We start from the raw sequence: 72,089 nt of genomic DNA on the forward strand, positions 1-72,089 counted from the left end.
ACCTTGTAGAGAGTTCAGCTACAAAGAAACCACCACATAAAGAGTTCAGCTGCAAATAAATCACTTGTAGAGAGTTCAGCTACAAGTAAATCCCCCTGTAGAGGGATCAGCTAGAAGAAGTCACCTTGAAGAGAGTTCAGCTACAAAGAAACCATCATGCAGAGAGTTCAGTTACAAACAAATCACCCTGTAGAGAGATCAGCTAGAAGAAGTTACCTTATAGATAGTTCAGCTACAACAATTCACCCTGTAGAAAGATCAGCTAGAAGAAGTCACCTTGTAGAGTGTTCAGTTACAAAGAAACCATTATGTAGAGAGTTCAGCTGCAAACAAATCACTCTGTAGAGAGTTCAGCTACAAAGAAACCGCCATGTAGAGAGTTCAGCCTCAAACAAACCACCTTGTAGAGAATTCAACTACAACAAATCACCCTGTAGAGAAGAAGTTACCTTGTAGAGAGTTCAGCTACAAAGAAACCATCATGTAGGGAGTTCAGCTACAAAGAAACCACCATGTAGAGAATTTAGCTGCAAACAAATCACCTGCAGAGAGTTCAGCTAGAAACAAATCACCCCGTAGAGAGATCAGCTGGACAAAGTCACCTTGTAGAGAGTTCAGCTACAAAGGAACCATCATGTAGAGAGTTCAGCTGCAAACAAATCACCTGCAGAGAGTTCAGCTAGAAACAAATCACCCCGTAGAGAGATCAGCTGGACAAAGTCACCTTGTAGAGAGTTCAGCTACAAAGGAACCATCATGTAGAGAGTTCAGCTGCAAACAAATCACCCTGTAGAGAGTTCAGCTAGACGAAGTCACCTTATGGAGAGTTCAGCTACAAAGAAACCATCATGTAGAGAGTTCTGCTACAAACAAACCACCATGTAGAGAGTTTAGCTGCAAACAAATCACCTGTAGAGAGTTCAGCTAGAAACAAATCACCCTGTAGAGAGACCAGCTAGAAGAGGTCACCTTGTAGAGAGTTCAGCTACAAAGAAACCATCCTGTATATAGTTCAGCTACATTTCAAGTCACCCAGTAGAGAGATCAACTGCAAAAAAATATCCTGTGGGGAATAATGGGCATGTAATAAACATATGTATATAATTTGTATAATTACTAATAAAATCAAAAACAATTGAAGCATTAAAAATCTTCTTTAAGTTCTTTTCTTCTTCCTGTGGTAAAGAAAAAAACACATGGGTTAAAAAAGCCCCAAAGCCAGCCATAGGCCGGCTTTGCAGTATACAAATACAAAAAGAAGTGATATCTAATCAAAAACAGCCAAGCTGTAAAAAAAGGTGCGGCCCCCAAAAAGGCCATGGTGAAAAAAGATGTGAAATCCAAGGTGGCGGCCAAGAAATGGCTGTGATGGTAGGTTAATGGTTACATTTTAATAACGACAATTCAGGTGAATTTTGTGCCGCTTGGTCTTGGCACCAAATTCACCTGAATTGTCGTTATTAAAATGTAACCATTAACCTACCATCACAGCCATTTCTTGGCCGCCACCTTGGATTTCACATCTTTTTTCACCATGGCCTTTTTGGGGGCCGCACCTTTTTTTACAGCTTGGCTGTTTTTGATTAGATTTAATTATCATGCACCACAACAAGTTCAGATCGTCCTGCTCTTAAAAATTTGAGACATGTTAGAAAGTTGATTTGTTTGAAGTGGTATGATGTTGGTTTAGAACTGTTGGATAATGAAGATGCAGACTGTTTGCGTTGCATTAAGGCAAATTGTTCTGCAAATGTCACTAAAGCCTGTCAGGAGATGTTGGAGTTTTGGCTTGATAGACAACCTAAGGCAACTTGGAGCCAATTAATAACTGCTCTAAGAGCTCCAAATATTAAATTGAATAGTGCAGCATTTGACATTGAGAAAATGTTAGTATCCTCAACTGAAGGTATGGTGCATGCATGGGTGTGTGTGTGTGTGTATGTGTATGTGTGTGTGTGTGTTGCACAGAAGTAGTATATACACTGTTCACATTGGATACATGCTGACTGTTTAATTTAGTTGTAGGACATTAATTGTAGATAACTGAGCACAGATTAATTAAATGTACAAGACTATAGCTACTCTACAGCAAAAACATTGATAGAATTGGTATGGAAAACATTATTACAATAGGGATCATTACATACAGTAAGTGGTTGCAATAATAAGGTGTTACTGAATTAAATGATATGCATCATACAGTACGATAGTACTGTATAGTAGGGAACACGAAGGAGTAGGCATGGCCCACAAAGTAACATCACCCAAAAACCACCCTCAATTTTCCCAGACGACGATGAGGCAGTATTGGTTAGGTAAAACTAAGCCCAAACAAGCTTTCAGATCGACCTGAAATGCTTTCAACAAGTTGCTACGGAATTTGTAAAATTTTTTATTCAACGGAATTTTCTACTGACTGAGTGACTGACTGAGTCAGTAACTGACTAATGCCTTCAGACAAGTGTAACTCGATAACGGTTAAGGCTACGGGCTTGATTTTTTCACCGTTTGACGTTGCTTTGGCCCTAGAGGTGCCTTTTGGCATACCGCAGTACATACAATGCATTCTTCATGGACTTACCAGTGTCCTCCTTTGTGTCTCATTCATCTTTGCTGACAGCAAGAGGTGTCGATTTGCTAGTAAAAAATAAAAATTAAAAAAACTTCCCTTCGTAACGGAAATTGCTCATATTTTTCATAGTGACTATTTTGATTGCAAAGGTGCTTTTTGAACAGTTCTTGATTCGAAATGCTGTGCAATAGATTGAACATAGCTGACAACAAAGCAATTATGGATAGTTCACTTTTCAGACAATAATTGATATAGCTGGGGCACACGGCGCCATTCCAGATGCAGTATGCATGGGTCATAATAAAATTATTTACAAAAAAAGTTAACAAACAAGTACATGAAAAAATTTGGAATTTTCAACAACTAAGAGTAGGGACCATAGCACATCGATAAAAGTACTGAAACAAGTTGGAGTTGTCCATGATAATAAATCACAGTAAAACAATAAGAAGTGTTATATATATATCCCTACTGTGTGCTATGGTCCCTACTCTTAGTAGTTGAAAATTCCAAAATTTTTTCGTGTGCTTGTAAGATATAGTATTGTAAATTTTAAATATTGTCTGTTTAAAAAAATGAAGTAGGGATCTATGCAATAAAAAGTAATAAAACAAGAGATGAATGATAGTATTACAGCATAACTCAGTGGGAAAGTCCCTACTTTGGCACATTAGCTGTAGCAATTATTTTATGCCAAAGTAGGGACTTTCCCACCAAGTTATGCTGTAATACCATCATTCATCTCTTGTTTCATTACTTTTTATTCCATAGATCCCTACTTAAACTGATAATTTTTTAAAATACTAGTTTGTTTAGTTTTTTGTTGTATAATGTAATGTACGTATCATAAATGCATGACTGCTGTATTAGAGTGAGTGTTGTATTAGAGTATCTCGAGTCAGACAGCTAGCTACACCAATAGAGTTTTGTTTTGTTTTCTGTTTAGCAAATAGCTAGATTGTGAGGAGGTGTGGTCTCCATGCTCTATTGCGATTAGTCAACCTAGATGGGTGTAGTCACAAACCTACCTCGAATTAGTATGGCGGTGCCTACTCTCTTGTATGTTGCATATCCCAATAGTGAAGTTGCAGATATCTAGCTAGTGTACCTCTTATAGTAGCGCCAGGACTGAAGCTCAAAAATCCAGCTCTGAAATAGTTCTGTGGCATCTAATGTGCTACTGAAAGAAGGTGTTGATACGGAAAATTAACACCTCAATATGGTTTCATTGGATGAAGAAGAAGACAAACAGCTAGTATAGCAGCATAGCCCCCAAAATTGGCAATATTGTGCACTTTTTCATAAAACCATGAAACTTTGCACATAAATAATACTTCTCAATACATGTATTTTTAGATATAGTGCCATCGCTGAGTTGACCTTTGGTTACCTTTACAGCCATTTTTGTACAGAAAATTGATCATTTTTGTCTTTAACTCCCTGAGGCAGTAATTAACTTGTTAAAACATGGTACCAAACAAAAGATCTTGCTGATAGAAACAACTTGGTTTTTATTTGAAGTCAATAGGTGATTTCATTACAAAGTTATGAGCATTTTTATTAGCTGCAAAATTTGATAAATTTATGCATAATTATCTGCCCACAGGTAATTCACACCTCAAGGGCAGGTAAATAATTTTATATCAAATTTTGTAGCTAATAAAAATGATCATAACTTTGTAATGAAATCACCTATTGACTTCTAATAAAAACCAAGCTGTTTCTATCAGCAAGATCTTTTGTTTGGTACCATGTTTTAACAAGTTAATTACTGCCTCAGGGAGTTAAAGACAAAAATGATCAATTTTCTGTACAAAAATGGCTGTAAAGGTAACCAAAGGTCAACTCAGCGATGGCACTATATCTAAAAATACATGTATTGAGAAGTATTATTTATGTGGAAAGTTTCATGGCTTTATGAAAAAGTGCACGATTTTTGGTTGTGCCACTATACTAAGCCTGATGAAGATACAAGAAAAGGCAAGGCGCAGAGGGACTACATTCCTTGGAACCCCAAAAAGCACATCCCACTAGTGAGTTTGCTATTGTGGCGTAAAATTGTGACCGTGCGCTGCTTCGTTTGGCCTCTAGCCTTGTGACTGTGATCAGGCAGTGTGGCAGTGAGTCTAAAATTCAAGTTTTGGCAGTTTTTTTAAAATTCTATATCTGGCCACCTGTTAGTGTATTGTTATAATTTTTAATGCTGTATTATATATCATATGAACTAGGTACTATTCCGTAAAGGTGATTTTCGTCACGTAAGATGTTTCTAGGGTACTTTTCAAAGGCAGAATTTTGGGCGGTGCACGAAATTTTTGTCCTGATCCCTATATAAATGGTACTACCGTACTATTTGGTAACAAATGCAAAGCCTGTAACTTGGTAGATAAAATATAACCCCAGAAAATTGCTTTGACACAATGTGTACACATGTAATTACAGTGATTGTATTCAGCTTAGCACTAACTGAAAATCCACATTTTAAAATAGAACAAGCCATGAGAGTAAACAATTAATAATCATTGGATATAATTATTGTTTCGTATCTTCTCTAGATTACCTCAATCTGTTTTAGTGGTGGTCACCTCACAATTTCCAGTTTGCAGGATATTTTAAAATTCAATCATGGAGAGCTATGCCAAAGCAAACACTGTTACATTGTAGACCAGCTCTTCCTCTATCAACATGCTGATTTGTATGACCATTAGACGTTGAACAGTGATGCTATAGAGCTGATTGTGAGAGCATGCAAATATGCTTTTAGCATCAGTTTACGCAAAGCTTGTTGCACATTATGATAAAGTAAAATGTGGAATCTATTCTTTAGTAGCACAACCAGGGCGTAATCAACACAATTTTGGCCTATGCCAGGCTGAAACACAGCTATAGGATTTTGAAGTCCTTTTGGCCACCACAAAGGGACCTAAACTGCTGTAACATCGACAGGCAGTACAAAATCTTTTTTCTCGACATGCGGTCCTGCTACAAATACCAATGGCTTATATTACACTAATACAGAGATCTCCCTCACTAGTTTACAAGAAAAAACTTATGCAAAAAGTTGTACTAAGAAACCACAAATGACGTATGTTGCCAAAGTTTCCTGTGAAGCACCCAAATCCCCATGAACAAAGGTTCTAAACTACTCTACTTACTTTAGTGAATGTCTTCTTTAATAATAATCACACAACAGTAACAAATTTCTCTTCTTGTTACAAGGCAATGGGCCTTAGTAAGTGGAACTTCCATTTTAATTATTACTTAGACACCAATCACATAATGCAATAAATGAATTTTTGTGGTGGGATGTATGGCTTTGTTTGCAATGGCTTCCAGGTAACTCCACACCTCAACTTAAATAGCCCTTAAAATTTTCTTAGCAGAGTAAGTCATTTAGCATTTCTCATAATGCAAGCATGAAATACCATAATATTAAACAGTACAGTAGTAAGGAATTCCCCCAAAAGTGACATGCGCCACCTAAAATTCAACCTTTAAAAATCACCCTAGAGACATCTTACTTGATGAAAATTAGTCTATCTCACATCAAATACAGCATTAAAAACAAGAAAACACAGGCGGCTGGATATAGAATTAAAAAAAAAAATCACTGAAACTTGAATGTTTGTCTGCCTGCCTGCCTGCCCAGCCCTGCCTGCCTGCCTGTGTTCATGCGTGCCTGCCTACCTACCTACCTGCCTGTGTTCCTGCCTGCCTGCCTGCCTGCCTGCCTGCCTGCCTGCCTGCCTGCCTGCCTGCCTGCCTGCCTGCCTGCCTGCCTGCCTGCCTGCCTGCCTGCCTGCCTGCCTGCCTGCCTGCCTGCCTGCCTGCCTGCCTGCCTGCCTGCCTGCCTGCCTGCCTGCCTGCCTGCCTGCCTGCCTGCCTGACCACAATCACAAGGCTGGAGGCCAAACAAAGCAACACATGGCCATCATTTTTCATCACAATAATACACTCACCAGTGGTATGTGCCTTTTGGGTTCCGACGAGTGTGTCCCCTGCGCCTTGTCTTTTCTTTTATCTTCAATCAGGCTGTTCATCCTCTTCTTCATGTTATGAACACATATCAAGGCATTAATTTACCATAATATCTAAACTGTCCTTGAGCAACATATCTAGATGCCACGGAATTATTTGAAGCGCTTATGCTTGGTAGATACCTGTAATTTCACAACTGGATCAAGGCTATACCCATTAATGGATGAATAGTGGAAACTACTTTGAACAATCTATTTATGTGATCACAATGACCACACCCCTTATAATTAGCCTAGCTGTATTTATAATTCTCAGTGAAAAAATGATATAGTGACATGCCCCAGTAGGTGAAAGGCTGACTCGAGATACTCTAATGCAGCAGTCACCTTAATAGAACTGTCATACGTGTATAGTTGTGTATTAAATTTTTAAACATGAAGTAGGGATCCAAGCAATGAAAAGTAGTGAAGCACGAGATTAACGATAGTATTACAGCATAGCTCGGTGGAAAAATCTCACTTTAGCATTGAACAAAAATTGTTATAACGTACCAACGTACAGATTATCTCACAGAGCTATGCTGCTGTATTACCATTATTCATCTCTTGTTTCACTACTTTTCATCACTTAGATCCCTACTTCATTTTTAATTTTAATATACTAGTGCTTTTTATCGATGTGCTGATTGCTACTCTAGTTGAAAATTCCAAAAAAAATTTGTATACTTGTTTGCAAACTTTTTTTTTTTTTTGCAAATAATTATTATGACTGGTGAACCCACGAATACCACACCAGCTATATCAATTATTGTCTGAAACTGTTGTTCAATCCGTTACACAGCATTTCAAATCAAGAACTGTTTGAAAAGCACCTCTGCAATCCACACATACCGCATCTGAAATGGTGCCATGTACCCCATCTATATCAACAAGTACACAGAAAAATTTTGAATTTTCAACAAGAGTAGGGACCATAGCTCATCGATAAAAAGTACTGAAACAAGTTGGAGTAGTGCACAATATTAAATCACAGTAAAACAATAAGAAGTGTAATATCCCTACTGTGCAATTCCATTATTTTGAGCACAGTAGGGATATAACACTTCTTATTGTTTTACTGTGATTTAATATTGTGCACTACTCCAGCTTGTTTCAGTACTTTTTATCAATGTGTTATGATCCCTACTCTAGTTGAAAATTCCAAAACTTTTTCTGTACTTGCTTGTTAACTTTTTTTGTAAATAATTATTATAACTGGTGAACCCATGCATACCGAATCTGGAAATGAAGCCGCGCACCCCGTATATCAATTATCATCTGAAAAGTGAAGGATCCATTATGCTTCATTGTCAGCTATGTTCAACCCGTTACACAGCATTTCGGATCAAGAACTGTTCGAAAAGCACCTCTGCAATCAAAGTAGTCACTATGCAAAATACAGACAATTTCTGTTACGAAGGGAATCCATCACGTGTTACTTCCTAATCGACACTTTTGCTGTCAAAGATGAATGGGACACAAAGGAGGATACTGGTAAGTCCATGAAGAATGCATTGTATGTACTACGGTATGCCAAAAGGCACCTCTCGGACCGAAGTGATGTCGAACAGTGAAAAAATCAAGCCTGTAGCCTCAGCCAAAACACGCCTGTAGCCTTAGATTGTGATTATAGTTAGTTTCTTGTGTCTGTATGTTTTTGTTTTTGTACTCTGTTGTATGTATGTTTGCTCCAGTAGGGAAGAACGGCTCTGCCGATTACTGTGAGGATAAACAATAAATCAATCAATCAATCAGCCATTGTCAAATTATGCTTGTCTGAAGACTTCAGGCAGTCAGTCAGTAGAAAATTCCATTAAATAATTTAAAAAAAAAATTCCATAGCAACTTGTTGAAAGCATTTTGGGTCAATCTGAAGGCTTGGTTGGGCTTAGTTTTGTCCAACCAATACTGCCTCATCATTGCCAGGGAAAATTGAGGCTGGTTTTGGTAGAGCTGAACGATAGTACAAAATTCACTGTCACGATAGATATTGAAGTATTATTACACGATACGATAATATCACGATAATTACACTTTGAATGATCTCCAGTCAAGTTCCAAGTATTCAATGCATGTTAAGCATAATTTGGATGTACAGGCATAAGCCTTTATCCTTAGAATACAAATACAAAATAATTAACACCATCATAGATTACTATTTGTTTGATTTTATTGTAAGTGCATCAATTAGGTAATTAATTGTAATTGATTGCGTGGGCGGCCGATATTTCTACAATTTTTGTTACAGCCTTGCAGCCAAACTTTTCCATGATAAAGCAAGCCAAGTAGTTATAAAACAGCTAAGCCAGTTTCTCAAGCAGCATTTTTAGTGGAATTCTAGACCCTTCGCGAAGCGATCGACTAATTGCGTGGGCGGCCAATAAATATACACAGCTTCAATGTTATAGCCTTGCAACCAAACATTTCGCGAATAAGCAAGCCTAAAGAGTTACAAAATAGTTAAATAAACTTGGTAACAATGTTTCTAGTAATCTTACAGCAATATCGCGATAGTAAGGCCAATGAAATTTGATTAGCAGTTTCGCGTCATCTCCCGCATGCTTTTGATACACCGGAATGGAATTTCATTATTGGTATTTCACATCGAAATATTCTAATACAGCAGTCACTTTTATTCTAATAGAGCAATCAGCTATACTCTAATGGAAAAATCACTTGTTTAAGAGTTACAGAATTAGCTGAATATTCTAGTAACGTACACCACACAGTACTTTAGCTAATGCAAGAGTAGTCAATGTAGATCTCACTGTTTTTTGGCAGAAATCTTCATGTTTGGATGTGTGTTGTGCATAATGAATAATGAATAATAACCGCCCGCCCGCATCAAATTTTCAAAAATCTGAGCGAGAAACCGGTAATCAAGTTTCATTGGCCTAAGCTGTAATTATCATATCGCGATAATGATTTTTTGCCGATCGCGAGTATCAAACTATCGATATTATCGCTCAGCACTAGTTTTTGGGTGATGTTACTTCGTGGGCCACGCCTACTCCTTTATGGTCCCCACTATACAGTGTTATCGTACTGTATAATATCTAAGAAATTTGATAATACAGCAGAGCTTTTGTTTACATAACAAGAAGGATAAATCATTATAATCAGGCTATCATCCTTGTGAAAACATTCCAGCACTAGCAAACAGTGCCCTGATTATTGTTACAACACAATAAACACTGTTAATTAATTAATTTATTAACCCTCTCACTGCTAAATTTGTAGAGGCCTCCATCCTACTGCTTCTAAACTGCTATAACTTCACACCATACCATATACTCCTATAAAACTATATATCAATTTACTCGCTATAGAACAAGGAATTCGATTATCGAGTTGCTGGTTTACATAAGAGCAACCACAAAGCCATTATATAACTTAGTGCAAAATTCAGCCTAAGTAAAACCAAACATGAAATTTCACTACTTTAGAGGCTAGGTAACACGATAAACATTGCTAACCTATTTACAGTTGAAGCAATGATCACCAAATCTGGTTTTCCAGCATTTGAGCAAGTGTGCATGCGCATACAGACATAAGGTCGTTGTTTTGAGGTGTAAAAAAAATAGCAACATGCCCATTTCAACCTATACAATCCTTCTCCTTACTGTTTCTCTTCAGTAGTAGTGCCATTATCACTTCGAAGAATTGTCTACAGTGCTCGTTATTGAAATTCCGAAAGTACGCAATTACATCATCTAACTGTGCAATAGTGCGGAGAGACCGGTTTTCCCTGTTTCCATTCACTTAAGGGCGTGGCCACTACAGGATAAGCACAGGAGCTACTATAATGCTCGACTGAAGTTACAGAGCACATAGAATGTGATAGTATGGATATTTCTATATCGAAACCACCATATGGTAGTTGTGGCGGTGAGAGGGTTAATTAATCTGTTTATAATCAAAGCAACACATATTAAGCTTTACAACTACACATGCATGCGAGCATGCACATGGCCTGAAATGCACCTGACAGAAAAAATGTTATACGATCTTGTAACTTATACCCCTTGCCTTTCCTTATCCCCTTCCCTTGTGTACACTACATGGTAATAAATTTGGAAATAACTTGTATCTCACAATGGATGAACGGGCATTATGTGCAATAATGTGTGAAGAATCTATTTACTGACTTTCCTGTGTATGCAGGGGCGTGCCCATTTCAGCATTGGCTGGAAGAATAATGTTATAGTCTCTAAAGCATAAGGTAGCCATATGGCATTCTTATAGTGTTTAAAAGGTCTTTAAAGCACTGCAGTTGTACTAACTATAGTTAAATACGTATGATTGAATTTAATAATAAATTTATTTTAGAATCATCATTTGATAAACACCCAGAGCAACCACTATCAGAACAACCACAGTCATCTTCACAAGTTGCCCTAACATTTTCTCCTGGCCAGGACATCGATAATGCATTTATAAGACTATCTGTTACTATCAAAAGAATGATTGAAAGCACCAGATTCTCTGATCTTCGTGGTGCCTGCTTGGAAAAGGCAACATCTCCAAAAAGTTTCATGTCTAGCAACGTTGTTCATAAAATTGAAGAAGCTAAGACCTTTGATACTCTTTATACCATGTTGACTAAATCACAATACTGGAACTTCTTGGATACTAGAATGATGGAAGCCATGGTGAATGCATCTATGATACCTGCAGCACATGAATCACTGGAAAATTTCAAGAAAGCATTTTTTGACATGAAACTTAGTGAAGTGGTGCCTGACTTTGTCCCTGTGATACCATTAAAGCCAGGACACACTACCATGGAGGAAACTCTAGATAAAAATCCAAAACAGCTTACTATTTTTGAATTACACAAGCATCGCTTCTACCTGGAGACTGAACTGCTTGAAACAGGTACTGACACACTAGGATACCGCAAGATCAGAGTGGGATCAGTTATTATTACTTGGCAGATTCATGTCGCTCATGTTTATCAAGCATACTTATCACTGAATAAAAAGCGTTCTCAACTTCCATCGTATGGAATCACTTCCTTATCAATCCCAATAATGAGTATGTGGGAAGGGCTTTCATTTTTATGGCGTGGACAAGAGGTGGATCAGATTGGTCCTATCGAGGCATCAGTTGACCATGTGAGACAGGAACCACATCCCTTACCTTATGGGCTACAATGGACAAACCTAAATTCTGAAAATGTTAATGAAATTGTGGCACTTAAAGGTCATGGTAGTGATGCAGAAGACCTCCGTAGGCACTTACAGTGGTTAATGTCACATCCTCTGTTTGACGCAAACTTCTTATTTGGTGTTAGAATGTTATATAACAATGAACTAGTGAGTGTGGCTTATAGTACTCCATGTCACATAAATGTTGGAGGAAGGCAAATACGAATGATACAGCTGCGATACATAGGGGTAGAACATGGCCAGAGTACCCAACTTTACAATGCAGTTATCAAAGAAATTATGAGGAGAGCTAATCTGATTGGAATATACCAGGCCACAATCGATCAGTTCTCACCCATGATTGTGAAACCTGTAGCCATTTTCAATGGTTGGTATTGTTTTTCACAGTTTGCCTCTCTTACTTATAATTCACCCAGAACAAGTGGTTTGAGAAAGATGAAACCAGCAGATGTTCCTAAGGCCTTTGCACTTACCAACCAGTATGTGTCACAGTTTGAGATTGGACAATTCTTCAAAAGTAAAAATGAGTTCTCACACTACTTCTTATATCAAGGTCAAAGGATGGCGTATGTTGTTGAGGATCCCATCACCCATAAAATAACCGACATGTTTGTGTTTAAATTGCAAGCAGCAATGGCGTTAGTGGGAGTTATTGCCATAATAGCTAGCAAGACGCCAGCCAGACAACTATTAACTGACTTACTTATATGTGCCAAGCAAGAAAATTTTGCAATGGTTAGCACTCACCAGTTTGGTCTTGGAGAGGAGAATTTTAAGAACCTATTTGAACCAGTTAATCAATATGAATACTGGCACATTTACAACTATAGATATAATGAAGTAACTGAAGAAAGCTGTTGTGTGTTTACAGACATATAGACACAGGTGTATCTGACAGGATCAACCCTACAGCATACAATACGTATAACAGTTGCAATGCAAGATAGTGTCATTTACACTACACTGATTTCTGTGTTGGTTAGAGTGCTACATTATTATGTTTGTACACAATATATAAATTAAGTATTATGTAGATGAATTTTATAACTATGATTATATTCTGAAAAGTTGAAAGTGTACTTTAGTCATGATCATTCAAATGCATATCCAGATTAGGAGTGTTGATCAAAAAATAAGTACGTTATATTAAAAGCTAGTGTATTGTGACATGATTTTTGAAAAAAAATGTAATGCATAAGGTGCTTAAAGCCCTTTATGTTAGGATACAGTAGACATGAAACACACCACCAGTGCTTGAAATGCAGTTTGCTAAAATGATTCATGGTTAATCATTTGTTAAGGTAGAAATTGCCTCTTTGCATATGTGCTTGGTTAAACTGATTGATTAATTATGATGACAACTGTGTGTGAATTCATGGCTCCACTAAATTTAGCTACAACAGCTCCATATGAGTTTCCAAAGCTTCTGTATGCAGACAAATATATACACAGCCCAAATAGCCATAAGGAACAGCAATCTGGACATGTCAATGTGCAAATAATTATGTGACCGGATCTATGAAAAGTAATCTTATAGCCTTTCCGATCATATGTACTTGCCAACCCATAACTTCACTTACCACCCTGAAATTTGGTCACTACATACTGCTAACATGGCACTATTGCTTGGTGTAATTTGAAGGTGATAGGTTAAATACATTAGGAGTTATGATTGGTCAAACGTGAGAATTTGGAAACCCCTTTTTGCAGATCTGGTCACATCTAAGTGTACACAAAAGTATGTATTTTTATGATGAAGTACTATTATAAAACCTCACCATACCATCGATATATATCATGATAAGTGTCTATGCTATGATAGTCTTTTCCATAACCTCTGAAATTTAAAGATTGCCAATAGCATGTATCTCATGATGTGCTTGGAGGATGTTATAGTCAGTTGTAATTAAACACCATCGCGCGCTGTACTAATAAAAACTGACTGCTATTGTTTGTAGCAATATAATAATGTATATATCCATAGTTATTGCAGACATGTAACACTGCATGAAAAAATGTTCTTATGATTACTTCAATGTATTTACAAATCAAACTGGTTGACTTACAGCTGTATATTATGCGTGGTGAACAATTCAATAAGGTGCTAAAATATTGGGTCCACTACTACAACATGCCGTGCCAGTTATTGCACTCTGCATTTCTAGAAAGCATTCCCAGCATGACTATAGTAGTAGTGAGCCATATATTTGTATCCACAGAACCCTGATGTAATGATAACCACAAGCCATTGGCACATATGGTTTTGTGTTGTTATCATCTCTGTAATTGGGAAGTCTTGTATATCTTTCACACCATACATGTGTATGTAGTGCTTTAACTAGTATGATTCACATGGCAGTCATTATGGTTCTGAGAATAACTGCATGCCATGCAAAGGTTCTGTATATAGCTATAGTACAAAAATATTAACCTTACAAATAATTATTATAATGTTCTTAGTGAATATAGCATTTAATTTGTTGGATAAAAACAATAAAATCATCTAACAGTATAATATAGCTATACCAGCTGCATAGTTACCACTATGACATCATGCTATAGCTATATGTTCTGCTACCACATATCAGTAGAGACTATACTGTTTTTAGAGCACAATTTAGCACATCATCAGAGTGGAATGTTTTAAAAGGAATGGTTATACTTATGATGATCTTACAGCCATGTTGACATATATAGCTAGATAAAATACAAATTCTCTCACTGCATGTGTCTGATCCTATCATCAACTCTTGATATGACCACACAAAGTTTATCATGTCACACTATATCCAAGACTCTTCCTTCTGTAAACAACATCAACCTGTACTGAAGTACTTAATGATGCACTGTACGTAGCTACATATATTTCAACTATATTACTTTTTGTATACACTTTGTATGTATTGAGTATATTAAAGGTCAAGCACTATACAAGCAGGAATAGTATAACTTACTTCAACTATACTCTACCACGTGCACCATAACTCATAACTCACTGTGTATAGATCAAAGTGGTCCATGGTATGTATAATTTATGGTGGTTCCAAGAACTGATTCCACTACATTGGCACATGCATACACAATTATGTTAAATCCCAGCATTCTAAGAATTGTTGTGAATCATTATGGACATGAATATATAATTATAAGGGGGTACTACTGGTTCTCTGAAGCAACTTGTTATTTGCATTGTCATTGTAAACAATGACATGTGGAAACCAAAGACTATGTTGTAGCTATAGTTAGCTGGTTTACCATTCGCAGCCATCTCTGTTCCAGAGCTCTGCTTACTTATTTGTATATTACTGTTGTGTTTTGTGTATTGTTGTCTTGCTGTTATGCTTTAGTGCTTTTTAGTTGTTCATTATTTCCAATGTTTTCTTTGTACTTTGTATGTTGTAAATTCCTAAGGAAGATTGGCATACTAAATAGCAACAGCAGTCTTATTCAAAAATCAAACCAAAAGAATGCATCATACATGCTCAGTTTAATTAAGCAATATACAGGGAAGGATGGATCTAGGATTTTGCTAAGAGGGAGGCACACTGGTAGATGTTACTGCACAGTGTATGAAGCACACTCTGTGAAATGCAAAGCATGAGCTTTCTAGGGGGTCTGGGGGAATGCCTCCCTCAGGAGATAAATTATTGAAAATTTAACATTTTGAGATTGAATTTGGTGGCAATTTGACTAAAATTTTTAATGTTTATGAAAATACAATGCTGGAAGCATGAATGCTACTGAGCCGAAAAAATTAGTAGTATACAGTGACGTGGAGCCTTTCTTAACTAACTCTCTGAATTAAGGACACAATAGAAAAAACCTCCATAATAAGGAGAAAAATTTTGGTCTCAACAAGTCTGGTTAATACATTTTTTACCTTTGAAAGAGGAAAACCTCTATATTACAGCAAAAAGTGGCCAAAACTTCTGGATCCCAAAATGTCTGTAATAGAGAGGTTCCACTGTAATGTCTAGGATAGCTATATAGCTCTATAAAGGTAATTTTGAAGCTTAATCTTTTGAGATTGAATTTGGCAGAAATTTTGCTGCGTTAAGGTGAAAACTTATAATTTTATTTAAAGTTCAGTTAACTACTGTAGGTCTAAAGCTTAAGCACTGCAAAATATTTAAACCTGGTGTGTGGTGTGATTTTTCATCTCCAAACCACATACACTTGTTTAAAAACAGTATTTACTAATTATGCTGTTTATGCTGTTCTATTAGAGTATATCTTGATCTGTTTGAATTATGTGTAGGGTGCCTACTGAGTATAACAGCAATCTCTGAAAGGGGAAGGAGGCACTGGCCCCCCTATTCCCCATACCCCCATATGATAGACCATTAATTTTCGTGGATCAGCTGCAAACCACGAAATCCGCGAAAATTTATACACCACGAAAATTTCTACTTGGTAAACAAATAAATGGTCACACGTGATCACATTCCACGCGAGTTGTACATACCGATATAGTCTCGCGTGCCAGACGGTTTGTGTGGGGGCGGCAAATAAACCGTCTGGTAACTGTTGCACACATTCCGGGACCACTGCCGGAATGTTTGCAGAGCCAATCAGATCGCTTCGCGGACTCTGTGACGAAACAAACACTAATAATTCAAATTCCTTAGTGTAATAAAGAACTGAATCTCGGCTACAGATTACTTTTTCGAAAGTTAAACAATGCCATGGGCTTAGGATCTTTGTTTCCCTAGTACAGGGCTCTTAAAAGCGTAGGTATAAGAACGATTATGGTTTACTACGGATTTGTGAAACAACGAAAATGTCGAGGAAGACGTTCAGCAATGTTTCGAATATGTCATCAGGACATTACCAGTACAATTATCGTCTTAGTCTGTTCACAGAGGTGATTGGAACAATCATTACATCATCCTTGGCGCAAAACAATACCGTGATGTAATCTAATTGCATTCCAGTGAGTTCACGGAAAGTGTGCAACAGTGACCAGACGGTTTATTTACCGCCCCCACACAAACCGTCTGGCACGCGAGACTAATACCGATATAGCTACGTTGGTTGGTAGTCGTTATTCTTGAAGAAGACCGGACCTTAGTAGTTAACATTTGAGATGGAGAGATCACAACAAAAGTGGTTCCTCGACAGTGCAGTGAAAGTTGGCGCAGTGTATTACAAGCCTATAAAGATTTGTTTGCAGGTACTCAGTGAGCTATTATTAATATCTTATACGTAGCGTAACTAAGACTTATTTGGCAGATCACTGAAACTCTCACATAACGAGCTCTGCCTTCTGTGTTTGCCTTAAATTTCAGTGCCTTATAGATACGTATATTATCAGTATGATGGCGATTCATTATCGACTAGGGTTTTACTCTTTTCACCACCTTTCATAACTCTTACGTAATATTAAGCTCAAAAGCATCCAGACTTCCTACTGTAGTTGTTGCTCTCTCTCTTCGACTTTAGGGAACGCATCTAGTAATTGCCGCGAGTAGTCGACTTTAGGGGATGCGTCCAGTAGTTGCCGCGAGTAGTAGACTTTAGGGGAAGCGTCCAGTAGTTGCCACGAGTAGTAGACTTTAGGGGAAGCGTCTAGTAGTGTTAGCGTTAGGGTTAGGGTTAGAGTTCAGCTTTGGTTTCTTCTTCACCTTTAGGGTTAGGTTCTTCTTACTATATACAGCTTATTTCGTTAGTCACATTTATAAGATACAAAAGAAGGGAATCAATAGAGCTAGCAGCGGTAGCATAATCGGTAGCATAATCGGTAGCACACTGGCCTATCTCACTGGGATCCTGGGTTCGATCCCCCTGCAATATTGCACTTTTTTTTTCGCCTTTTTGGTTCACCGTTTTTTGTCTAAGTTCTGTAGGGTTATGAAATAGGGTGAAAAGAGTGATACCCTTATAGACTACTGACGCCCCAGGTACATCTATCGGGTGTAGCTAGTAACTATGATGAACAAGTATTAAGAGAACTATGCTGGCTGCCTGCTCAATAATAATAAAATTAATAAATAAACTGGCAGCTTTTGAAACATTACCAGTCTGCTTTTTGTTGGATTGCCGGTGCTTGCCGTATTAAATTATTCATATGATTTCTCTCTCTACTGTTATCTTCTTTTCGAAGATGTTATAGTGCAGTGGGTATACAAATGTTATCTATAATCCACTGTGTCAAAAATTGTATGCTTTAAATTATTGCAGGCAATGTTGCATACATAGCTGTAACTGCACGTAGTTTGTAGTTACATTTTTATCTACATCTTAGCTACTACCGATATGCTCACATGAGTTAGCTAACTATATCGCTGTGTTCCCATATGTAATGCTAATACTTTTTAATGAGAAAGCTAACAAGCAAATGGACTATTACACTCCATCATCATAAAAAACCAATTGATTAAATGAAACAATGGCTCATGTACACTATGTATCATACACTTCAATATTATATAGATTTCTATACAAGTAGGTGAATTAATAGCTGGCTTTGCTGGATAAGAATTTTCTTTTTGCATTTCATGTGATGGACAGCTACAGTCTGCTGACAAAATGTATATAAATGCCCAAAACCAATTTACGTTTGCAAATGTGCTATGAATCTTTGGAGTCAAGATAAATGGGTAACCAGCCGAAAACCTTTTTATGAACCATAGAATAAATTGAGTGCATGTATCAGACTACTACAGTGATAACATTATTGGAACAATAGAGCTGTGATACATCATCATATATACCCGTAATGATGTAACAACCTTTAAAACATTAATATGTTATACCAATGAGTGATGTAATATCCCATAAACAACATAACTTTTCCCCTTCTTCTAAGAACTTGTTTGTTGCCATGTAAGCTAGCAGCTTAATTAAGTGATTTCATTATCGTCTAGCTATATACACTAAATGCTTAACTTCCTGAACACTGTATAATGTTAGGTTCTTCTTATAATGTGATAGTAGCTATATGTATCTGGTTTCAACTGCTATGTCTTCATCTTCATTCTTGTAAATTTATCATGTGCTTTGAGTTTCACATAGTGTTGCATGTTATTTGTCACTTTCTGTAAAGCTGCTACAAGCCGGATTCATACCCTGTGACTCTATGCACTTTGTTATCAATTATTTACAAGTGGTCATAATAAAATTAAAATTTTATGCACTGTCTCTATAATAATTATTTAGTTAGCTTGTGTATCCCAGTTACTTATATACATATTTATGCATGCAGATGTGCAAACTATAAGTGCATGCATACTTGCATCAACAAACTATTGTAATACACATGTGAAATATCTATATTGTACATTAAATGTTTTATACTAAAAAATAAGCATGTATTGTATATTTTAGTGTACTCAAAAGTACCAGTGTGAGTTATACAGAGAAGGGAGCTATCACCCAAGACAACTGATGCTCTACAAGCCAAGCAAGACTGAATTGGAAGCTATGCATAAGACAAAGTTTATTCCACTTGACGATGTGCTAAATGTTGTAGCCAGCAAAAGTTTGATAAAGGGAAAACATGCATTTCAAATTGTGACTGCAAAAAAGGTGTATTGGTTTGGCACAGATAGTTCAGAGGATACTCGCAGTTGGGTAAAGACACTGAATGAAGAACTCTTTGGATTGCCCAAACCTGGAGTCTTTTGTAAGTTACAGAATTTCTAATCTACAGTATGATCAACCTAGTGGTGGTACTTTCAAGGGGGCTCCAATGGTTCCATGATACTCTCTTTGGGAAGCCTTGTTATCAACTCTACTAAATAGCTGATAAGGTATTGTAAATTTAGTAATTATCATAACTTGTAGTGGGAAAACACTCAATATACAGTTACTTAAAACTATACTCCAGAGCACCTTCATATGTGCTGTAAAATAATTAGTTATTGTGTTCCTGCATGTGCAACTGCTTTCAAAGACTTCAGTATCTTTTCCAAAGACCGAAATGCTAATAGTGTTTTTCTAGTACAGGTATAATGTTCTAGTACAGTTCTAGTTCTTGTTCAGTTGCCAGAAATATTAATAAGTTAGTATTAGTTCTAGTATTCATTGTATAAAACAATTTTAGTATTAGTTCTAGTGTTCTTGTTAGAAATAATAATAGTTTTTATTAGTTCTAGTATTCATGGCTGAAACAATTTTAGTTAGTATTATAGTACCTGCAATTTAGTAAGTATTAGTTATAGTACAGTACTGATGCTAAGAATATAATTACTTTGTCATACTTATTCGTTGCTTTTACAAAAAAATTGATCACTAACTATATTATGTGTATTAGAATTATCGTCCTATACCACTTTGAGAAGTAGATAAAAGATTTTAAAAAACATCCTACCTAAACAATATACTTCTTGTTTCTATGTAAGAAAACCACTCTAAGTTTTGTCTGTTACGTGGCTTTGTTTCCCCCTTGTCACCTCTCCACCAGAAGAAAATATTCTTTCCACCGGAGCGGTGGTTGCTAATATGTTACAATTAAGCCACTTGAAAAAGTTTCTTTTGTTCTTACAAAGGTTATATCATCTTCTTTGTTAATATGTACTTCAAAGTGAGGCTTTAATGTGCCATATAGTCAGTTCACCAATCAGGCTCCTGCTAAACCTCAAACAACAGTTGCACGCAGTAGTAGTTGCAGTACTAAAAGTTTTAGTAGTATTGGTACTATAAAGCTATTAATTTTAGTTTAGTTCTTGTTCAAAAACTTAAAAACAACATTTTTCTAGTATAGTTCCAGTTTTTAAAAATAGATTGTAATGGAATTATAGTTTAGTTCTAGGTCCTAGAACTAAAAAGAAAAGGCTGTACTAAAACTACTTTTAGTTCTAGTTCTAGTATATATATACTAGAAAAACAATAGTATGTAGGTAGTTATAGACTGCGGCTACAGGTCAAACATTCATGAATATGAAGTGGGTGTTACACGCAAGCATAAAAATCAAATTAATGTTATTCTGATATATGCATAATTATATTCAACTGCAGTGAATTCAGTCACATCAGATGTATGTTTGTATATATATGCATATTTTAATATATATTGAGTAACGTCATTACTTATTATATAGATGATTACAGAGTCAAGGCAGAACGAAGCTGTACAGGGAATACCCCATATGGAGACTATTTGCTAAGAGTGTATGATGATGTAATCAAGTTGTTCACTCCAAGTGGAGTAATCCCTACAAAATTTTCCTTACTGATAAATGATGTTCATGAAATAAAGTACCACATGAGTGAATCAGTGCTGCAGAAATTTGTAACCATCTCAGTTAAGAGTGCTGTAACCAAGTAAGAAACATTAATTCCTAATTATTTATAAGCATTCCTCTACAGATGTACTGCATGTAGCTGAAAAGTTCCCCAGCCTGTATAGCACCCATTTTTCATCCCAACATAACCATTATAAGTATGTCTTAAAGTAGCTAATCTCATTATGTGCATGTAAAAATCATGGGATATTTGATTAGGTGTCAAATCAGAAGTCAAGACCATGTCTCATTGATCAATTCATAATGCTACATAAATCAAGACACACGGTAGTGTGTCGTGCGGCCCAAGAAGCCGGCGCGTAACACCCGTGAGTATATTGACAGGAAGAAAGAAAACGCAATTTTCGCACCTCCTTAGCTCTGTGCTTCCTTGATGAAACAAGACGATTTTTGCTGTGGACATGCCCTCCAACTGCAGCACTCCACATTCCAAATTTGAGCGAAATCGCTTTGCACGTTCCCGAGATATGCGACTTCAAAAATTGGCTCAGTTTCTTCGTTTTTTTTCTTTTTCTTTTTCTTGTCGCACACTTACAAAAACTGCTATAAAACTCGAACGCCATATCCGATTGCCTTGAAATGTGGCACACAGAAAGGGGATATAAAGGCGCATCTCGGTACCAACTTTGGCTGGAATACGATAAACAGGCAAAGAGTTATGAGCGATTATTCACGAAAAATAACACCAATATGTTGTCACGCCTACAGGGTAAACCGCGTATGGGAAGAAGCTGAAAATCGGTGGGTGAATAGGTTAACTATTGAACCTCAAACCTTTTGTGGTTTGAAAGAAATCGAGCTAAAAAACAGGAAGATACAACGAAAAAACCAACAGTATGTAACAATTACGCAATCGAGATTAGCTAATAGAAAAAAACGACTGCTTGCCACGCCTACCAGATAAACCGCTTGGGGTAATGCTTTGAAAATCGTTGTACAGATGGAGTAATCATCTTAGAAAGGCTCATCAATGGTATAGAAGAATCAGACTTAAAGCCACGGAATTATAACATGAAATCCAACTTGGTGCAGCAAGTGCGAGATCGAGATACTCTAATAGAGCAGTCATCCTAATAGAGCAGTCACCCTAAAGAGAATTCAAGAGATCAGCTAGAAATAAAAAACCTGTATAGAGATCAGCTACAAACAAGTCACCCTGTAGAGAGATCAGCTAGAAGAAGTTACCTTGTAGGGGAGTTCATGCAACTATGGAAAGAGATAGTTCAACTAGAAAAAATCACCTAGTAGAGTTCAGCTACAAAGAAACCACCATGTAGAGAGTTCAGCTACAAACAAATTGCCCTGTGGAGAGATCATTAGAAGAAGTTACCTTGCAGAGAGTTCAGCTACAAAGAAACCATCATGTAGAGAGTTCAGCTACAAACAAATCTCCTGTAGAGAGATTAGCTAGAAGAAGTTACCTTGTAGAGAGTTCAGCTACAAAGAAACCATCATGTAGAGAGTTCAGTTACAAACAAATCTCCCTGTAGAGAGATCAGCTAGAAGAAGTTACCTTGTAGAGAGTTCAGCTACAAACAAATCTCCCTGTAGAAAGATCAGCTAGAAGAAGTTACCTTGTAGAGAGTTCAGCTTCAAACAAATCACCCTGTAGAAAGATCAGCTAGAAGAGGTCACCTTGTAGAGAGTTCAGTTACAAAGAAACTACCATGTAGAGAGCTCAACTACAAACTAGTGACCTTGTAGAGACATCAGCTAGAAGAAGTTACCTTGTAGAGAGTTCAGCTACAAAGAAACCATTCTTTAAAGAGCTCAGCTGCAAACAAATCACCTGTACAGAATTCAGCTACAAATAAATTACCCTGTAGAAAGATGAGCTAGAAAAAGTTACCTTGTAGACAGTTCAGTTACAAAGAAACCACCATGTAGAGAATTCAGCTACAAACTAGTGACCCTGTAAAGACATCAGCTAGAAGAAGTTACCTTGAGAGAGTTCAGCTACAAAGAAACCATTATTTAAAGAGCTCAGCTGCAAACAAATCACCTATACAGAATTCAGCTACAAACAAATCACCATGTAGAGAGATCAGCTAGAAGAAGTTAATTTGTAGAGAATTCAGCTACAAAGAAACCATCATTTAGAGAGTTCAGCTACAAACAAATCTCCCTGTAGAGAGATCAGCTAGAAGAAGTTACCTTGTAGAGAGTTCAGCTACAAACAAATCACCCTGTGTTAGATCAGCTAGAAGAAGTCACCTTGTAGAAAGTTCAGTTACAAAGAAACCACCATGTAGAGAGTTCAGCTACAAACTAGTCACCTTGTAGAGACATCAGCTAGAAAAGTTACCTTGTAGAGAGTTCAGCTACAAAGAAACCATTCTGTAAAGAGCTCAGCTGCAAACAAATCACCTGTACAGAATTCAGCTACAAACAAATCACCCTGTAGAGAGATCAGCTAGAAGAAATTACTTTGTAGAGAGTTCAGCTGCAAAGAAATCACCCTGTAGAAAATTCTGCCACAAACAAATTGCCCTGTAGAAAGATCAGTTAGAAGAAGTTACCTTGTAGATAGTTCAGCCACAAACAGTCCTCCCTGTAGAGAGATCAGCTAGAAGAAATTACCTTGTAGAGAGTTCAGCTACAAAGAAACCACCATGTAGAGAGTTCAGCTGCAAAGAAATCACCCTGTAGAAAATGCAGCCACAAACAAATTGCCCTGTAGAAAGATCATTTAGCAGAAGTTACCTTTTAGAGAGTTCAGTTACAAAGAAACCACCCTGTAGAGAGATCAGCTAGAAGAAGTTACCTTGTAGAAAGTTCAGCTACAAAGAAACCACCCTGTAGAGAGATCAGCTAGAAGAAGTTACCTTGTAGATCGTTCAGCTACAAACAAATCACCCTGTAGAGAGATCAGCTAGAAGAAGTTACCTTGTAGAGAGTTCAGCTACAAAGAAACCACCATGTAGAGAGTTCAGCTGCAAAGAAATCACCCTGTATAAAATTCTGCCACAAACAAATTGCCTTGTAGAAAGATCAGTTAGAAGAAGTTACCTTGTAGAGAGTTCAGCTACAAAGAAACCATTTTGTAAAGAGCTCAGCTGCAAACAAATCACCTGTACAGAATTCAGCTACGAACAAATCACCCTGTGGAGAGATCAGCTGGAAGAAGTTACCTTGTACATAGTTCAGCTACAAACAAATCTCCCTATAGAAAGATCAGTTAGAAGAAGTTACCTTGTAGATAGTTCAGCTACAAACAAATCTCCCTGTAGAGAGATCCGCTAGAAGAAATTACCTTGTAGAGAGTTCAGCTACAAAGAAACCATTCTGTAAAGAGCTCAGCTGCCAACAAATCACCTGTACAGAATTCAGCTACAAACAAATCACCCTGTAGAGAGAACAGCTAGAAGAAATTACCTTGTAGATAGTTCAGCTACAAACAAATCACCCTGTAGAAAGATCAGTTAGAAGAAGTTACTTTGTAGAGAGTTCAGCTACAAAGAAACCATTTATGTAAAGAGCTCAGCTGCAAACAATTCACCTGTACAGAATTCAGCTACAACAAATCACCCTGTAGAGAGATCAGCTAGAAGAAGTTACCTTGTAGATAGTTCAGCTACAAACAAATCTCCCTGTAGAGAGATCAGCTAGAAGAAATTACCTTGTAGAGAGTTCAGCTGCAAAGAAATCACCACTGCCCAAATTTCAAGGCAATAGCCTTTTCCAATCTGAAGTTATCAATTGTCAAAGTTGGCAAATTGGATGTGTGTGGAAGGCCCCTTTTCGCAAATCCGGTCACATATGTATTATATATATAATTTGTACATTTACTGATAAAATATTTAAAGTACATCTACTTCATCTTTTCTTCTTCCTGTAGTAAAGAAAAAAAAACATTGGTTAAAAAAGTCCCAAAGCTGGCCGTAGGCCGGCTTTGGGGTATACAAATACAAAAAGAAATGAAATCTAATCCAAAACAGCCAAGATGTAAAAAAAGTGTGCGTCCCTCAGAAAGGCTATGGTGAAAAAAGATGTGAAATCCAAGGTGGCGGCCAAGAAATGGCTGTGATGGTAGGTTAATGGTAAAAATTTTAATAACGACAATTCAGGTGAATTTTTGTGCCGCTTCACAAAATTTACCTGAATTGTCATTATTAAAATTTTACCATTAACCTACCATCACAGCCATTTCTTGGCCGCCACCTTGGATTTCACATATTTTTTCACCATAGCCTTTCTGAGGGCCGCACACTTTTTTTACAGCTTGGCTGTTTTGGATTAGGTACTCTTATAAACTATATTATGCCTAGCAGTGGTGGACCCAAGGGGGGCACAGAGAACATATGCCTCCCCCCCAAACATTATAAAAGATCGAGATACTCTAATAGAGACATTTTAGAGCAGTCAGTCAAATACTCTAATATAACAGTCACCACACTATTGAGAATCATCCATAGTATGCCATTCATTAGGTCCATAATCTATAGCTAGCTGGACTACTCATGACTGTCACTTATCCCTATAAAACTCTTGATCAAAGTAGTCCCCATGCTCCATATATAATATATACCTACTACCCTTGTGCACCCTCCATTGCCAAACTCTGGATTCGCCTCTGCCTAGCATATATGTACAGTATATGCTACATTAGGTCAGTTTTTAAATGGTTAGAATTATAGTTTCACTATGAAGTTTGTTGCATATTCACAGTGAAGAAAATATATAACTACATGCAATGTAACCCGATTTTTTACTTGACATGCAGTAATTGAATTTGTGTGCTAGTATAAGTTATATTTATATGTCTTTAAACAAGTGTGCTAGTTAGTATGTTATCATCCTGCATTTTCAGCTACAATATCCAAACTGTTCTTCTGCTGAGTATGAAACGTGCTGCAGATTTGGTGAAGGTGGTCACTTACAGGAAGAAATTACTAGGTTAGTGTAGTACAACACGTGTAAGGTTTTGATCTTTATCTGGTATGTGACGATATGCAATATGTATGCTATTAAATGTGGTATTGCGTTGTGTGCTTCTGCCAATAAACGGATAATTATCAGAGGTAGTTCCAGAGGGTTTCTGAGGCTTCCAGAAACTGGTCAAGCATTTAAAAATACATTTTGGGCTTGGTTTACAAAGGTACTGATGTTTGGGTTGAGATACTTTAATAGGGCAGTTAATCACCCTAATAGAACAGTCATTCTTAAAACTGTATATCGCTACTAAATTCAACAACAAAGTAAAACCCTATCTCAAAGTGTTTAAAAATCTGAATTTGAGGTATGCCTCCAGACCCCCAGAATGGAGTCCATGTGAATTGTATGCTTCAAACTTCACATTGCCCTACCCTTTTACTCATTGGCCTGCTCCATCAGCACCATCACCCCTGATATTGTGCCAGCAAATGGTACAAGCTAGTGAAGCTATGCATATGTCAATAAGTTCTTAAAACATGTTAAGAAAATGTCAGCTTTTAATTTTTTTCACAAAAATTGCAACTATAATATCAAGAGTATAATATAATAGTGACCAAGAGTGTCAAACTGTGTATTACTCCATGATTAATGATTGAGTGAATTAAGACGGATATTTCAGTAATTGTTAGTATATGTTGCCATTGCTGGTTGTTGTATTTTGCCTGGTTCGGCTACTAAACCGAGCGAAAACATGATAGCAGTAAAAGGAAAAATGGTTTTTGTTAGAGTTCTTACACCCCAAGTGGTTTTCTGAAGGTGTGGAAACACAATCGCTCGTGCTTGTTTATTCCACCCTTGGATCCTTCCTTGTACAACAAAATTTGAATACTTGGTTAAATAACACAAAGAAGAGGCAAACAAAGACCTGTTGCTATGTACACATTTCAAATTACACTTCCGCGTAAACAAACAATCACTGAAATATCCGTCTTAATTCATGAGATCATTAATCACAAGGTAATACGCAGTTTGACACTCTTGGTTTTTATTATATACTCTTGATAATATTAATTTCCTAGAGGAGCATGCACCCTACCCCCCCCTAGATTTAGTATGTTATAAGTGTGCTTGCAGCAGGAAGTTTGGAAACTATTCACCAAATTCTGGAGCCACCCTTAATGTGTTGTAGTGGTATCAAAAAATTATCTGTGGTTCACTAATGTGTATTTCTTCAATCTCTTATTACCTATTTTTGCAGTACAATGTATATCTCTCTTCTGCCTGACTTTACAGTGTGGAATGTGGTTAATGCATAATAGTGTATAGCTACACTACATGTATATTTGCTATTATTTTGTGTATGTGTAGGTGGTATTTGCTCCTCTTCAACCAGTCAATCACTAATTCAGAGAAAAATTAATGCTGTAAATGAAAGTGCAGAAGTTAAACAAAGTCAATTGTTTCAGCATAAATTCAAAGGAAGGGATCCTATCATTAAGCACAATTTGCCTTCAGTAAAAGCTTCAGATGCACCTGCTGAATTTTTAACTGAATTGAAGGACTATTTAAAGAAAAGCCAAAAAGATTGCCGATCATTACCACATATTTATTATTTAACTTCTGAAAAATCTAATGGTGATATTTTCAGGTATGTATAAACACTATAATCATAGTTATTATTATTATTAACTCTTGCTATAATTTTATCACAAGAACCAATATTGCCTATATCGTATATCGTATGCACTTCTATAGTGAATCATTTGAACAAAGAACACCACGACGTAAATCAGCATTCAGAGTCAAACAAGAAATACCAGTTGATCTCAACTCTTCTATCAGCAATAGACCTCCTGCTCCTTTGCCACGTGAATCATTAGATTCTGCAACCGATGAGCAGCAAAAGGATCTACATGGTGCAACACAACACTGCACAAGACAGTCACCACTAGAAACTGCAGTTGACACAACAGTGGAGCAGACATATGATATTGTACAAGTTCACAGACCATGGCCAGCTGCAAAAGAGTTCAAAGGTAATGTGTACATATCTTCAGTAAAGGCTAGCAATCAAATCTATGTGCAGCACCAGCCAAACCAGAAGAGCCTATTTGACACACAGTCGTATCTGTATGTCTATATGAATGATTTTAATGCTAGTAATTAGCTGGAACATATTAAAAGATGTGTCAATTATTTATCAGTTGCATTCTCTATCTAGTTAATAAAACTTAAATCCACTCTTCTGCTTTATTATTTTAGAAATATTTGGTGGATGAGAAACTAATAATTAAGTTTATGTGACCTTATCTGTTCAATACAACATGCAGGAAATTCAAATATGTAGCACTTAGTCTATATACTGTACACTACACGAAGTCTATAGTCCATATAGTCTGTGTTGTATATGTAGCTACAGCTGTGACTTCTCAAGCATTGAATGAGAGCGTTGGATATGTTGTACAAAGTCTCCATTTAGCAAGCAGCCTTGATTTAGCAAGCAGTATTGATTTAGCAAGCAGTATTGATTCAGCTCATCCTCGATATTTAAAAGGTTGGTAGAAAGATCATGTACATTGTCATAATATGTGGAGAATTTACAATAGGTGACTGTAGCTTATACTAGTATATAAAAAATTTAAAAATGAAGTAGGGATCCAAGCGATAAAAAGTAGTGAAACAAGGGATGAATGATGGTAGCTATTACAGCATAGCTCAGTGGGAAATCCCTACTTTGGCATTGAACACAAAATAGTTGTTATACCATGCCAAAGTAGGGAATTCCCACCGAGCTATGCTGTAATAGCTACCATCATTCATCTATTGTTTCACTACTTTTTATCGCTTGGATCCCTACTTCATTTTAAATATGATTTTTGATATACTAGTATGTTTAGTTTTTTTGTTAAAGCATACAGCTATAAATGTGTGACTGTTTCTATTAAGGTGACTGCTGTATTAGAGTATATCAATTCAGCCTACAAAGGTTACTATTCCGTTATAAATACAGATTGCTCTAAAAGGGGTGTGGTTATCATGGTATCCGATTGATCATTAGATTATCTTGAGCCAACTTACCAACTTGAAGGTGTGTGGTCACTATTCCATTATAAATACAGCTAGCCTAAAAGGGGTGTGGTCACTGTTGCCTCGATCAATACAATGGCCATAGTATAAAGAATGAACGTGATCTTGTGACCTTTTGTGAAGATACAGGTATCTAGTACCTTTGTACAGTAGTAGCGTAGTCTAAGCGTCTTCAATAATTTTTTGGCATCTATTATGCTGCTCAAAGGAAGTGTCGATACAGAAAATTAATGCCTCAATATGGTTTCGTTGCATGAAGAAGACGTAAGAACAGTTTGATTGAAGATAAAAGGAAAGACAAGGTGCAGAGGGCACACACTCATTGGAACCCCAAAAGGAACATCCCAATGGTGAGTTTGTTATTGTGGCATAAAATAGTGACCGTGCACTGCTTCGTTTGGCCTCTAGGCTTGCAACCGTGGTCAGTGAGTGAGTGAGTGAGGCAGATGAAATTTCCAGTTTAGATGATTTAAAAAAAATCTGTATCTGCCTGCCTGCCTGCCTACCTGTATTTTTAATGCTACATTTGATGTTAAATGGAGTAATATTTTCTGTAAAGGTGATTTTCGTCACGCAAGACGTTTCTAGGTTGATCTTTTAAAAAGGGCATTTTTGGCAGCATGTGTCATTTTGGGGGATCCACTTAAACAGTACTACCACACTGTTTGATATAACTGCATAGTGCAACTATTCAACAAGGCAAAGCTTTGACAAATTGTAACTCCCAACAGGAGCATCGCACAAATTGAAACGTTACATCATCAGACATGTTTAGAGCGCCTCTACAAAATAGTCGTTACAAGCGCATGCCTTAATCTGATGGGTAGTTACAGATGCGTAAGTACTGACAAACAATTTTCAATTATTGGCATGCATACTCTATTATCATCACTCCATTATTATTAATACTTCAATTATCGGCACTTCTGCAACTAGCTGCCCATTTATTAACCTTGCAAGCCTAACAAAAATTCCCCATATTTTGCCAACCACATCCATTTATTACTGAGAAAACCACAGCTATAAAATGCTTTATATTGGAGTTACATTTAAAAAAACAACTATACCTCCGTGTATAACAAAACAAAAAGTTACAATAGCACGCTGTCATGTAACATACAGTCTATAATACAACAGTAACATCTACTATGAAACCTACAGTACATAACAATGAAACACAGTAAGGACAAATCAATTCCCTTCCAGATTTGTCGATAACTACTTTGGAATTACAGTATTCGTGTGCCCATATTTCACAAACACATTGCATCCAAAGAAATCTGGTCTATTCTAGTGGTTCTCTTCATAAATCCGAAAAACATACATAACACTGATTATCAGGATTAGTAGTGTTCAACAGTTCACCATTTACGATGTCGTCTTGTACCGAACAGGTCGAAGGATGCGATAACTCAACAAGGGAAGCTAACCCTTTGTAAAATGATCACTGTCATCGTCTCCTTCAGTACATTGCCCTTGTTGCTGACAGTACTAGCAACACTGATAATCAATCTACTTTACTTGTTTCTCATCCAGCTACCCTTCTTCTTGCTGCTTTGACACTTTTTGGGTCTCACACCTTTCTGCTCTCAGTTTAGCAGTTTCCTTTCTTTCTTCTGTGTTCTGACAGCTTTCTACTGTTCTCTTTCTCTGTGTTCTTTTCATTTCTTCTCTTCAAGTTACATTTTTCACTTGAGCACCAGTAGCACTTGCACAAGCTCAGGGCTGTTGCCAGGTAGGGACATATTGTACTTACTAATGTACAATTGTTGATTCACCCTTGTGGTCAGGACTCTGAAGTGACACCAGGTACACTTCCACCAGTTGTTGAAACACCTAGAGATCACTGAAGTGGTTCTCTAGTGCTGGAAGTGTCAGTTGTCTCACCTTCAGTGGCTTGAGAATCATTTAGCCTTGCTTTCTACTCATACCCTGCTTTAGCAGTCTGAATATACACTAAAAGCTCTAACATTCAGTATGTGGTAAACATGGCTTAGACCAGGATTAGCACCTTGAACAACCTGCCCCCCCGTTCTATATTGTGGTGCCTAAGAACATTATTGTACTGTTTGAGTGCCATCTGCCAAATTTTTGCCTGCCCTTAATGGCATCGCTGGTGGAGCCAATGCTGTCATCTGTCCACTGCTTTCACTTCTTCAGGGCATTGCTCGATGTTAAACTGCTGGAGCTGAGTGTGAATGTTGTCTTCCCCTTCTCCATCCTTTTCTAGACCCATTCTAGACACACTTTCACTTCATGGCATCTCAGGACAATGCTCACTAGTGCCCCCAACATTGATACTGGTCTATATCAACCAAATAGTAAATATTTTCTACAGTAATAGGACAGCTTTCACCTTGAATTAACTTCACCACCTGTTTAAGATAATTGAAAATATGTGTACTGATAGTTGAAAATATGTGTGCCGATAATGGAGTGCTGCTGATAATTGGGAGATTATGCTACAGTTAGAAATGTGCGGACATGCTGTCCACTGCATATCTTTACACTGGTATGCACCAAATCATGTAAATAATATATGCAAACACAATGTTGTATGAGGTAAAGTGTAGTGCAAAATTTGGAGCTACTTTCTGAGTTATGCAATTTTGTTTAATACCAACCTATACATACTACTTCACCTTGAATAGAAAAGTTCTATATTGAACAAGTTAAAGCATGCAAAGTGACATTAAAAAAAACCATTCCTGTTACTCATACACAGTTTTGCAAACATGTAAATAGGTTTACTCATTCATCACACATCCACATGCACAAACATACTGTGTAGTTCACATAATTGTATTATCATGCACAGTGTTTGCTTACAGTGCTTTCAAAGGAAGAAGACAGCATGTTAATGTTTACGCCAATTAATGATGATGGTTTCCAATTGTCTGATACATCTGCAATGAATAAACTTACCTCTCATGACTAACTGGCCATGAGACTCTGTACATAATATACACATGCATATAATACATTTGTGTGTGAGACCAATTAAACTATGGAAAATGTTGCATGTATATGTTTTGTATGCAAGATGTGTGATTTATTGCTGTAAGTATAACAATAAGTTTACTGAGTTGTGTGTTTGTAGTACAATTATAATTAATATTATACTCGGCACATACCAAAACTTTTGTAAGATATTCCGGATTTCCGAATAGGTTACACTTGTTTCCGTATAAAATAACACCATCTTCTAAACAAGGTGCCATAACTTCTGTGTACTCTGGTTGACAGACCCGAAGTTTAATTGGTTTATCAGATTCCTTGATGAAAGGCGATTTGATTCATGTGTAAGTTCTTGTAACAAAGGTGAGGGTAAAAAGGAGCCTTGTACAGCAGAATTTACAGATTTATGTGTTCAGCCAATGCCCATAAAACACTTGTTTTTCAAAATATCTCTGTAAGCTAACCTGTTTAACAATTTGTACTGTTGGAGTGTTACTAAGCATCCTTCATTGTGTAGAATGATACCAAATTTAGCGAATTTGGTGGAGGAAACAACTTGTAAATTGGGATTTTCCTGCCGAGATAATAAAAATTTTCAATAGGTTAATAATGTATGGAACACGTTTTATGTCATCATCAGTAGTAAATAACTTTTGCTATAGCAACATTTTCCCATTTTGTACGGTCAGAATTGGATAGAGAACTTCAAGGGCTTTCTTTTGTTGTATGGTGTGCTGTAGAGATTTTGTGAGTTAAAGGTTGTAAATTTGTGCTTTGTAAGTATGGAGTGTAAAATACTTGCATTTTGCATTGGACAATGAATGAAAAGGATTGGTGAGATTTTGTGATCAGCCTGTTTAACCAAGCTGAGGTTTCAAAAAGATATTAAACAGATATTAGACTTATTTAATGCATAATATTCTTAATTTTTAGGGCCATTGTTTTGAAAAATTTTAATGTTGACCACCTGAAAATGCTTGATTTGACAAATCCCATACCTATGTTTTGATATGATACAACTCCAGTTGGTTGTGTCCAGGGGACTGTCCCAAACAATTACAAAAACCAGTAACTACAATAAAGCAGTACATTGAGATAAAATTAATGTCTAATTGTTCCTGAAATAAATGTGCATGTACATGACAATACTATATTTTGAGTATGTAATATCACCAAATCAAGCAAAATACCTTCAGGAGAATAATGTAATATTTGTTGATATATAGGATTACATTTTTCTGGACTATGTACAATTGAGGGGGCAACAGTAGAGTCTGTGGAGAAGCTTTTATAATGATTAGCGTAGATTTAACATCCACAATTGTGATAACAACAAATTAATCAATTAATTTTGTGGCACTTATACATCGTGGAGTCTTCAGTAGTGCAATTAAGTCATTTTTCCTTGTAGGCAATTGCAAGCAGCAAACAATGGAACAATGTTTCATTTTCTTTTCATTTGATAAATAATATAACTAGGACAATGATAGTACCTATAGACTGCTTTGTTAGAGGTTTCTTTGCCCTCATTACATGCTTGATTATCATAGTGTTGATTCAAAAAGTAGTTAGTTATAATTTACAATTTAAAAAAAACATTTAATTGTTTCTATTAACCAGAAGACTATGTATTGCGTCTCCTTTCACTTTCTACTCATTCCAGTTGAAGCTCTTTATAGTTTAACTGTTAGGCATGCATAGTAGCTACTGAATGAAGTATGTACAGAGATATACTATATTGATTCAATAGAGAATGCATAGGAGAATACTCCCCCTCTCCAGCTTAACAAACAGTCGAGATACTCTAATAAAGCAGTCAATTACTCTAATAGAACAGTCATTGTAATATCGTTTTTACATTTATTACTTTGACTCTGACATTGGTACTAAAACTATACACTGTGTTTAGACAATTCAGGTAGCTCAATGTTAATTGAGTATATGCATGCATTAACATCGTAGTTAGTGAACTTTCAAGAGAACTTCCTCCCTGATCAGCAGCTTTTATCAGGGTGTTCCCCTCTTCTTGCCGGCTCCAGGATCCCCCTATGGTCTCCTACATGGAATACACCAAAACATTATCATGAAAAGTTCACCATTTTGATAAATGTCCTAAAAGATTGCAATCTATAGATTACTGCAGTCTTTTCTTGTGTACAAGTCATTACTATCATACTGGATAGGCAGACAGCTGATAAATTATTTTACCTTCCTTGGTGAACTGTAAGCACATGGTTCATTTAATATCCGATTACCAATGGATCACTTATTCCAACATGATGTATGTTTGGATTATTAGTTATGTAATGAACTCAATGTTATTACATGCTGCATTCTATAATTGGGATATAGGACCAAAGGATGTGACATGTAGATAGCAAAATAATTATAGATAAAAATAATGCTGATTATATCTCAATGACACCAAAAATTTGTATATTGATTTAGTAAAGATGTTAAATTATAAAGCTTGTGAAAGTGTTATCTTTGGATTACTGATTCAGGGGTGTGTTGCCTGCATGGGGTTCTGGAAATCCATATAAATTTTAATGTGCATTGTAGCATGCAGGAATAATCATAGTTTGGCACCACATTTGGGAGCAGTGTAACTATGTATACCTTAATTGATTCCTCAAAGGATAAGGAGAAGAACACAGTGTGTGTTGAAAACCCTATATAATAATAATAAAAAGATCAAGATATTGATACTGTAATGTTGTATTCCAATAGAGCAGTCAAAACTACTCTAATAGAACATTCATAACAGAATATGGGCAATGTAAATGTGTAACTTGAAAAATAATTTAGCAGCTAAATCTTGAGTTTTCATTTCAATTGGAAAATTTGGATAACTGACTAGCCATAAATTCAGCTTCAGAACAAAGCATAACATGTACGTTGAAAATAGTTTTCTGTCTGTAAAATCATGATCATAGCTAAGTACATTTGAAGCATTTTAGTGTTCAAAATCTGTCAGTGGCTAGGGGCTGCACCCCCAGACCCCTGCAGTATAGCTTACTACCAATCTGGAAGTCACCATTGAAAAATCCTAGATACACCCCTGACTGTAGTATGTACCTTCACCACTGGCATTTTAATTTGCTGCTAATATGAATGCTAAGTCTCACCAACTTAACAACTAAATATGGTTTCTGTATCTACCACTGCCCAGCAGAAGTACGTATACAATTCCAAATACATATCTGCTTTATAAACCTTATACATGTACATTGAAGTCCTTGATTTATATGGTTCAATCATGGGCCTATGAACGGCCTTCATTACTTTGGTAGTCTAGCACTAACATGAGGTGTTGGAGGAAATATGTACTATAGAACTCATCTTTTATCTTACTAGTAGCAATTATGTCATTAAATGGTTATATTGGAAATTAAATCAAGCATTGAGACTGCTAGGTAAATCAATGATATTCTGATGATGAGGATGAAGAAACTGTGGCAAGAAGGATGAGTTATCCCTCAACCACCTTATTATCTGCCACCACCACAGCATTTTGGTAATGCGCCATTATCATCCTTCCCTTCAAACCCAACTGATATATATTCCACACAGGGCAAGTCAATCAAATAGATGCATGCAGTGCCATCATCTCTGTATACCCTCCACCAATACAGCCTTGTCCTGCCCCAAGCGATGTCCTGTACTCCAGGGATTTCAACCTGTTCCACACTGTTAGCTGGCCAAGGATTTCTGCCTGTATCACAGCCACCTCAATATAACTCAGTTACGTATACTCTTCAATGTTGCCAATAATCTCTAATACAAATCCTAACACCAACTCCTTTGTACAATTTACAGTGTGTGCAATTTCTTTATTTATGCTGACTGTGTTTGAAGGTTCAATGTATGTGCTGTGAAACACAATAATTTTGATATCCGATTACAATAAATTTCCACTTGTAAATTAGTGCTGAACACAGAATGTGTAGTATGTGAATTAACTACAAACAACAAATTGTGTAAGAAAATAACCATGTGTAAAATTCTCTCTAAATACTTAGCATTGTTCAGTACAAAATGTCATACATTTTTGTGTATAATTATACAAAACTCAATAAATGATTGTGACAGGTATAAGCTACACTGTATAATATATATATATATGAAAACCAATACAGTATAATTATAGTAAGTGCTTACATTGCAAAACAGCAGTGAATCTAATATAATGTAAACATTACAAAAATGCTTTTTAAATATAAAGTGTTACAAAACATAATTGTGCACTATAATTAAAGTTTAATTACAGTAATATGTTCCAATGCAAGTATGCCACACAATCATAAGCCATCCAAAATGTAGCTTAGAAGCAGAGAGGTGTGCATGGCTATTAACAAAGAGGCAGCTGTAAACTGCAACTGAATGGGAGATGGCCAGCTATACTGTGTATTTGTATAAATTTTGGAATTCTCAGACAACAAAATTGTTTGACCAAATGACCAATATTGTTTGTCATTCAATTAAATTAGCTACCTACATCTATCATTATAATTAAAGACTGCTGAAATGACGGATAGTGTCATTGGTCAGATTAAACCACTAAAATGGTTTAATCTGACCAATGACACTATCCGCCGTTTCAGCAGTCTTTAGTTATAATGATAGATGTAGGTAGCTAATTTAATTGAATGACAAACAATATTGGTCATTTGGTCAAACAATTTTGTTGTTCGAACATTCCAAAATTTATACATATAGCTGGCCATACTATCCAATTCAGTTGCAGTCAACAGGTTCCCCTATGATAATGGCTGCATGCACTCCCCTTCACCCCTAAACCGTCTTCGGGTGGCTATATTGGTGGCCGTTGTAATGGACTGATCATATCGTTTAACGATTTTTCTGCAAGCTGGGAGGTCTTCAACCAAATAGTTTAACCAGAAAACGTCATCCTGAGAAATGATTTTGTTTTTTCTTAATGCTGACAGGAAAGCACGAGGATCTTGATACATACACGGGACATCAAGTTCAATATCAACTGAAAATTCCAACTTGATGCAGAGTTTTTTAAAGTGTTTTGGGTGTTTGGTCAAGTGGTCCCACACTTTATATATCATGGTAGAGTATTTACTATCAAGTTCGGTTGGTCTCTTGCAGTAGTAAGCCTCTTTCATCTCCTTGCCTATGATAGAAGAAAGAAAACATGATTTTATGATAGTACTATAGTATGTTCACGTTGAGCTGAACCCTCAAAAACATTAAATACTCATGGATGCAATTACACACTATCTTGAAATTTGGCTCATTTGTAGTACTGCTTGACCCGCTAAAAATATTTCAAAATCTTGTTGTTCAAATGTTTGACATAATATTTACGGTCAATCAAAATTCTCACAATACATTTCCTATGGGGAAGCCATATAAGTACAGTGTCCATTACAGCCCTTTCCCAAACTTGTAATGGAACCAAACCGTACGTGTCTGTTGTTGACACCTTTGCTGTTACCAATAATCATCTGGTTGGCTGAAATATTAACTCTGTTGAGAAAAAATCCACTTTTAATTTTTAGCCATTTTTCAGGATTCAGCTCAACGTGAACATACTATATATAAAAGAGACCATGGAGGTTTACACTTTCTTAGAAAAAAAATATTGACAAGAAACCAGTAGGGACGCGTTGATTTTTCCGGCAAAATGTTTGGCATAATGGGTGGGTAAAAGCAATGAATAAAATGCTGGCATAATAGGTGCAATTTTTGTGAAGTGGACATAAAAATTGCACAAAAGATCGAGATACTCTAATAGAACAGTCAGACGTGCTAAAATATCGACAATGCATAGCTAATTGTTACAGGAACAACAAGTGACAATAGAGATGCCCTAATAAAACAGTCACACATGTTAAGCAATATTAGCTAGCTTCTTGCTTTACATGTTAGAAGGAAGTGCTGATTGAGATACTCTAATAGAACAGTCACTTTAATGCAAAACTGTAGCTTTGCACTTGGAAATATTCAATTAACAAAGATCAGCGCTGAGAAAAATTTATAACTCTTGAGCAAAATATGGAGCATAATAGGACAAGCTTGCCTTTGATTTTTTCACTGTTAAAAGCATCACTTGAGCTCTACAGGTGCCTTTTAACATATCATAATTCGCTTTACTTCCATGATAAAATTTTTTTGGGTAAAAATATTTTCGTATGATTTATGTGAATGACTGGCCTTGTTGTGGGGCAATCCAATAGCAAGGAAAGTGCAATGTAAAGAGCCGGATCTCATTAAAAGCTACTATTTAAAATGATTGGTTTAAGTCTGTCTTTATACTCACTCCACAGCAGCAATTGCCACTCTTGAAGGTACTGTGTTTCCCAATATCTCACCAATGAATATTACAACAGAAGGTGTACCTGTACTTCAACTACTGCAAGAATTAGATCCAAACAAATCAGCTGGTCCAGATGGAACAGCATCAAATTTTTTAAAGGACACTACTGTTGGCATAGCTCCTGCTCTCACACTCATACATAAAGCTTCATTACATCCGGCTTCCTTCACGAGGGCACCAGTGTACAAGAAGACTCTGCATACTAATCCACCATACTATAGACCTATGTGCATCCCTGGCTAGAACACATTATTTCATTAGCCATAGCTATAATGACTATACAATATCATGTACATTGATATCAATGTCATGTCCCATCCCTACCCCTTCATCCCCATATTATGTGATTGTCAATTCTTGTCTACATTCCTGGGACAACTGACAATCATCCGGCCCTATGCTCACATACCATAAATGACTATTCATGTCACATGAATTGAATGTATGCATCTAGCTATAGTTACCCTCCTACAAAATGGTGAGGACATAGTGGGGATTTGACAGCCAATTGTTTTTCATGGCAGACATTCATCTCCTGTATTCCTTCACCCTCAGCATGACATTGATCGGCGCATTACTTGAAAGTTGATTGTAATTAAGCCTGTTTCAAATCAAATTGCAAGATTCCTGCTCTGAATCTCCAGACTCAACCTTTATACTACAGCCATACAACAACGTTTGTGATATGTCCCTTGTACGTGAGGTTACAGAATTGCCACTGAGGAGAATTGATGAGAACAATTGAGAGTTGAAGTGTGAAAATGAAGCAAGAGTTGAAGCAATGAAATGACTGCTTGAGTGTTAAAGTATGAATATGAAGCAAGAGTTGAAGTGTTGAAATGACTGTTTGAAAGTTGAAGTGTGAATACGAAGCAAGAGTTGGTTGAAGTGCTGAAATGACTGTTTGAATGTTGAAGTGTGAATATGAAGCAAGAGTTGGTTGAAGTGCTGAAATGACTGTTTGAATGTTGAAGTGTGAATATGAAGCAATAGTTGAAGTGCTGAAATGACTGTTTAAGTGTTGAAGTGTGAATATGAAGCAAGAGTTGGTTGAAGTGCTGAAATGACTGTTTGAATGTTGAAGTGTGAATATGAAGCAATAGTTGAAGTGCTGAAATGACTGTTTGAGAGTTGAAGTGTGAATATGAAGACTATTTAAGTGTTGAAGTGTGAATATGAAGCAAGAGTTGAAGTGCTGAAATGACTGTTAGCAAGGGTTGAAGTGGTGAAATGACTGTTTGAGAGTTATGAAGCAAGAGTTGAAGTGGTGAAATGACTATTTGAGTGTTGAAGTGTGAATATGAAGCAAGAGTTGAAGTGGTTACAGAGTTGAAATGCCTATATGTATAAATATGTGAAAGGCATGCAAGTATACACAAAATGATACATACATTTATTTATAAAGCACATACTTAAAAATGGATTTTTGTCCACAATGGCATTCCATATTGAAATGCCTATATGTATAAATATGTGAAAGGCATGCAAGTATACACAAAATGATACATACGTTTATTTATATAGTACATACTTAAAAATGGATTTTTGTCCACAACGGCATTCCATACCAGAGCAGACTGTTTTATTAGAGTATATCTGCATTTTCTGACTGCTGTATTGGAGTAAGTGACTGCTCTATTAGAGTATCTCGATCATATTTCCATAAAGCGTGAATAACCAGTCAAGAAATAGTAAAAATAATAACACTGCAAGGCTTTTGATATAAAATGCATTGATAATGTGCAGTCTGCTCATGTTGTGCAGTATTTTTGGCACGCGCATTGCACGTTTTAATTAAAATTCTTGAAAAATTGTCCTACTATGCTGGCATAATGCTTGATGCTTTTGCTAGCCTATTATGCTCAAAATTATGCTGGCATAATTGGCACAAACCTAGTCATAATTATGATACAAAACGTTGACAAACAATTATAAGGAAAAATTAGGTTCAATTAGGGACCATAGAAAACTGTTGTGAACAAGGGAGATATGGATTCAGTGAAATGGTATGGTGGACTGGAATGAGAAGGTAATTAGATAATTTCACCTAGTCGTCACCTATTTATAAGACCACAAAGACCACCTCTTTATAAAGACGTATTGATGAAGCTAAAAGTAACTGGCGATTAAAGGAGCTAATATCTGGTGGGGTCAAGAAATGACTATGTTACAAAATCTATATAACATTAATTTTAACCTTTATCATTGACTGGTACAATCTTGCTGCATTCCTAATTAATTCCCTGTAACTCTAACTGGCTAGTAATTTGGCTGTCATTTTTTCTCCTCTACAATGGTTTTGATTGATTTTGATTTTTAAATTAGACTCCTATATTTGGCATAGCTAATCTTCCATACAGGAGTATAAGAACTCCTATATTTGACATACAACTACATAAAAATACAAATCACTGAAACGTACACTAAACAGTGGCGGATCTAGAAATTTTCAGAAGGGGTTTCAGGTTGAGGAAGTTTTCAATAATGCAGATCCAGACTTTTTGAAAGGGGAGTTCCACTCTGGAATTGCAAGTTCAGCCTAGCTTTAAGTTGAAGACCAAAAAAAGTAACTGTTTGCTGTTGAACGCTGTAATGGTGATTTCAAAGGCAAAAGTATAAAGTTTGGCCAGTAGAAAAGTCCTAATAATACAGTATGATAGTAGGGACCACAAAGGAGTAGGAGTGCATGGCCCACGAAATAACATCATCTAAAACCAGCCTCAATTTTCCCTGACGATGATGAGGTAGTATTGGTTAGGTGAAACTAAGTCCAAACAAGCCTTGAGATCGACCCAAAATGCTTTCAACAAATTGCTACGAAATTAAAAAAATATATTTAATGGAATTTTCCACTGACTGAGTAACTGACTGATGCCTTCAGACAAGCTTAACTCAATAACAGCTAAGGCTACGGGCTTGATTTTTTCACTGTTCAACATCGCTTTGGCCCGAGAGGTGCCTTTTGGTATACTGCAGTACGTACAATGCGTTCTTCATGGACTTACCAGTGTCCTCGATATTAAATCACAGTAAAACAATAAGAAGTGTTATATCCCTACTATGCCCAAGATATCATAATGGAAATGCACAGTAGGGATACAACACTTCTTATTGTTTTACTGTGATTTAATATCGTGTACTACTCCAGCTTGTTTCAGTACTTTTTATCGATGTGCTATGGTCCCTATTCTAGTTGAAATTCGATAAAAAGTGCAATGTGAATACTGTCCGTACCAGGCCCAACCGAACTGAGCCATCCCACCCTATTGAACCAGGCCAGCATGGTACGGTATGATAATTACTCACCAGGTGCACAAAATAATAATTATATAATCTCAACACGCAATGAAGAACAGCTCAGGAACACTGTTCAACACGAGGTTCAGCACGGAAGAAAGCCTAACGACAGTTATGAACTACTTGTGGTTGTGGCAGTTATGCACCTATCAATGTTATCCCCCACCTACCCCCTCCCGGGCATAGTGGGGGAAATGGTGGGGATTTGACTTTTTGAAAAATCAAATTCTCCACCCATGGGGGAACGACTAGTGGTCAAATCTCCATGTAGTATGGCTGTAAAGTACTTTAGGAAACAGGTCAATTCCTTTAGCTTGCAAGTTAAAACAAATGCCTAAAATTTCGAGCAGTCAAATTCCCCAATAGTGGGGCAAAGTTTCAGATCAAATCAGGTCAAAATCCCCCACTAATCCCCTAGTGAGCCCGGGAGGGGGGTAGTGGGGCTTAACATTGATAGGTGCATTACTGTTTCACTCACTTTGATCCGTGGCACGGTTTCTGCAGTCACAGTTCCAGCTACATGGCTGCCTATCTAGTTGAAATGAAAGAATTCCAGCACAAGAGGCTTGAAGGGCAAGAGCTGCATCCAGTTTTAGTAAGTAAATTAATTAATATTTAATTGTGCACTTATGGAGACCAGATGACTTAGCGAGCAAGACTGCGTACTGTGAACAGAGGCAATACTTGGCTGTACCGAACCGAGTTGAACTGAACCATGCTATTGTGCTAATGTGAATGCAGTGTAAGCTATAAGTCTGCAATAGCATACTTTAGCATAGCAATAAGCTGCACAAACAGCAGTGTAGGTTTCCAGCTAGTTATAGCTAGATACACAGGGGTGGATCTAGAATTTATAAAAGGGAGGGGCTAACTCAAGGTACTAATCTCTTGGGTAAAGGTGTGCAAAGCACACGTTCCAGCATGCTGGAACTAGGGGGTCTGGGGGCATGCCCCCCAGGAAATTTTGAAAAATAGATGCTAAAATACTGTAATTTGGAGACATTTCCATATAAAATTCATATTTCTGCCTGTAGATATTTTATATACTGCTTTTAGATTATAGGTATGGCTCTCTGAAGCATTTTTGTTAATGGAAAAGTTTGGATAGGTAAAGACAACCAAGCACATGATACACTCTCTTACAATTGCACAACAATAAGTGCATGTTAGAATAATAATGTTGAAAGCGGAAAATTTTGAAATTTGAATGATACGAGATTGAATCTGAGAGCATTTTCAATGGAAATTGTGTACCTAAATTAAGTATTGCCATTCACATTAACTATGCAAGTAGATGAATCAAGCCTTTTAAACAGACCAATGCACTTCATTGTATGTATAGGTGCAGGCAGATTTGGAAAAAATTTCATAACAAAACCAAGTATATGCTTTCATTGAATGTTCTATTAAAGTAGTTAGGTGACTGCTCTATTAGAGTATCTCGATCTTGTACACCTCCAATGCTGATCCAGGTCCTTGTTGCATAACTTTAGCATAAATCCACTGATAATACCTTGGAAAGATGTTTATAAGGTGGTTTTATGAGTATTTGTATTATTAGTGACCATATAATTATGCTAAGACAAAATTTTATTATAATCCTCAGCACATTGATCAAGTAAGGCCTAAAAGTGAAGGGGGGGGGGGGGGGGGGGGGGAGCTTCAGCCCCCAAAGCCCACCCCCTGGATCCGCCCCTGATACACACATCGTGCTCCTTAAAGTTTTCCTAAAGGCACATGCATTTTATGTATGAGTGTTACAGCTGTAGGCCGGATGTGCTGAGTTGTATATGTGAACTTTAGGGGGGTTACCGTCCACCCAGCTCAGAGACCCCCTTTGAAAAATCCTGGATCCGACTCTGTCTCCGGATAGTCAGACTGTATCCATAGTGCCAGTAATGAAGGTATTCTTCACTGTGGTGATTATGGTGTAACTGTACCATAGGCGGCGGAAAGGGGGGGCTAGGGGGCTAAAGCCCCCCTAGGTCTGCTGAGGGGGGCTTAGCCCCCCCTCAGAATGATATCACACCGAAATTATCTTTCTTCGAGTGGGGCTGAAAACCGTGGTAAAGATCGAGATACTCTAATAGAGCAGTCACTCTAATAAATTAGTCAGTGTGTAGCGAGCTATGTAAGGATTTTTATGTAGTTTATCAGCTAGAAATGGTAGCTGGTGAAGTGGAAAGCTCTTGTGAGTTGGTTGTGACCTTTTTTTTTTGGTCTCACCTTACCAAACTATAGAAATAAGTCTGGGTCAGCTCAGCGGAGCCCCCCCTCATATCAACTACTTCCTCCGCCGCTGGTACATCAGGTAGATTCATACCCACTACTAGAGTTGTACCGATTGTTGGATTGATAATCAGATCGGTAATCCATAGAAGCCCATAATTAGCTGTTGTTACCATAATCAGAAATTGGTTGTAATGGACTGTGGCCAGCAGACTATTAGTCCATTTAGCTTCAGCAGCTGCAGTACCACTGGAGGGGGCTCTGGTACATACTTAGTAAGTAATTTGTTTATGTTTTGTGGTAACCACAATAATAAATAGTGATGGTTCAAGCCCTAGCCCACTTGTCTGACTAGCAACTTTGAGTTGAGGTAAGCGTACAATCTCACAGCATTGGCTTTACTAGCTCTACTATTAGTGAAGTTGCACAAGGATAACTTGTAGAGACCTACAATCGGGTAATGGTTAACTATCGGTAAAACAGGGTAAAAATATATTGGGTATCAGTTTTCCCTGGGAATTGGTATAACACTACCCACTACCCAGAGTGACGGATTTATTTTCAACTTTAGCAGGAGGCAAATATTTCTCCAGGTTAGACATTTCCCAAGCTTACCTTCATTTCAGTTGCTGTTAGATGAGCCCTCCAAACAATATGTTCCACTTCTCTTTGGTGCATCAGCTGCACCTGCAATTTTTCAATGTTGCATGGAGACTTTGTTGCAAAGGTGTCAGGGAAACCTTGATGATCTTCTCATACAGGGAAATACTATGGAGGAACATCTACCATAGAATACTTTAACAAAGTGCTGGAAAATTCAGGTTGAACGAATCTAATTTGTGCTCCTGCTTCCAAAGGTTTGGACATATCATTGACAATCCATCCAGCACAGGAGAAGGTGAAGGCTATTCAGGATGCACCTACTCCAAAGACCCTTGCTGATTAAGATCATTCCTTGGTATAATTTGTCAGCTCATTTATCTCCCCTGTATGCCCTGCTAAAGAGAGGTCCATGTTAGTGTTGGAAAACCACACAAGATGAGGCATTCCAGGAAGTTAAACAGGTCCTTCAGGCTGACTCATTGCTAGTACACTATGATTCTTCCAAACAATTATTTTTCACTTGTGATGCTTCTCCTAAGGTGCATTTTTGTCCCATATAATGAAAGCTGGACAGGAACATCCAATAACTTATAACTCTAACACCAGCTGAATAAGATCATAGTCAACAAGAAAAAGAAGGCCTGCTATTGTATCTGGGGTAAGAAATTTCATAATTACATTATTTTATTGGCAACATTATCACATAGATTCAATCACTAGTAACTATCGTATTTGTTATTTTTATTATTATCCAAATAGGAAGGGGTGGCACCAAAAGGCTAGGCCTGCATGAAGGTGCTCACTCGCAAAAGCAATTTCTAGCTGAGAAATAAGACCACACTATGAAGCAAGCTCTCCACGAGATGCAAGGTCCAGGAATAAAAATAGCTGACAAACTTTCTAGGTTTTTATTCATGTACCATATAACCCCATATACTTCCACAGGTGTGGCACCTTCCAGAGTTATTGATGGGCCATCGGTTGCGATCCAGATTTGAATTACTTCACCCAGACTACAACCTATCTAAGAAGGTGGACAAAAGATAACACAATGAAAAGGGAGCTCATACAGTAAGAAGGTAGACAAAAGACAACACAATGAAAAGAGAGCTCATGATAACCAAAAGCCTTTTTGTGGATTTAGAGAGGGGGACAGCGTACACACAAGAGACTTTACATCATCTAGCCAGAAATGGATGGAAGCAATAGTTGCTGAAGTTAATGATCCACTTTCGTACTGAAGGATGGAAGTTTAGTTTGTAGACTTGTTGACAGTATTAAATCAAGGAGTGCAATTAATGATGATTTTGAGGGATTTGCTACTGATGGATCAGCTAAACTTTCATTAGGACTGCACAGATCAACCCACATCCATCAACCTCCTAAAAGATATGGCCAAGAAGATTCTTCATCTGATGACACATAAACTAGAGAGTGAAAGATGTGATAGACTGACTAATATAGCTACAACTGTGTGTAATGTTTTATGATGTCATTAATGGTACCTGTATCTATATAATTATTGTGTGTTAGTCATTATATTCAGATGTAGTTGTCTACATTGTTCTTAATACTATTGATTTATTAACTATATTGACTGTTGTCATTCACATGCAAGTGATAGCTACTATAGCTTATCAGACAGTGATAAATGACAGATACTAGCTTGCTTTCATGATTGCATGGGGTCATTATCTGAGCCTTATCTAAATTTCCATTTTTGTATTGACAGATCAACTGTGCCAACAACTTAGATCTACTGTAATATCAGTCCTGGAAAACATACTCATTTTGTGTGTGTTTACTTGTGTGTGCGTGTGCGTGCGTGGAACCAGGATACATAAGTGCCACAATGCCTTCAGCACTTACGGTAGCTACTGAGCTGCCTGGTGGAACCATTTTGGACATGACATACAGTATGTGTCATGTGTATATATCTAATTTTACCTTGTAATGCCATTTCTTTAACTTCATCAGCTAGGTCAACATTACCATCATTTTTCAGTATTACAGCAAGAGCATTAAATGTGGCAGAACAACCATTTTTCTTTTTCCACTTCAACAAAGCTTGTGTCTTTTGTTCAAGATAATCCCTTTGGTTATCATTTTTAATCTCAATGGCTTCTGGGTTTGACAATTCTTTGGATATTGTTGGTTCCCACTTGTCCAGCTTCTTAGCTATTTCTATCAAATCTTTAGTTGTACACACATCATCTATTGATCCTCTTTTAAGTTTCTAGAATAATTTACATATAGTAGCTAGTTAGTCTATATCTTGCATGTACTCACATGCATTGAAGCTAGCTGTGTAAAGTAAAGGAAAACGTTTGTATGCATGCATGCTCGTGCAAGTAGCCAGCTAGCTACATCCAATTCAATTAGTTACGTACCTCCTCGCATGTGTATACAGCAGCTTCACAATGATCCTTGTCAGTAGGTTGGTCAACAGGCGGTTCGATACAGTTTCCGATTCCGGGGCACTCTCTGTCCCAGTCAGAGTACCTTCTGCAGGGAACATGATGCTTATCACGTCGTGCAACTCGTGCCTGCAAATCAGCACTCATGTGTCCCCCCATAACTTAGTCCACGGTTGTGATTCGGCAGCTAGACAGCAATCCCTAACAGCGTTGACTACTCCGGCTGAATTTCGAAGATCGCAAACTCCTCACTTCTTAGCTACTCGTTCAGTCTTAGACAACTAGTGTCATATTGTCTGCAATAATCTGGAGACACACTACCGAACGGCCGGCTTATATATATATTTCAATACGTCATATCAGAAGTTATAAATATAGTTTCTCGACAATAGCTAAATTTAGTAGCACACTATGACGTGGTTGTCAATAGTACCGCGCCCAAAATGGTGTGTTTGTCAATAGCACCGCGCCCAAAATCTTCGTGTGTTGAATGGCATATACACAGTGATGGAAAACAAAACCAGCCAGTAAAGAAGCGAAGTACCTCAAGAAAAGTGGGTGTATTATAGCCATATAGCTAAATGGTACGGTCTATGATAATCGTAAGTTGGACTCACTGCCGCCACAAGCATTCATCAGTGTTTCAGTCAGTACACTGAGCCACAACAGTTGTATGTTAGTGTCAATTTTGTGGTTAGCATGAAGAGATTCTTAGTTGCTTTATATAGGCTGACAGCAACATACGAAATAATGCATGACATAGCTTGGGAGTGCTAAATCTCGAAGTCTGACCATTCTATGATGTTTTTCTCAGAAATCAGGATGGTTGCCCATGCAGTGTTGCACTGGTCAGATGATTTGCTTAAAATATTCATGTGAAAAATACTTTTGTTCATAAATCATGGTCACCCTCCAAAAACCAGCCGGTTTGTACCAAACCCACATATTATAAATAGGTGGATCACTGGGTTAGTAGGGCACTGAAGAGCAAAAAAAAAGGTTGCAGCCTAAGATTGCCAAAAGTTCATAGATTATTTCAGGTCCACAAACAAGACAGTGTTATGAGATGTAATTGTGCGCATGCGTTATTTAGAGTTATAGTGATTGAATCTCGTAGGTGACCGCTGTGCCACACCATCGCCGATAAGTCACGTAACAAACTTGGGGGCTTGTCCGGGAGGCAGAACCACTTGAGCTACTATTGCTTCGCAGTAAAGTTTCTTGTTAGCTGGTCCTATCATCACGGTTGTTGGGTTAACCCAGGCCGCTTTACCTGAATTCCTTGGTACCGGGTTAATGGTACCCGTTAAGGTGACTTTTGTGTTTCACAGCGATTTGTGTTGTTCTCCGTACTCTTTTGTTTCCCTAGAGTACTTTTGTGTGGCAAATTCTACTGTCGCGTGTAGCGGGCATTATTTGGAATATTAACCTATGTTGTCTCAAAAGGATTTGTTTGTCTCTGAACAGTCTGCAAACGGTCTGTGGAAGCTAAAATGCACCGAGTTACTGGAAGTAGCTGCTCATTACAAGTTAAGTTGTTCAAGTTCTTTGAAAAAAGATGAGATTCGTCGAGTGATTCTAGAACATCTACGCGAAGAGGAAATTATTTCAGATGAGGATGGTGATGAACTAGAAGTTAGTAGAGCTACTATAGAGCTTAAGAAGTTAGAGTTCCAGGAAAATGAGAGAGCTAGAGAGAACACATTAAGAATCAAGGAACTTGAAGTGAAAGAGAAGGAGCTAGCATTGCAAGTGAAGCTGAAGGAATTAGAAGCCAGAGCTCATTCAACTCCAGAGCCAGTTACGGATATGCATGCCAAGTTTGATATTAGCAAACACGTTCGGTTTGTCCTGCCCTTCCAAGAGCAAGAGATTGACAAATATTTTTTACATTTTGAGAAAGTGGCTACCAGCTTAGACTGGCCCAAGGATGTATGGACCTTTTTGTTGCAGAGTGTGCTAGTTGGCAAGGCGCGTATATGCAGCTCTGTCTGTAGACCAAAGTTCGGAGTACGAGACTGTGAAGACTGCAATACTGAATGCATATGAGCTGGTGCCAGAAGCATACAGGCAAAAATTTAGAGAAAGTAAGAAAGATAATGGTAAGACAATTGTGGAATTTGCAAGAAACAAGGAGAGGCTGTTTGACAGGTGGTGTGTGTCAATGGGGGTTAACAATGACTTCAAAAAACTCAGAGAATTAATGTTTTTGGAGGAGTTCAAGAACTGTGTGCCCAACGAAATCAAGACATATTTGGAGGAACAGAAACTGATCACCCTACACCAAGCAGCAGTACGCTCCGATGATTATTCCCTCCCACATAAGTTGGCGTTTGGGAGGGCTGCTCATTGTGAAGGCAAAACAACTGGGGTAAATACCCACCAAATTTCTTCATTTTCCTCTGGTATTGAGGCTGACAGACGAACTGCCAGATTTCCTTCAGGTCCAACTTATTTTTGTTGTAAAAAGAAGGGCCATGTTATGGCTGAGTGCCAGGCATTGGAGAGGAAACATCAGAGACCGCCTAAATCAGATCTATTGATCAAACCAGCCAGGCAGCCTCCAAATGGCTATGGACAGCTAGATGATGATGATGTAGGTGGATGATGATGTCACAAGATCATATGCTCCATTTATATCTGGGGGGTCAGTGTGCCTTGCTGGTCAGTCGATAAAAACTCCAGTTAAGATACTTCGTGACACTGGAGCAACTCAGACCCTTATTTTAGAGAATGTCCTCCCCTTCTCTAGCTTGTCCTCCTGCGGGGACAGTGTACTGCTACAAGGAATTGAGTTAGGAACTGTACGGGTGCCCCTACATAGGGTCGAGCTGTCATCAAAGCTAGTGTCTGGTTTAGTAGTTGTGGGTGTGAGACCTTCGCTACCAGTGGAAGGAATCCAACTTGTCCTTGGGAACGATCTAGCAGGTGGTAAGGTGGAGGCTAACCCTTGTGTTTCTGGTATTCCTTGTTCTAGTGGGTCCAATGCTGTGGAAGCAATTCCTGGACTATTGTCAGCCTGTACCCGTGCTATGGCCAAGAGGGCAATGAATCATGTCCAAGATGATACTGATGAAATGGTAGAGGAGGAACAAATAGAGCCAGCAGAGGTCACTTCCTTGGCGCCCTTGAGTAGTTCACTAGAGACTGCACCTGCAACTCTCAGTGAATCAATACAACAGAGGGATGAGTTGGAACCTACTGGAGACTTGGTACTCTCCACATCAAGGCTAGCGAAGAAGCAGAAGGATGACCCAGAGCTGCAGAAGTTGAGGGAGCAGGCGGTAAGCGAAGTGGAGTCTCACAAGGTAGCTGGTTGTTATTATTTGCTGAATGATGTACTGATGCGGAAGTGGCGGCCCAGGGATGTCCCTTCCTCTGAGGCTTGGAGAGTGGTGCATCAAGTTGTAATCCCACAAGTGTATCGTAGGGAAGTGTTGCGCTTAGCACACGAGACTCCATTAGCTGGCCATTTAGGTATCAACAAGACTTATAGGAAAATCCTAAATCATTTTTATTGGCCTGGTCGAGGAAGGATGTGAAACAATTTTGTAGAAACTGCAATACTTGTCAGATAGTTGGAAAGCCTAACTGTAGACCTCCGTTGGCAATTCCTGCTGTTTGAGAATCATTTGGTCAGGTGGTCATTGATTGCGTTGGTCCTCTTCCAAAGAGTAGAGCAGGAAACCAATATTTGTTGACTATTATGGGCCTGTCCACTTGATTCCCAGAAGCTATACCTCTGAGGAATATTAAGGCTCCCAATATTGCAAAGGCTTTAATTAAGTTCTTCACATTTGTTGGATTACCCTACAGTGTGCAATCCGATCAAGGCTCCAACTTTATGTCGGGTGTGTTTCAACAAATAATGTGCCAACTCGGCATAAAACAATTTAAGTCATCTGCATGCCATCCCCAGTCCCAAGGAGCTTTGGAAAGGTTTCACCAAACCTTGAAGAATATGTTGAGGGCATATTGTTATGAAGAGAGTAAGGACTGGGATGAAGGGGTGCATTTGTTGCTATTCGCTGTCAGGGAATCTGTTCAGGAAGCATTAGGCTTCAGCCCTTTTGAGCTGGTCTTTGGGCACGTCCCTCGAGGTCCCCTGAAACTGTTGAAAGAAGCTTGGCTTGGTACGGACTCCTCAGAAGATATCATCACTCGAGTGACAGATGTTCGGTCTAGGCTGCTGAAGACGACTGAGATGGCTAGGAAGAACCTGCAATGGGCACAAGGAAACATGAAGAGCTGGTATGATAGGAAGGCCCGGGAAAGAACCTTCAAGGCTGGTGATCAAGTATTAGTTCTGCTGCCAATTCACGAACGTCCGTTACAAGCTCGTTACAGTTGGCCTTATGTAGTGGAAAAGAGAGTGAGTGAGGTGGATTACATAATCAAGACTCCAGGACACCGCAAAGGTAATAGACTCTGCCACATCAACATGTTAAAACCATATCAGGAAAGAGAGCCAGTGGCTGTGGTGGCAACCGCTGTTATTACTCACGATATGACTGAGAGACCTAATGGTTTTACTGCAGTTGATTCAGTTGAGGTTGCAGACCAGGGTCCCAAACTACAGAACTCAGATATTCTATCAAATTTAGACCGTAAACTAGCACATTTTCCTGAGAGAGAACAGCAACAACTCAAGTCATTAATTGAAGAGTTCACTGTGATATTTCCAGATGCCCCTGGAAGGACGCAGGCTGCTTATCATGATGTGGATGTTGGAAAAGCACAACCAGTCAAACAGCATCCCTATAGAGTGAACCCAGTTAAGCGGCAAGCCATCCGTAAGGAAGTGGATTACATGTTACAGAATAAGATCATCGAACCAAGCCAGAGTCAGTGGAGTTCGCCTTGTGTGTTAGTGCCCAAACCCATTGGTAGCTATAGATTCTGTACTGACTTTCGCCGAGTGAATGCTGTTACGAAAACAGACTCTTTCCCCCTCCCCCGAATCGATAACTGCATAGATCGAATTGGAAACTCTTGCTACGTTAGCAAGTTCGACCTTCTTAAAGGTTATTGGCAAGTGCCACTCACTGAAAGAGCCAAAGAGATTTCAGCGTTTGTCACTCCGGATGGGCTGTACCAATATTTGGTAATGCCATTTGGCATGAAGAATGCTCCGGCAACGTTTCAAAGAATGATTAACACTGTGATATCCGGGCTGGATCATTGTGATGCATACATGGATGACGTGATTGTGTACAGCGACAACCGGGACCAGCACATTAGGCAACTAAGATCATTTCTGAGTAGAGTAAAGGAAGCTCAGTTAACTGTAAACTTGGTTAAGAGCGAATTCTGTCAGGCGAGGGTCGTGTTTCTTGGTCATGTAGTAGGCCAGGGTGAAGTCAAGCCAGTCACAGCTAAAGTGCAAGCTATTGTTGAATTCCCTATGCCAACCAATAAACATGAGTTGATGAGATTCCTTGGTATGTCAGGTTATTACAGGAAATTTTGTAAGAACTTCTCAATGGTGGCAGAACCGCTGACAAGGTTGTTGAAGAAACGTGAAGTCTTTAGATGGTCTGATTATTGCCAGAGCGCCTTCGATAAGATTAAGCGTCTACTTCTATCTGTGCCTGTGCTCATGGCACCTGATTTTGCTAAGCCATTTAAACTTATGGTGGATGCAAGTGACATTGGTAGTGGAGCTGTCCTAATGCAAGAGGGAGAAAATGGAATAGACCATCCAGTTAGCTATTTTTCTTACAAATTTAATGCCCACCAGAAGAATTACTCAACCTGTGAAAAAGAAACTTTGGCATTGTTACTTGCGTTACAACATTTTCATATTTACCTGGAAGCACCTGTAGAAGAAGTTTTGGTTTACACAGACCATAATCCTCTTGTATTTATAAGCCGAATGAAGAACAAAAATCAACGTCTGATGAGGTGGAGTCTTGCCCTGCAGGAATATAGTTTGAAAATCTGTCTTATAAAATGAAAGGACAATGTTATGGCTGATGCATTATCTCGAACTGTGTAAATTGACTTATAGAACCTGATTGTGTTTCTACCTAGTGTATTATAGTAGTGTATTCAGTTTCTTTTTGCATGCCTTATCTTCTTGTATACATCTCATTTGTTTGTTTTGTAACACTCCTAAGTATTTGTATGCATATGGGATTGCATTTTTGTAGGGGGGGAGTGTTATGAGATGTAATTGTGCGCATGCGTTATTTAGAGTTATAGTGATTGAATCTCGTAGGCGACCGCTGTGCCACGCCATCGCCGATAAGTCACGTAACAACAGAAAGTTCAACATGGCAACACTGTACAGGTTGCCAGGATGCATGCATGCATGGTAGCTATGACTCACTTGAGCCACCTAACCTAATATAATTGTACAACTCTTGCTAGTTGATGAGCACTATTGCTAAAGACTATAGAGCAAAGCTGTTATGATTGTAAATGCAAGTTTGAAGTGAACAGCATGAGGGGTATTAAAAAATTCAAAATTGTGTATGAGAGTCCAGTATTTCATAATATTTAACAAGTATTTCAATAAGTATTTATAAATACTATTTTAAAATGTTATCTACTGTCTATAAAAATGTTTCACTCACATTCTCACTACTACTTGTGTAGGACAGTAAACAAGAGGGTACCAAAGTAGCCTCTATGGGCACAATAGTGCTTTGTAATGGTTGTTTCACAAAACTTTCAGCACCTAGTAGTCATTATAGCTACCTAGTCATTGTCTGAAAGCCTCATCTTCGTTGATTTTAGCTGGTTGCTGCCCTTGAAGTTCATGAAATTATGCATGAATGGATGGAAACAAAATTTATCGTATTTAAAAGCGATTATAGATTTCAGGATTTCTAAATATTTATATTTGGATTTCTCAGATACCATACGCAAGGAAATTTTGACGTCTAAACTTTGACGAATCAGTTTAATTCGTCAAATTTAAATTCGTCAAATGTTTATAAGCGCCCTTAAAAGTACAGGTTTTGCCTACAATTTCTTTATTTTCATCAAAATTTTATTCATCAAATCTGCTGAAGTCTGAATTTGTCAAATTTTTTGATGTCAAAATTTCCTTGCGTACGGTAGCCGAGAGTCCCAGCTTGTGAGCTACCCCTCAGAACAGCATGTACAGGGAAGTGGCACATGCATCAAATTAGCTATCATGTTGATTGTGTAGTTGAATGGTCCTCTGACTATGAATTTAAAACAATGGCAAATACCAGTAGGTGTGAAAGGTCACTACAAGCTATTCCCATATATCTATATATAATCACAGCATAGTTGAAATAGCTGATGTCATCAACAATTACCATGGAAAAGTTTTCATAGAACCACTTCTCCCTTCCTTAAGTGATTATGTTTCAATTCCCCATTTCCTTTAATAATCGGTTAGGCATTTAAATCTTTGAGGTCTAAGGCCATAAGGTTTTTATAATGAGATATTTATATATAGAAGTGGTTCCCCTCTCCCATTCTATATATGGAAAGGTGTTCATATGTCCCTTAAAGTAAAGGATGACTGAGCAACTGACTGAAATGTCTTGTTTGGAGCTAGAATACTTCATCTGCACATGTTTAATATAAACACATCATGATGACCACATAAAATAGACATGTGCAGGCAGTATTATATTAGTGTAATTTAGCCCTTGGCAGTACTTGCCATTGGCTTTCAGTACTTATGTGCTGTAAAACATTAATAATAATAAGTGTACTGCACATTACAATTGTCACATAATTATATACAATTATTTGGGCTAGGTACTCCAGTGAAGAAATATGGATAGCAAAAGCTGACAAATTACTTGATTATTTATTTTCAAACAAGTGGCCATGGCTTTAAATGACTTTTAGGATATATAGCCACTTTGTGATCTTGACTCCACTTGGGCACACTATCATGGAACATTGGAACAGCTGAAATTGAAAACTGAAACTGAATGCTGCTATAGTCTAATCTATATGTAATGCCTTACCATGATGTGTGCAGAAGATATTGCCATGATGTGGCTGGTACAATACTCAGTACTAAGATAATATACACCGTGCCGTATCCCTGGTATGCAACCGACACACTCGCATGAACTGACAAGCTCCTTTAGGGGATACGACTAAACACTAAATGCCAATCGTATATGGTACGGTATCTATGCTGCATTGCAATTCAGGTGTTTCTGACTGTAAGGCACTTATTTAAACCGGAAGATGCTTAGCTGTCAATATTACTATTAGCTATCCATTGATCGTGAACAGTTTCCGGTTTTGTGTTGTACACTTGGCAGTGTAAGTGTAACCAAAGACAAAGTAGTGTGTACTGTTAAAATTTTTATTGGTATTTCTTGAGGAAAATCGTCTTAGTGTATTCTTGACAACACTGCGAGGGCAATCACCAATCAGGTCTGCTTGGTAAAAATCTTTTGTTCTAGCTAGGCTTGATCATGAGCCTTTTATGCTCAAAGATTTGCCTATTATTCCTTCCCGAAGTTCCTATAAGTTTTACCCATCATTATATTAAACATAGGCAGATCTAGGAAACACTGTCGGGGGGGAAGAAGTTTTAAGGTAAAACAATGTTTATTCCACTAAGAGGAGAAGAATGAAACACTAGTACTATTCATTTTGTTTAATATAGGTAGATAAATGAAGGCATATACACTTTCTAAGACTCTATATTTGGTTATTTTCTGAGAAAAGTTTTAAATTTGGACCTCCTAGGTTGAATTTGGAAGCATATTTGATAGCAATTAGCTAAAAAGTTTATGTTTTGCAAAGCATATATAATTTAAAAAATTAGTTAGCCGATGTGAGATAAAAAACCTGTTTGATGGTAGTGTACTAAATCAAAATAAAGTATAGCATTGTTATAATTACAAATTTTATAAATTGACATTAGAATTGCGACTGTTCTATTAGAGTAGTGACTGCTCTATTAGAGTATCTCGATCTTGGCACAAAAAATCAAACTTGTTTTCGTCACTTTCTTCACAGTGTACAGTTAAAGTGTATTTATAACTGTTGTTTTCCATTTGCCTATTGGTTTTCTGTACTTCTGAATATGGTGTGAGTGGTACACCCCACCCTGCCTATTACGTGAGTGGTACCAGTTGCAGCATATAATTCTAGAAAGTGTTATCGTGACAGTGATGTAATATTATAATTATAGTTATGCAACGGGCACTCGTGCTCTGCCTATATAAACACACGAGCCTGAGGACCGTCACATATGATGAATAAACCTAATATGTATGCTTCATTAATATTGTGTACCGTGAATGACTGCAATATGTGTCAAAATGATCATATGAATGCGGAAGATATGTACATTAATCCAGTTGTATACTACATGTGTTATCAAATGAGGGAGTTGACAAAGGTACTTTTGTAGCTCCTTTTGTCAGCTGATAAGGCTCCTGGTGTCATTTGATACTAGGATTCCTTCATTATGTCATCTGCAGTGAAATAAAACAAATCAAATCAGTAAAAAATGCTGTCTTCACTGAAATATATAGTGCATGGTATCCACTAAATAGTAAGCTAACATAATTTCAAATTCAAATAAGCTTACTCCCAACAAAAGTAGCTACACATATTATTCACTCTTGCTCTGAGTTAATGGACCCAAATAATTATCCTGACAAATACTGAATTGGTAAAAGTCAAACCTAATATTGTTGGCCGGACCACCCATAACTAGCTAGGGCTCATAAGTGGTAAATAAGCATTTACTATCCACAGTCAAGATTTGGTAAGAGTGAACAATCATTTACATAACTTTGTTTCAGTCCAATGTTGCAATGTTCACCTGCATGTATATCTGGCCATTAAAAGCACTTATCCACCCCACAGTAGCTGCTTAGTTGATGTTAGAAATTTGGCTTTACACTTTTACGTGTTAGACACTAGAGCCTGTACAAAGTGTGTACCATGAGCCATGAAGGCTAAAATGGTGAAGTGCAATAAACAACACAACACATATTAATATATAGCCAAAATTGTTTTCTTTCCTCGTAAAATAATAATTTTAACTGTCCACTTACTGGAAGCATTTAACAATAGTGATCTACAAGTACTATTTTGGCATCGTCTGCATCAAGACAATGCATGGAACTTATTACCTTGGTACACATTGTAGAATCTATAATAGCTACATGCTGACTTGTTCTGATCAAGAGATTACTATTCTGCACTAACAACTAACTAGTTAGCTGTGAATATTTGTGTGTAATGTTGTTCTTTAATTCTACAGAAAGGTATCTTAATCATGGTTTGCCTTGCAAGTTGACAACAATTGCTACACACTTTAAGTGAGTTGTTTACTCATAAAATTCAGTTAGATGATAAAATTAATATACAATGGCACACTATCCACAATCCAGTATTATAATTACATCACATGCATCGTCATGACAATAACACATCCTCTAGAACTGCACTGCAGCTGGTCATGGGAGTTAATGACAATTTTAGCATTTCTCTTATAAGCAGGAAGTTGTGAATTTAACTATTATGATAATAATTTTTCATGAGTCTGCACACCTTTTTGGTTCTAAACATTATAACACTTTCTGGTATATTATTTTTCTTTCAGGTGGTAGGTACTGTAGGTATTTTGTTATAGAATGTTGTGCAGCACAATTGTTAATTGTTTTCATTACTTAGGATCTAAGCTATAATACCATGTACTGCTATGTAAAATGTAGTGTACCACATCCAAAAGTTGCAAAAAAAAAACCCAAAAAATTCCTGGTTAATTTTGGGGAATTGGTAGGAACACAAACATCAAGACACACGGTAGTGTGTCGTGCGGCCTAAGAAGCCGGCGCGTAACACCCGTGAGTATATTGACAGGAAGAAAGAAAACGCAATTTTCGCACCTCCGTAGCTCTGTGCTTCCTTGATGAAACAAGACGATTTTTGCTGTGGACATTCCCTCCAACTGCAGCACTCCACATTCCAAATTTGAGCGAAATCGCTTCGCGCGTTCCCGAGATATGCGACTTCAAAAATTGGCTCAGTTTCTTCGTTTTTTTTTTCTTCTTAATTTTCTTTTTCTTGTCGCACACTTACAAAAACTGCTATAAAACTCGAACGCCATATCCGATTGCCTTGAAATGTGACACACAGAAGGGGGATATAAAGGCGCATCTCGGTACCAACTTTGGCTGGAATACGATAAACAGGCAAAGAGTTATGAGCGATTATTCACGAAAAATAACACCAATATGTTGTCACGCCTACAGGGTAAACCGCGCATGGGAAGAAGCTGGAAATCGGTGGGTGAATAGGTTAACTATTGAACATCAAACCTTTTGTGGTTTGAAAGAAATCGAGTTAAAAAACAGGAAGATACAACGAAAAAACCAACAGTATGTAACAATTACGCAATCGAGATTAGCTAATAAAAAACGACTGCTTGCCACGCCTACCAGATAAACCGCTTGGGGTAATGCTTTGAAAATCGTTGTACAGATGGAGTAATCATCTTAGAAAGGCTCATCAATGGTGTAGAAGAATCAGACTTAAAGCCACGGAGTTATAACACGAAATCCAACTTGGTGCAGCAAGTGCGAGATCGAGATACTCTAATAGAGCAGTCATCCTAATAGAGCAGTCACCCTGAAGAGAATTCAAGGGATCAGCTAGAAATAAGAAACCTGTATAGAGATCAGCTACACACAAGTCACCCTGTAGAGAGATCAGCTAGAAGAAGTTACCTTGTAGGGAGTTCATGCAACTATGGAAAGAGATAGTTCAACTAGAAAAAATCACCTTGTAGAGTTCAGCTACAAAGAAACCACCATGTAGAGAGTTCAGCTACAGACAAATCGCCCTGTGGAGAGATCAATAGAAGAAGTTACCTTGCAGAGAGTTCAGCTACAAAGAAACCATCATGTAGAGAGTTCAGCTACAAACAAATCTCCCTGTAGAGAGATTAGCTAGAAGAAGTTACCTTGTAGAGAGTTCAGCTACAAAGAAACCATCATGTAGAGAGTTCAGCTACAAACAAATCTCCCTGTAGAGAGATCAGCTAGAAGAAGTTACCTTGTAGAGAGTTCAGCTTCAAACAAATCACCCTGTAGAAAGATCAGCTAGGAGAGGTCACCTTGTAGAGAGTTCAGTTACAAAGAAATCACCATGTAGAGAGCTCAGCTACAAACTAGTGACCTTGTAGAGACATCAGTTAGAAGAAGTTACCTTGTAGAGAGTTCAGCTACAAAGAAACCATTCTTTAAAGAGCTCAGCTGCAAACAAATCACCTGTACAGAATTCAGCTACAAATAAATCATCCTGTAGAAAGATGAGTTAGAAAAAGTTACCCTGTAGAGAGTTCAGTTACAAAGAAACCACCATGCAGAGAATTCAGCTACAAACTAGTGACCCTGTAAAGACATCAGCTAGAAGAAGTTACCTTGAGAGAGTTCAGCTACAAAGAAACCATTATTTAAAGAGCTCAGCTGCAAACAAATCACCTATACAGAATTCAGCTACAAACAAATCACCATGTAGAGAGATCAGCTAGAAGAAGTTAATTTGTAGAGAGTTCAGCTACAAAGAAACCATCATTTAGAGAGTTCAGCTACAAACAAATCTCCCTGTAGAGAGATCAGCTAGAAGAAGTTACCTTGTAGAGAGTTCAGCTACAAACAAATCACCCTGTGTTAGATCAGCTAGAAGAAGTCACCTTGTAGAAAGTTCAGTTACAAAGAAACCACCATGTAGAGAGTTCAGCTACAAACTAGTCACCTTGTAGAGACATCAGCTAGAAAAGTTACCTTGTAGAGAGTTCAGCTACAAACAAACCATTCTGTTTAGAGCTCAGCTGCAAACAAATCACCTGTACAGAATTCAGCTACAAACAAATCACCCTGTAGAGAGGTCAGCTAGAAGAAATTGCCTTGTACATAGTTCAGCTACAAAGAAACCACCAAGTAGAGAGTCCAGCTGCAAAGAAATCACCCTGTAGAAAATTCAGCCACAGACAAATTGCCCTGTAGAAAGATCAGTTAGAAGAAGTTACCTTTTAGAGAGTTCAGCTACGAAACCATTCTGTTAAGAGCTCAGCTGCAAACAAATCACCTGTACAGAATTCAGCTACAAACAAATCACCCTGTAGAGAGATCAGCTAGAAGAAGTTGCCTTGTAGAGATTTCAGCTACAAAGAAACCACCATGTAGAGAGTTCAGCTGCAAAGAAATCACCCTGTAGAAAATGCAGCCACGAACAAATTGCCCTGTAGAAAGATCAGTTAGAAGAAGTTACCTTGTAGAGAGTTCAGCTACAAAGAAACCATTCTGTAAAGAGCTCAGCTGCAAAGAAATCACCTGTACAGAATTCAGCTACAAACAAATCACTCTGTAGAGAGATCAGCTAGAAGAAATTACTTTGTAGAGAGTTCAGCTACAAAGAAACCACCATGTAGAGAGTTCAGCTGCAAAGAAATCACCCTGTAGAAAATTCTGCTACAAACAAATTGCCCTGTAGAAAGATCAGTTAGAAGAAGTTACCTTGTAGATAGTTCAGCTACAAACAGACCTCCCTGTAGAGAGATCAGCTAGAAGAAATTACCTTGTAGAGAGTTCAGCTACAAAGAAACCACCATTGAGAGAGTTCAGCTGCAAAGAAATCACCCTGTAGAAAATGCAGCCACAAACAAATTGCCCTGTAGAAAGATCAGTTAGAAGAAGTTACCTTTTAGAGAGTTCATCTACAAAGAAACCACCCTGTAGAGAGATCAGCTAGAAGAAGTTACCTTGTAGATCATTCAGCTACAAACAAATCACCCTGTAGAGAGATCAGCTAGAAGAAGTTACCTTGTAGAGATTTCAGCTACAAAGAAACCACCATGTAGAGAGTTCAGCTGCAAAGAAATCACCCTGTAGAAAATGCAGCCACGAACAAATTGCCCTGTAGAAAGATCAGTTAGAAGAAGTTACCTTGTAGAGAGTTCAGCTACAAAGAAACCATTCTGTAAAGAGCTCAGCTGCAAACAAATCACCTGTACAGAATTCAGCTACAAACAAATCACCCTGTAGAGAGATCAGCTAGAAGAAATTACCTTGTAGAGATTTCAGCTACAAAGAAACCACCATGTAGAGAGTTCAGCTGCAAAGAAATCACCCTGTAGAAAATGCAGCCACGAACAAATTGCCCTGTAGAAAGATCAGTTAGAAGAAGTTACCTTGTAGAGAGTTCAGCTACAAAGAAATCATTCTGTAAAGAGCTCAGCTGCAAACAAATCACCTGTACAGAATTCAGCTACAGACAAATCACCCTGTAGAGAGATCAGCTAGAAGAAATTACTTTGTAGAGAGTTAAGCTACAAAGAAACCACCATGTAGAGAGTTCAGCTGCAAAGAAATCCCCCTGTATAAAATTCTGCCACAAACAAATTGCCCTGTAGAAAGATCAGTTAGAAGAAGTTACCTTGTAGATAGTTCAGCTACAAACAGACCTCCCTGTAGAGAGATCAGCTAGAAGAAGTTACCTTGTAGATCGTTCAGCTACAAACAAATCACCCTGTAGAGAGATCAGCTAGAAGAAGTTACCTTGTAGAGAGTTCAGCTACAAAGAAACCACCCTGTAGAGAGATCAGCTAGAAGAAGTTACCTTGTAGATCGTTCAGCTACAAACAAATCACCCTGTAGAGAGATCAGCTAGAAGAAGTTACCTTGTAGAGAGTTCAGCTACAAAGAAACCACCATGTAGAGAGTTCAGCTGCAAAGAAATCACCCTGTATAAAATTCTGCCACAAACAAATTGCCCTGTAGAAAGATCAGTTAGAAGAAGTTACCTTGTAGAGAGTTCAGCTACAAAGAAACCACCATTGAGAGAGTTCAGCTGCAAAGAAATCACCCTGTAGAAAATGCAGCCACAAACAAATTGCCCTGTAGAAAGATCAGTTAGAAGAAGTTACCTTTTAGAGAGTTCATCTACAAAGAAACCACCCTGTAGAGAGATCAGCTAGAAGAAGTTACCTTGTAGATCATTCAGCTACAAACAAATCACCCTGTAGAGAGATCAGCTAGAAGAAGTTACCTTGTAGAGATTTCAGCTACAAAGAAACCACCATGTAGAGAGTTCAGCTGCAAAGAAATCACCCTGTAGAAAATGCAGCCACGAACAAATTGCCCTGTAGAAAGATCAGTTAGAAGAAGTTACCTTGTAGAGAGTTCAGCTACAAAGAAACCATTCTGTAAAGAGCTCAGCTGCAAACAAATCACCTGTACAGAATTCAGCTACAAACAAATCACCCTGTAGAGAGATCAGCTAGAAGAAATTACCTTGTAGAGATTTCAGCTACAAAGAAACCACCATGTAGAGAGTTCAGCTGCAAAGAAATCACCCTGTAGAAAATGCAGCCACGAACAAATTGCCCTGTAGAAAGATCAGTTAGAAGAAGTTACCTTGTAGAGAGTTCAGCTACAAAGAAACCATTCTGTAAAGAGCTCAGCTGCAAACAAATCACCTGTACAGAATTCAGCTACAGACAAATCACCCTGTAGAGAGATCAGCTAGAAGAAATTACTTTGTAGAGAGTTAAGCTACAAAGAAACCACCATGTAGAGAGTTCAGCTGCAAAGAAATCCCCCTGTATAAAATTCTGCCACAAACAAATTGCCCTGTAGAAAGATCAGTTAGAAGAAGTTACCTTGTAGATAGTTCAGCTACAAACAGACCTCCCTGTAGAGAGATCAGCTAGAAGAAGTTACCTTGTAGATCGTTCAGCTACAAACAAATCACCCTGTAGAGAGATCAGCTAGAAGAAGTTACCTTGTAGAGAGTTCAGCTACAAAGAAACCACCCTGTAGAGAGATCAGCTAGAAGAAGTTACCTTGTAGATCGTTCAGCTACAAACAAATCACCCTGTAGAGAGATCAGCTAGAAGAAGTTACCTTGTAGAGAGTTCAGCTACAAAGAAACCACCATGTAGAGAGTTCAGCTGCAAAGAAATCACCCTGTATAAAATTCTGCCACAAACAAATTGCCCTGTAGAAAGATCAGTTAGAAGAAGTTACCTTGTAGAGAGTTCAGCTACAAAGAAACCATTTTGTAAAGAGCTCAGCTGCAAACAAATCACCTGTACAGAATTCAGCTACGAACAAATCACCCTGTAGAGAGATCAGCTAGAAGTTACCTTGTACATAGTTCAGCTATAAACAAATCTCCCTATAGAGAGATCAGCTAGAAGAAATTACCTTGTAGAGAGTTCAGCTACAAAGAAACCATTCTGTAAAGAGCTCAGCTGCAAACAAATCACCTGTACAGAATTCAGCTACAAACAAATCATCCTGTAGAGAGATCAGGTAGAAGAAGTTACCTTGTAGATAGTTCAGCTACAAACAAATCACCCTGTAGAGAGATCAGCTAGAAGAAGTTACCTTGTAGATCGTTCAGCTACAAACAATTCACCCTGTAGAGAGAGCAATTAGAAGAAGTCACCTTGTAGAGTGTTCAGTTACAAAGAAACCACCTTGTAGAGAGTTCAGCTACAAAGAAACCATTCTGTAAAGAGCTCAGCTGCAAACAAATCACCTGTACAGAATTCAGCTACAAACAAATCACCCTGTAGAGAGATCAGCTAGAAGAAATTACCTTGTAGATAGTTCAGCTACAAACAAATCACCCTGTAGAAAGATCAGTTAGAAGAAGTTACTTTGTAGAGAGTTCAGCTACAAAGAAACCATTTATGTAAAGAGCTCAGCTGCAAACAAATCACCTGTACAGAATTCAGCTACGAACAAATCACCCTGTAGAGAGATCAGCTAGAAGAAGTTACCTTGTAGATAGTTCAGCTACAAACAAATCTCCCTGTATAGAGATCAGCTAGAAGAAATTACCTTGTAGAGAGTTCAGCTGCAAAGAAATCACCACTGCCCAAATTTCAAGGCAATAGCTCTTTCCAATCTGAAGTTATCAATTGTCAAAGTTGGCAAATTGGATGTGTGTGGAAGGCCCCTTTTCGCAAATCCGGTCACATTTGTATTATATATATAATTTGTACATTTACTGATAAAATATTTAAAGTACATCTACTTCATTATTTCTTCTTCCTGTAGTAAGGAAAAAAAACATAGGTTAAAAAAGTCCCAAAGCTGGCCATAGGCCGGCTTTGAGGTATACAAATACAAAAAGAAATGAAATCTAATCCAAAACAGCCAAGCTGTAAAAAAAGTGTGCGGCCCTCAGAAAGGCTATGGTGAAAAAAGATGTGAAATCCAAGGTGGTGGCCAGGAAATGGCTGTGATGGTAGGTTAATGGTAAAAATTTTACTAACGACAATTCAGGTGAATTTTTGTGCCGCTTCACAAAATTTACCTGAATTGTCATTTTTAAAATTTTTACCATTATCCTACCATCACAGCCATTTCTTGGCCGCCACCTTGGATTTCACATCTTTTTTCACCATAGCCTTTCTGAGGGCCGCACACTTTTTTTACAGCTTGGCTGTTTTGGATTAGATATAATTAACTTTGCATGGCCTACTGACTACTGTTATAATTGTTAAGCAATAGCTAAATCAAAATACTTTTTGTATAGCACTTTAATAATATCAAACAATAACTAATACAATTTCACTCCAACACAGCTAAATTATTCTGAAGTCTATTTTGTAACTTAAAACCATTACACTGGTAATAAACTGAACAAAAATCCCCCCATGGCAAGAGGACAATCCACTGCCTCACATTCCAAGACAGTATACCTGCCTGTTCTATATACTTCACATAACTTTGAAATTCACTAAAATCCTTCTGAAAGGGCCTACTGTACTTTATTCCACGGACTGGACAGGACTGGACTCATGGACTGAGCTGAAAACAGCTTTTAAACAATAATCCAGGATTATCCATCTCTTGCAACACTGGAGACACCACTATCGAGCTACAACTGCTGTTGCTGGCTCTTCCTTACAAATCAAGACACTAGTGCATGCACTAATTAATTAGAATACACTTATGATACATGCCGTACTAGCAGTGATACAGCGTGATAAATTTTATTTTAATTTTATTTATTGTTACTGGGCAGACGGCAATTGCCAATGCGCCCCGGGGGCGATCAACACCCCAAAGAAATCACACATACACATACGATATACAGCAAACAATTAGATAGACAATAAGTAATTAGTAAATGTATCTATGTTTTCTGATATTCTTTTATCTATGTTTTCTGATATTCTTTTACAAGAATAGCCTTTTATAAAGGCTATTCTTATAGCGTAGATGTTTTCCTTTGTTGTTTTAGCACTAGTGTTACAGCTGTAGAGATGAGCCAGTAATTATTCTTAGCAGGTAGCTATATAGGTGGCACCACCAAGCGCTAATAATAAATACTTTAGGTTTAAAAGCGCTAACAATAAATACTTTAGGTTTAAGGAAGAAAATCCATCCCTCCTGGAGGAAGACTGAGTGTGGTCCCGACTAGACATTGGGTGACCTGCAGTTCGAATCAAGTAATCCTAAGGCTGCTACACATGTTGCTGTCAGACCTTCAGTGCTGGTCACTGTAAAGCGCTAATAATAAAAATAATAAAACCAGGCAAGGTGATGGGGCCCCGTGATGCGATGGGGCTATGCAAATAATCTGGTTCATCACTACGACCCCAACGCTAGTATTAAGTACTGAAGCAACAAAGGAAAACATGTACGCTACAGCAATAGCCTCTGTCACGCTTTATCACTGCGAGTACACGTGTATCGTAAGTGTATTCTAATTGATTAGTGCATGCGCTAGTGTCATCTGACTTGTAAGGAAGAGAAGTACCAGCAGTTATAGCTCGATAGTGGTGTCTCCAGTGTTGCAAGAGATGGATAATGCCTTGATTATTGTTTAAAGCTGTTTCCAGCTCAGTCCACCAGTCCAGTCCAGTCCGCGAGTCCAGTCCAGTCCGTGGAATAAAGTAGGCTTCTAAAAGCTTAAAATACAGACACTTCATGAACAGCTTTCATGCATTATGTGTGAGATACACATACATTTGGTGGTCTTTCATGTATATGGTTTCCATTCTATGCATTGTAATTCACACATTAAAAAATGCTCTGATAGCTTGAAACTGAGCTAGAAATAGAGAGAACAAACAGCCTAAGCATGCCAAATTATAAAATATTGCAATTTGTATAGTCCTTTATAAAGGGATCTCATTTTAACAAATCTCAGTCATTTTGACCTTGGATTTTACAAGTTGAGGTTTCTGAAAGAATGCACCTGTAATTTGAAACCAGAACACGGTTCAATAAAAGTAACACCAACCGTAACCCTGAAGCATGTAATTAATGCTACTTATTAAAGTTTTTATAAACTAATCCTTGCACTACCAACAAACAATAGTACTGAACAGCCCAGAAAGCTCATTACCAATCTACCTACAGTGGAACCCCCATTAACGGACACTCCTGAATGGCGGACGGCCTCTTTATAGTGGACAATTAATAAAGTCCCCGAATACAACTTCCAATACCTGTGCGTATTAGCTAATGCCCCCTCAATCTGAGTGGACACCTCTCTATTCCGTAAACCAGACAGTGCACAATTCCAAAAGCCGTTAGGTACAGTATTTTACCATTATAATTTAGAAAAAATATGACCGTGCACCAAAAGGTACAAAAAAAAAAGTTGTCACAATGGGCACTCAAACCATGGATCTCCAGCCTGAAGAGCAGCGCTCAGTCTTAACCACTATACTACTGGTGCTAGCTGCAAGCTGTTCTTATTTTTGCCATATTTAAATGTCACAAATATAAATCACTATATCCACCATACCCAAATTACACGAAATTACGATAAAAAACGAAATGGTAACATATACGTAATGGCTAATGCACAATTCCCAGACATGGCAAGCACTACAGTACAACACCTCGCTAATCGCAGACGCAAGTAGCAAAGGTTCCGATTGCCAGTTACAACAATCAATCGAACTACATCATTTAATGCAGAAAGTGCGAGACAAAGCGGGTGTATCCATTCACTGGACTGGACTACTGGACTGGACTACTGGACTGGACTACTGGACTCACATACAAATTGCTCAAACACATTTTTTGTGACCACAAACACCTCTTTCAACTACTAAAAGTGATTACATAGGGTAGTCATACCATCTCGTCTTGAGTATTAGAGGCACATACGTACAGCTAACTGTACATAGTCTATTATTTTAAATTTATTTAAGCACAAGTGCTGAAGGTCTGTAAGACACATGGTCCTACAGCCTGTTTAAAGATGTGTGTTTGAAAAAGGTAGGTGCTAGTTTTGATGGTTTATTTATAACTTTGGTTCGAACTCTTGCTACAGTTACTGTATTTTTTTGCAAATATGTGTAACCTTACCTTCCTGTTTGAAAGTGTGCACAATGAGAAGCAACTCTTTGTAACACTACCCACTCGTTGCTATTTACAAACAATATAAACCGCTAGCAAAGCTATAGAGTGAATGTGCAGACCGCTGAAAGGCTATAGGTGATTTCTATGTTAAATAACATAATTGCATGGTAAAATTGTTATTGTGTGTTATTTTACAAGGAGGCTATTTAGAAAACAGACGGGTGCATTAGTAGTGGTAGCTAACAGTGCACAGTGCTTGAAAAATTGCTAGCAGTAGGCAAATTATTTTCGATTACGAAAAAACTTGAGTCCAGTAGTCCAGTCCAGTCCAGTAATCCAGTCCAGTGAATGGATACACCCAGACAAAGCGCTGAAATGACGAAAAGCCAAATGAATGAGTACACAAGTACTGCTGTTAAGGTTACGGGATACTGTAAACCCACATGTACACCATCAATCATTTTTCCTGATTAGGGGTTTGATTTTTCTTAACGCATTGTTATCAAATATTTATGCATTCTTAACTTCTCATTAATTGACATGAAATTCAAACGTTGTTATGGAAACATGAGTTGTCCCCATGCCAATTATAGTGAAAGCTATGAACCAAAAATCAGACCAATGAAGAGCCATGAGAACTTGCTAACAATTCTAAGATCTGAAGAATATCACTTGTGAGGGACTGACAAGAGGATTTGTGAATAATGTGTATAGTTGTTGAAATATGACTACAATATGGCCTAAAGCAGGACACTGTGGTCACAAAATTAATTTTTAAATTGATATCACAAGCACTAGAAACATTATTTCTAACAAATGGCTCCGTCGGGACCTAGATAAGAAGCCAAACTAGTAGTCTGTTTAGGGTAGTTGGAAAAGGCGGGTACGGTCGGACGCGGACACGGACATTTTCAAAAAGGACTTTTACATTTATATAACAGTTATTTTTCATACCTAACGCTGTTTTTACAGCAGTCTTCGCCTCCAGACCCAGGCGTTGATATTTTCATAGCGCTTATCCATTTATAAGCGCACGTGCGAAGGATAGACTAGCACTCTAAAGACCATTATAGTGTTGTATACGTGTTCTAGAAATCTAATTCAGAGTCACAGAGATTAATTTAGCATGTCCCAACTTAATCTCGTAGGCCAGGTCCTTGAAATCCTCAACGCTCGGTATAAGCGCCTGCGCCTTATACTAAAAGGCGTAAGATTGTGGATTTGGCCTTCTAAGCTAAGTTGCATGGGGAATGCAAGCTAATCTCTACAACTATATAACTCTGTATTAGACTTTAGAGCATGTGTACAACACCATTATGGTCTTTGGCATGCTGTGGGGTGCATGTCTGGTCCTTCGCACGTGTGCTTATAAATGGATAAGCGCTATGAAGGGATCGACGCCTGGGTCTCGAAGCGAAGATTGCTGTAAAAACAGCATTAGGTATGAAAAATAACTGTTACATAAATGTAAGGTGCTTTTTGAAAATGTCCGCGTCCGTGTCCGACCGTATCCGCCTTTCGTCTGTTTATACAAAGGCTGTTGATATTTAGCCGGTCACCGATTTTTTCTTAGTTCTAAAAACATGATACCAAAAGGTTCAAGAAACGAAGAAAAAAAAGTGTGGTGCAGCCGGGAATCAAACCCAGGTACCCAGGTTTGAGAGGCCGACGCTCTAGCCACTGTACACCGGTGGTGGCTGGCTACTCCTCTTGTTTTTGTACTATTTAAATGTTACACATATAAAATACTATATAGTAACCATATACCAGTGAAGAAGAAACCAAGGCTGAATCCGCGCCTACCCCTAACGCTAACTTGACGTTTGCCTGCTAAGCATAATGAGGGCTTTCACTGTCTGTATGAAGGTAAGTTTTTGGGTGAGTTCGGGGCGAGCTAGGGTTGGCCCGGCTTCGCCGGGACGCTCGCTTCGCTCGCTCCAACCCTAGCTCGCCTCGAACTCACCCAAAAACTTACCTTCATACAACTAGTGTGTTTGATACTGGAGTTATGGGGACGTTTATACAACAATGACCGGTTAAATAAATATCAAAACCTTGACCGGTGACCGGCTAAATATCCACTTCGTTATACAAAATGTTAACAACTAGTTTGACAGTCTTGATTTTTGGTTCAGACTATTAAACAGCAAAACTACGCATGCGATTACAGGTGCGCCAGTTGCTAAGTGTGTTGTTTCTATGTTATCTTGTACTGTTACGTGTTTTCTTGTACTTTGTAACTGTCCAGTCAGCACGCTATTCTTCTTCCAACAATTTAAGCCTGTTTCCAGCTGATACACAACACAACAACACCAAGCCCGCCTTAATTACGTAATAAAATTTATGTTTGACAGTTGCTCACTATCCCGTAACCTTAAGTTAATGTCTTACCCAGGTCTTGTAAAAATAGGTAGTTGGTGCACTTTAAGTATAAACTGCACTACAGGGTAAATTACACAATCTGTATAGCCAACCATCTTGATAACTAATCAAATACGGAGTAATCCAGATAAGTCTTTATGGGAGCATGTATAGCTAAGTATTATTTTGTGGTGCCTAGCTAATTCAGTGTCTGGGTAATGTACGTAGTAGAGGTTACACACCATAAACCATGCTCAATAACATCACTTCTGTTATTAAACTGATCATATCTGCATTGTTCACATGGTACTATATAAACCCATTTTGCTCCACCATGCACTTGGTCTAGTCTCGTGCATTTAAACTGATTAAGAAAACCCCTTAAATAAGGACACCTCCATATAAAGGACTTATTTCATTTCCCCAATGGTGTCCATCTTAGAGGGGTTCCACTGTAGAAGAAAAAATTAGGAACTTTAAAATAGAGCAGGGATCAACTAGAATAAAAGAAAAGTACTGAAACAAGCTTGAGTTAGTATAGCTATTATGACAGCAAATTACTGTAACACAAAAAGGAGTGAACATCCATACGGGGTTTCCATAATTGAAATGCACAGTAGGGAATCTTTGGGTATACTGAATTTAAGTATCCATGTGCCTTCCCATAGTTGCAGAGATCTTAGGTCTTCTTGGAGTTGTTGAGCATCACTCACTCAGTGTTGCAATATCTGTAAAGAGGCAGACTTTACTGCATGCATGTGCTTTATGTCATCAACTACCGTACATCATGCATATAGATTTTATGTGGGGCCCGGAACAGTTCCCTGATGGGTTGCCAGATGCTACTGCTACATGGTCAGATGACATTGTTGATAACTACGTATTCTTGGTTGAAAATCATTTTAAAAGGATGAGATCCACTGTTAGGTTTTACCGACAATACCATCTCATTGTAACTTGTGTCTTAGTCTGTTGTGTGACACTGTATCAAATGCTTTAGCAATATCCATAAATTATAACATCAGTCTGTTTTCCATTGTCGTAACTTTTAGCTGAGTCATTAATAAATGATGCTAACTGTGTTTCGCAGGATCTGTTGTGTCAGAAACCATGTTAAATTCATAAATGTGACTGGGCCTGCGAAAACAGGGCAGGTGGGCACATGATTTTTGCCTACTTTTTCACACGTCCTTGACACATAACGTTTTACACCAATATGCTATGGCAATGAACTTTTTATCACTTAGTAAGCATTTAATTGGCTTTATGATGCAAGTTATAGAATGCAAATATTCTGTTCCAGCACTGAGATATCACCTTTAGTCTGACGGGGTGGAGTTTGTGCCCACATGCCCTGTTTTCGCAGTCCCGGTCACAAATTAAGTTGTTATTTTCAAGATACTTCATCAAGTGAGAGGATATAATGTGTTCCAATATTTTACTAACTGGATGTTGGACAATAATTTTGAGGAACCGCAGAGCTTCCTTCTTTTTTTTTGTTGAAAACAGGTGTCACTATAGTATTGTGGCTATAGATTTGTAATTTACCAATTATTACTTAGAACTCATAGTTCATTGGTCATTGCCATTGATAGTATAATCTAATCCAAAACAGCCAAGCTGTAAAAAAACAGTGCGGCCCTCAAAAAGGCTATGGTGAAAAAAGATGTGAAATCCAAGGTGGCGGCCAAGAAATGGCTGTGATGGTAGGTTAATGGTAAAAATTTTAATAAAGACAATTCAAGTGAATTTTTGTGCCACTTGGTCTTGGCAAAAAAATTCACTTAAATTACCGTTATTAAAATTTTTACCATTAACCTACCATCACAGCCATTTCTTGGCCGCCACCTTGGATTTCACATCTTTTTTCACCATAGCCTTTTTGAGGGCCGCACTGTTTTTTTACAGCTTGGCTGTTTTGGATTAGATTTTATTTCTTTTTTTATTTGTATACCCCAAAGCCGGCCTATGGCCAGCTTTGGGACTTTTTTAACCTGTCTTTTTTTCTTTACTACAGGAAGAAGAAAAGGTGAAGCAGATGTATTTTAAATATTTCTGATTTTATCAGTAAATGTACAAATTATATATATAATACATATATTTATCGTAGAACTCTCCATGGTGGTTTCTTTGTAACTGAACACTCTACAAGGTGACTTCTTCTTGCTGCTCTCTCTACAGGGTGAATGTTTGTAGCTGAATAATCTACAAGGTAACTTCTTCTAGCTGATCTATCTACAGGGTGATTTGTTTGTAGCTGAACTATCTACAAGGTAACTTCTTCTAGCTGATCTCTGTACAGGGTGATTTGTTTGTAGCTGAATTCTGTGCAGGTGATTTGTTTGCAGCTGAACTCTCTACATGGTGGTTTCTTTGTAACTGAACTCTCTACAAGGTAATTTCTTCTAACTGAGGGCAATTTGTTTGTGGCTGAATTTTCTACAGGGTGATTTCTTTGCAGCTGAACTCTCTACATGGTGGTTTCTTTGTAACTGAACTCTCTACAAGGTAATTTCTTTTAGCTGATCTCTATACAGGGAGATTTGTTTGTAGCTGAACTCTCTACAGGTGATTTGTTTGCAGCTGAACTCTCTACATGA

At 37.8% G+C, this 72,089-nt stretch overlaps 4 protein-coding genes across 4 annotated transcripts; 3 read left to right on the forward strand and 1 right to left on the reverse strand.

Moving 5' to 3' along the window:
* The first annotated feature begins 1,593 nt into the window (after positions 1-1,593).
* On the forward strand, positions 1,594-12,845 carry LOC136260488 (uncharacterized). Its single transcript, XM_066054227.1, has 2 exons — positions 1,594-1,906; positions 10,918-12,845. Exons 1-2 carry the CDS (start codon positions 1,774-1,776, stop codon positions 12,636-12,638), a joined length of 1,854 nt encoding a protein of 617 aa, XP_065910299.1. The 5' UTR covers positions 1,594-1,773; the 3' UTR covers positions 12,639-12,845.
* Positions 12,846-16,622: 3,777 nt separating this feature from the next.
* LOC136261038 (uncharacterized) lies at positions 16,623-32,087 on the forward strand. Its single transcript, XM_066055001.1, has 8 exons — positions 16,623-16,932; positions 19,086-19,383; positions 20,801-21,023; positions 25,815-25,900; positions 27,248-27,527; positions 27,635-27,915; positions 28,293-28,433; positions 31,798-32,087. The coding sequence occupies exons 1-8, from the start codon at positions 16,846-16,848 to the stop codon at positions 31,902-31,904; spliced, it is 1,503 nt and encodes a 500-aa protein (XP_065911073.1). The 5' UTR covers positions 16,623-16,845; the 3' UTR covers positions 31,905-32,087.
* A 4,473-nt stretch (positions 32,088-36,560) lies between these two features.
* LOC136261011 (uncharacterized) lies at positions 36,561-47,115 on the reverse strand. Its single transcript, XM_066054972.1, has 3 exons — positions 46,793-47,115; positions 46,350-46,638; positions 36,561-37,067 (listed from the first exon to the last, which is right to left on the reverse strand). The coding sequence occupies exons 1-3, from the start codon at positions 46,976-46,978 to the stop codon at positions 36,685-36,687; spliced, it is 858 nt and encodes a 285-aa protein (XP_065911044.1). The 5' UTR covers positions 46,979-47,115; the 3' UTR covers positions 36,561-36,684.
* A 1,135-nt stretch (positions 47,116-48,250) lies between these two features.
* Positions 48,251-52,750, forward strand: LOC136261132 (uncharacterized). Its single transcript, XM_066055102.1, has 5 exons — positions 48,251-48,773; positions 48,817-49,415; positions 49,489-50,296; positions 50,551-52,523; positions 52,691-52,750. Exons 1-5 carry the CDS (start codon positions 48,251-48,253, stop codon positions 52,748-52,750), a joined length of 3,963 nt encoding a protein of 1,320 aa, XP_065911174.1.
* The last annotated feature ends 19,339 nt before the right edge of the window (positions 52,751-72,089 follow it).

The sequence above is a fragment of the Dysidea avara genome, chromosome 7 (genome assembly GCF_963678975.1).
Source record: "Dysidea avara chromosome 7, odDysAvar1.4, whole genome shotgun sequence".
Classification (NCBI taxonomy): Eukaryota; Metazoa; Porifera; class Demospongiae; order Dictyoceratida; family Dysideidae; genus Dysidea; species Dysidea avara.

Bases quoted from the DNA above. Each gene is read 5' to 3' on its own strand.
- LOC136261011 (XM_066054972.1), bottom strand. From the start codon at position 46,978: ATGGGGGGACACATGAGTGCTGATTTGCAGGCACGAGTTGCACGACGT. The intron at 46,639-46,792 runs GTACGTAACTAA...AAATTATTCTAG, and splicing joins CTGTATACACATGCGAGGAG to AAACTTAAAAGAGGATCAAT. The intron at 37,068-46,349 runs GTAAAATTAGAT...CTTCTATCATAG, and splicing joins TAAAGAAATGGCATTACAAG to GCAAGGAGATGAAAGAGGCT.
- LOC136260488 (XM_066054227.1), top strand. From the start codon at position 1,774: ATGTTGGAGTTTTGGCTTGATAGACAACCTAAGGCAACTTGGAGCCAA. The intron at 1,907-10,917 runs GTATGGTGCATG...AATTTATTTTAG, and splicing joins GTTAGTATCCTCAACTGAAG to AATCATCATTTGATAAACAC.
- LOC136261132 (XM_066055102.1), top strand. From the start codon at position 48,251: ATGTTGTCTCAAAAGGATTTGTTTGTCTCTGAACAGTCTGCAAACGGT. The intron at 50,297-50,550 runs GTATCAACAAGA...CTTGATTCCCAG, and splicing joins TCCATTAGCTGGCCATTTAG to AAGCTATACCTCTGAGGAAT. The intron at 52,524-52,690 runs GTTAGCTATTTT...TGTATTTATAAG, and splicing joins AAAATGGAATAGACCATCCA to CCGAATGAAGAACAAAAATC.
- LOC136261038 (XM_066055001.1), top strand. From the start codon at position 16,846: ATGGAGAGATCACAACAAAAGTGGTTCCTCGACAGTGCAGTGAAAGTT. The intron at 25,901-27,247 runs GTTAGTGTAGTA...GTGTATGTGTAG, and splicing joins TTACAGGAAGAAATTACTAG to GTGGTATTTGCTCCTCTTCA. The intron at 27,528-27,634 runs GTATGTATAAAC...GCACTTCTATAG, and splicing joins TCTAATGGTGATATTTTCAG to TGAATCATTTGAACAAAGAA.